Source organism: Carassius carassius, chromosome 28, assembly GCF_963082965.1.
Source record: "Carassius carassius chromosome 28, fCarCar2.1, whole genome shotgun sequence".
In the NCBI taxonomy this organism is placed as follows: domain Eukaryota; kingdom Metazoa; phylum Chordata; class Actinopteri; order Cypriniformes; family Cyprinidae; genus Carassius; species Carassius carassius.
This window is the reverse complement of record NC_081782.1, coordinates 23427434-23499522: the sequence shown is the minus strand read 5'-3', so window position 1 is coordinate 23499522 and position 72089 is coordinate 23427434. Positions and strand designations below refer to the sequence as shown.

General features: G+C 41.3%; 1 protein-coding gene across 1 annotated transcript; it reads left to right on the top strand.

The window, feature by feature from the left end:
• The first annotated feature begins 60893 nt into the window (after window positions 1-60893).
• Window positions 60894-63737, top strand: lpar6a (lysophosphatidic acid receptor 6a). The gene has a single exon (XM_059514851.1). It carries the CDS (start codon window positions 61668-61670, stop codon window positions 62787-62789), a length of 1122 nt encoding a protein of 373 aa, XP_059370834.1. The 5' UTR covers window positions 60894-61667; the 3' UTR covers window positions 62790-63737.
• Window positions 63738-72089: the final 8352 nt, after the last annotated feature.

Below are 72089 nucleotides of genomic sequence, written 5' to 3'. Positions count from 1 at the left end.
GACGTTCATGATTATTTACAAGACTTTGACTTTCACTTGCAAACTGTCACCAACGTGACAGCTGTGAACACATTGTACCTGTTAAAATTCACGTCCAGCCGTGATGTGCATATTTTTCTGGATCGTCAACCAGAGACTGTCAAAGCGGACTACCAGCAACTGCTACAAACGTTGATTCTTGAATTCTCTGACCCAGTCCTTATTGCTATGGACCTCAAACAGGGCCGACTTGAAAACCCACAGACTTTCTGTAGTCAGCTACGAAAAGCCTACTTCGGATCATGCAACGAACCAGGTATGGAACAAGATGTCAACTTAAAAACTCTGTTCCTCCGAAACCTACATGCCAGTTGGAGTTTTCATCTCAGAGTCCCAGCGTGTCTGCGTAACATGACTACACAAGAGTTACGGAACTTAGCACACAAAGCTTGCACCAAGCAAAAGACTATTTATGAAAAGACTGTGAAAAAACCTAAAATCTCTGTCTCTGAGCGCTGCCTAGAGTTAACCCTAAAGGACGCCCTACAACACCACAGTCAAAGACATTTTACAGAGAGTCAATACCGTTCCAAGCCAGCAGAGGGCAACACAATCGTGGTGGTGCTCGTCCAAAGCACCAGAGCGAGCGCTCTGAAAGATTCTGGGACCGGCGACTCAAAAAGAGCCGATCCCCACCGTCCAGGACACAAAGCCCCAACAGCCTGCAGTGGAACCACTCTCGACATGACACTGTTAAGCTCCATCCTGAGCCTACATCAGAAAAACACAGGGCAGCCACGTCTGAGACAGCAGAGATCCTGAGGGTGCTGAAAGAGCTTCTTTACATGAAACCTTGCAAGGAAGACAAGGAAGATGAACCAGACATCTTATGTCTAAGCATAAGAACTGAAACCAACACCCTGTCTAACTGTATCTGTATGAGCCAAGCACCCAGAACACTGCTCGTCCTCCACAGACCACAGAGCTAACTGTTACATCACAAGGTGACAGCATCACCCAAGCTCCACAGCTGACAGCTGCACACCCTGAACGAGACAGCGCAGGTCCTCACACCAGGTACCACAAACACAAGGTACCAGAAAATGCTGCTTTGACTACCTGCCTTCGCAGCGAGCTACACAAGACAGGTCCTAACCACCCATCAATCGTCACACCTGCCCCGATGCCAACATTCCTGGGCAGCCTTGCCGAAAAGGGGGTGGGCCAAAAAGGAGTGAGCGTGAAAGACCTGATCGACACAGGATTAAACCTTACGGTGATCTCATCTCACCTTTTCAAAAGACTCCAATTTGAAGCTAAGAGACAAGATCAAACTCTTACACCTCAAACTTGTGAACTGAATGTACAGTCGTACAGCCAGAATGACATCCAGTTTGAACAAGTTGTTTCCATTCACCTGACAATCGGTCTGATGAGTCTAGTACATCCCATGTATGTCTCACCAGTGAACACTCATGCATTTCTCATCGACAAAGACCTGCTAGACCACTTTGACCCTTTTCTGAACTTCAAACAGCTAAAAGACTTTCCCTCCAGCCACACAGGTTGCCAGAGCCAGACTGCCAGGTCACAGAGGTCACGGGAACTCCCACAGAGCCAGACTGTCAGGTCACAGAGGTCACGGGAACCCCAGCACCCAGCCGTGGCACAAGTTCAAATTCAAGCCTCTGCACCTTAGTCAACGAACAGCGTACGGTGGTACCAGCTTACACCAAAGGGGTCGCTGTTCAGCTCAACCTGCAATGTGGTCAAACATGTCACCACATGCTGGGTTTCTTCCATTCCTCACCTGAATGTGTGGAACTCGGACTCACACTTGAAGCCACACCCCTCACTGAAGTGTCATCTTGTATAGCCTACATCCTGTGCAACAACTGCACGGCAACTGACATTAACATTCCCAAGGCCTACGGGCTGGGATGGCTAGTGAGCCATGACTTTGAACTTGTACTACCTGTCATTGAGCCCATTCCACCTGCACTGATACCTGAAGGGAGTACAAACAACACATTGTTCACTGCACCCTTCAAATTTGTCACCATCACATCTGTCATGTCGGGGAGCAAAGACCAAGTGTGCAGAATGGATCTGACAGATGACCAACACCTCGCAGTATACACAGTCTCCCACCAGAACGTCAGTGAGACTGATGAAGCTGCTACACCTCTCAATACCAAACTGACTGATGACACACCGACGGAGGAGCTTTACACAGGTTTTCAATCTCAAGTGCAGCAAATTCTACGAGATGCTCATGCACTTCAGAGCGATACACATCGCCAAAGACTCAGACAAGTTGTTTATAAGATCAAAGAATCCTGTGCCAAAGACTTTTTAGACTGTGGTCTTACCAACCTACACACGGTGCGCATACCTACGCACCCTGATGCTCCTCCCACTTCTGTCAAACAGTACAAGATTCTCATTGCCTCACACAAACCAGTGCAGGAGATCATCGAATCTATGCTGGAGAAAGGTGTCATCTACCCATGCAACAGCACCTACTCAGCCCTCACCTGGCCCGCCCTCAAAACTAACTGCGAGGGGTGACCCACCACCAACTACAGGAAACTGAATCAACAGGTGCCGCTGTCATAATGGCACAAGACACAGCTGGAACAGGAAATGCTCCGAATCACCAAGTCTAGACAAGGACTTAAAAGATCAAACTGACACTCTTGCCAAAACTGGCACACTAAACAACAGGCTGTGGTCACTCCCAACCCACCCACCCACATTCAGGGTTGAAGTGATTACACACAGCATGAGTACTTTGCTAGCTAAACTGCCCTACCTCAGAACCGCTTGCGCTGGCTCCGCTGTCTACAGAGACCAACATAGCGGACATGCGGGCTTCTGAAACCTCCATAATGACTTTGCTTTACCATCTCTCAGACCCCTCCATCCACCCTGGCAACCAGTCTATAGTCACTGACAACCAAAGCCCCAGACCACTGCATGATACAAAGGACATGCTGCGTGCACAGAAAAACATTGTGGTTTGTGCACCGTCTGACATCACAATGCCAGGGCTTGTAATGCTACGGAGCAAAAGGGGGAAAATGCCAATATATTTCCATGACGCATCATGTGCTGCACCATGCAGCACCAGAGCCACTGACAAGACACTGAAGCAAGCGTCATGCCAGCAGCAAAATGTGGCAAAACATGAGCCAGGGCGAGCTAAACCCAGTCGCTGCCCACGAAGCAAAGAGACTGCCCTGTCCAAACAAAGACAGCCCTCGCTTGTTTCTTCCTCCCCTTTCTCTCTCTCTCTCCCTGTTATCTGTACCAGGATGCTGCTGTGGTTTGCCGTGCTGTGCTGTCAACCAAAGAGAGGACAGCTGCCACCGAAAGAACCACAGAGACTCCTGATCACCGACGACAGAGCACACTACCCCAGCACCGTAACCCAATACAGCTGGACAGGTGTCCGATGGAGAGAGGAATCCCTCACTCACACTGAGGCCGATGTCAAACACATGTTCAGCCAACATGAGAAAGTACTGTTACACAAATGGAGTTAAGTGGACACCACCACCGCGCCAAACAGTTCCCGGGAGCTTTGCTCAGAGCTGCTGCTGCCGCCAGAATGTTTAACATCGGTATGTCCAGTGTCAATGCAGTGAACCAGACCGTAAACTCCACGAAACCGCTGTTTACTGTCTTCCATAATGACTTTGCCCAGACTCAGCTGATTACAGCATTAAAAACAGACCTGCTGTGGGAGGATAGCTCCTCCAGTGACAGCCTAACCACGGGTAAAACCCCACCATACATGATACCCTTAAGCCTTGTGCTAACTGTGCTGGCTTACGCCATCACCACGCCAGCTGACCTGCTACAAATACACCTGGCCAACTCTCTGGATAGCACCATCCTACTGCACGTCAACCCCAAACAGAGAGAAGTGAATGTGCTCCTGAACCAACCCATCAGCGAGTCAAGCCAAGTCTACAGACCTAAAGACATTGTCAGTGTCAGGTTGTGGAAAAGCAACACCCACACCAAGACACACATTCCAGATGTGGTGGCCTACCACGACAGCGACACACAGCTGTACCTGGCCCCAAACCTGCACATGTGTACTTTGACCAAAGACATTCATTATCTCTGCCTTAGCAAACCCTTCCTCAGACACAACGCTGAAGGAATCTGCGGGTTGCAACCCCTGGTCAGCGACACATGCTGCCCTGCTGAAGCCAAGCCTCGTACACAAGTCACAGAAACGCAAGCAGAGATTGTAGGTGACAGATGGCTCGTCAACACTTCCGTGCGCACAGCTACACTGACCTACGACCAGCATGACACTGCCACCCATGTCAACCTGCTTGACCAGAGCATGTGGATTCAAGTACTGAAAAGTGCCACCCAACACATTGACATTACTCCCGTCGACACAGCCCTCCAAGCACTGTCTCGACAGCCCGTTCTGAACCCGTCATACCGTTTAGCGGTCCGAGCCTGGTCTACTGCCGACACTGCACGGTGGATCTCCACTGTTATTGGTCCCGCCCTGACCCTTGGCGTGACCTTCATCCTATACAGGAGACTCAACGAGACGCAAAACTCTACAGCCAAACTCACAACAGCCGTGGCTGGAGGTCTCCGATGGAATCCCCGGAAAGGGGGTGCCAAGTCAAAGACAACACCGAACCTCATCAAGCTGAATCCTCAGCTCCAGGAACCACCTGCCATCATGATCCACCTGCTACATGACCATCACGATTCACCTGTCATCTGCCCATCCTGATGATTGCCGTCCGATGATGTCCACACAGGGACTTCATCCGACGAAAAGGGGGAGATGTAACGGATATGCAGGTCATCGATTCATGGGTTCTGAACTAATGAATCACGGTTCGTTGAATCTAAAACAATGCAAACCTAACACTTTTAGATTTTGATTTCAGGCATATAAAATGTAACCTTTTTACACTAAATGCCTGGCCTGGCGCCAGCCTGGCTGGATTTAAATTATTTACGACACAGGATGAGACATTCCAAAGTCACGTGAGCAGCCTCAAAGAAGAAATGGACCCTCCTTTCAACTTACACACACCCACGCACACACACACCCACAAATGTTTTATCCTACACTCATCATGTAAGTCCTTAATAATATGTATTTTGAGTATGTTTGTGCGTTGCATAAATGGTTAATCCTTGTTATGTGAAGAGTATAAGCGCTAACTTATTAATTGGAAGTGTTTATCCTTATTCTAACGTTCCCAAATAGAGCCCTGTTGGTAACCCTGACCAGTCATAAAAACTTTACGACCTCATCTGGGAGAAACAGGGAAGCCAGTTCTCGCTGGAATTTTTGTAAGGAAAGAGAAAAGCACCTTTTAAAGGTATAGAATGTATCTCTTTTTGTGCTTAGATTTCTCCCCATATCAAATTGGAGTATCTGCAATTTTATCATGTGTTAATCAAATTTTAAATGTGTGTAATTCTGCATTTGAATGTAACTTCATGTTTTGATCATTTATATATGTCACTTTTGGTGTCTGTTTAATCGTCATGCTTTGACGAACTCATTTATCTAAAGCAAATTAATGAAAAATGTATTTAATCTGGAATTACGAACTTGCTAGAATATCACTGCTGAGATCTGACAAGCCTAAGTTATTAGGGTGGGTGTTTCCACAGAGACAAAGGAACTTTTTCCCGCTTCAGAACGCGGACGTTCATTGGTTGTTCACGCAAACAGAGGCGTGAACCATTTCAAGCTATAAAGGACTGACCCAGGACACACCTCTTCGCTCTTCCTTCTCGCTCTCTTCTCTTATGCGCTGCTCTCCTGATCTTCGTCGACCCTGCTCGTCCCTCTGCGCGGCCTTGGGCCGCTCTCCTATCGCCATCCCTCTCAGCACGGCGGCTGAGAGGACAGCCTTTTCATGGCTCCTCCGAGAGCGTTTATTTCTTTTGTTTTCATTATTTTCATTACTAAGTTTATTCACCTATTCGCCTCTCCACACGAGGAAGACGAATTCTGAAACATTGCTTTCTTTGAACCTTCAAAACTTCGCGCGAGTCCGCTCGCCCCGGTGAACACGGGAGGACACGCCCAGACTGACGCACGCTGCATGCACGTTCGTCTTTCGCATACACAAAGAGAACCACATATAAGTATCATTCTCTATGGAGATTTAAATGCTGCTTAAAGTTTGTCTATGATTTGATTTCTATGTTGCCTTTCAAGGGTTACTGTCTGTGATTTTGCATAACTGAGCGCGTGATTCTGTGATCACGCTTATTCTCTCATTCTTTTTTTTTTTTTTTTTTTTTTTTCTATAGCGCTTGTTACAGTACAAATCGTTACAAAGCAACTTTACAGAAAATTATGTTTCTACAATATTTAGTAGTAGCTAGTAGTTTGTGCACGTTTGACAGGATTTTAGAAAAATAAAAATAATAATAATAATACAAGACGTAGTCAGCTAGATGATGAACTATCAATATTATTAATTAATAGTAATTATATGATGCAGTCACACATGTAGCAATAATTGTTAGTTCTGTTTGTTGATTCAAGGTTAGGATCATCTGGGGTCCTCTGAGGGTCAGCATCATCTCTTCTCAGGTGTTCTGGATCCAGACTGGAGCTTGTGTAAATCCTAGTTACCCCGTGGCAAAACATAGAAACAAAATAGAGACATCATTAGCATAGCAGCTGATCCAACAAAGTAAAATTAGTTTAACCCAAGCTAAAGAATAAAAATGCAGATGCAACTACACTCACAATTTAAGAGATACATTATTCGAATGCTTGGCGAAAGAGATGCGTTTTTAATCTAGATTTAAACAGAGAGAGTGTGTCTGAACCCCGAACATTATCAGGAAGGCTATTCCAGAGTTTGGGAGCCAAATGTGAAAAAGCTCTACCTCCTTTAGTGGACTTTGCTATCCTAGGAACTACCAAAAGTCCAGTGTTTTGTGACCTTAGGGTGCGTGATGGGTTGTAGCGTGGTAGAAGGCTAGTTAGGTACACAGGAGCTAAACCATTTAGGGCCTTATAGGTAAGTAATGATAATTTGTAACTGATACGGAACTTAATAGGTAGCCAGTGCAGAGACTGTAAAATTGGGGTAATATGATCATATTTTCTTGACCTGGTAAGGACTCTAGCTGCTGCATTTTGGACTACCTGTAGCTTGTTTATTGACGAAGCAGGACAACCACCTAGAAGTGCATTACAATAGTCCAGTCTAGAGGTCATGAAAGCATGAACTAGCTTTTCTGCATCAGAAACAGATAACATGTTTCGTAGCTTGGCAATGTTTCTAAGATGGAAGAATGCGGTTTTTGTAACATTGGAAATATGATTTTCAAAAGACAAATTGCTGTCCAATATAACACCCAGATTTCTGACTGTAGAGGAAGTAACAGTACATCCGTCTAGTTGCAGATTGTAATCTACAAGATTCTGTGTGGTGTTTTTTGGTCCAATAATTAATATCTCTGTCTTATCCGAATTTAATTGGAGAAAATTATTTGTCATCCAATCTTTTACATTTTTAACACACTCTGTTAGCTTAGATAATTGGGAAGTTTCATCTGGTCTCGTTGAGATATATAGCTGAGTATCATCAGCATAACAGTGGAAGCTAATTCCGTATTTTCTAATAATATTACCAAGGGGCAATACTATTTTCATGTATATTGAAAATAGAAGGGGACCTAGGACGGATCCTTGTGGCACTCCATATTTTACTGATGATAAATGAGATGACACCCCATTTAAGTAAACAAAATGGTAGCGATCGGACAGGTAGGATCTAAACCATCTTAGAGCCTGCCCTTGAATACCTGTATAGTTTTGTAATCGATCTATGAGTATGTCATGATCTATGGTGTCGAACGCAGCACTAAGATCAAGTAAGACTAGAAATGAGATACAGCCTTGATCTGACGCAAGGAGCAGGTCATTTGTAATTTTAACAAGTGCAGTTTCTGTGCTATGGTGGGGCCTAAAACCTGACTGAAATTCTTCATACAGATCATTTTTATGCAGGAAGGTGCTCAATTGAGCAGACACAACTTTTTCTAAAATTTTAGACATAAATGGAAGATTTGAAATAGGCCTATAATTTGCCAGTACACTAGGATCTAGTTTTGGTTTCTTAATAAGAGGCTTGATAACCGCCAGCTTGAATGGTTTTGGGAAGTGACCTAAAGATAACGACGAGTTAATGATATTGAGAAGCGGTTCTTCGGCTACAGGTAACAACTCTTTCAGTAATTTAGTGGGTACAGGATCTAATAAACATGTTGTTGGTTTAGATACAGTGATAAGTTTATTTAGCTCTTCCTGTCCTATATTTGTAAAGCACTGCAGTTTATCTTTGGGTGCGATGGATGAAACTGAAGTGTTAGACGCTGTAGAATCTACATTCGCTATTGTATTTCTAATGTTATCTATTTTATCAGTGAAGAAATTCATAAAGTCATTACTATTTAACGTTGGTGGAATATTTGAATCAGGTGGCGTCTGGTAATTTGTTAATTTAGCCACTGTGCTAAATAAAAACCTTGGATTGTTTTGGTTATTTTCAATGAGTTTGTGGATATGCTCTGCCCTAGCAGTTTTTAGAGCCTGTCTATAGCTGGACATACTGTTTTTCCATGCAATTTTAAAAACTTCCAAGTTAGTTTTTCTCCATTTGCGTTCAAGACTACGAGTTACTTTCTTGAGAGAGTGAGTATTACTGTTATACCATGGCACAGTACGTTTTTCTCTAACCTTTTTCAATTTGATGGGGGCAACAGCTTCTAATGTATTAGAGAAAATAGTGCCCATGTTGTCAGTAATTTCGTCTAATTCATGTGTATTTTTGGGTACAAATAGCAGTTGAGATAGATCAGGCAGGTTATTTGCGAATCTTTCTTTGGTGGCTGGAACAATAGTTCTGCCCAGACGGTAACGCTGAGACATATAGTTAATATCAGTTATACGCAGCATGCACGATACAAGGAAATGGTCTGTAATATCATCACTTTGGGGTACAATATCTATAGCAGTAAGATCGATTCCATGCGATATAATTAGATCTAGTGTATGATTAAAACGATGAGTGGGCCCGGTGACATTTTGCTTGACTCCAAAGGAGTTTATTAGGTCAGTGTAGGCTCGCAGGCCGGGGGGTACTCCCGAGACTGCGCTCTACTCCCCCCCCCCCCCCTCTCTCCGGGGGGGACCGCTCACGGGGACCTGCGGGAACCTGGGGGTAGGACAGGCGAGGCGAGAGAAAAGCAGATGGAAGGAGGAGCGACAAAGACGAGAGAGGGGAGAGAGGAGAAAAAAAAAAAAAAAAAAATCCGGTTCCCAGACGCACCGCTGCTCGGCCCTCCACCAGCTGGGTGATCTCCTCTGCGGTGCCTGGCGGTGGCACTGGACGGCCCTCGGCGGACGGCACGACACTCCTCCGCCGCCCGGTGGACGGCGACGGCTCCTCCGGTTTTGGGCAGCCGGCAGGAGTCCCCCGTTCCCTGCTCCTCCCCGTTCCGGCAGATGGCAGCAGTCTCCGGCCACCTGGCGAACGGCGCCGACTCCTCCGCTCCCTCACGGACGGCAGCCGTCTCTCCACATCGTGGGCGGCCGGTAGCGAGCTCGCCCGTCCCCGGCAACTCGCTCCAGCCCACCGCCTCGAGCGTCCATGGCGGCACACTCCTCGCCTGCTCGTTGGCACCGCGGATTCACCACAGCGGCGAGGGATCTTCAGCAGCGCGTCCCTCCTTCTCCCGGGCTTCGGCACCACTGTAATGATAAAACCTTTCATATTCATCCGGAAGAAGGAGGCGGGAACCGGCGGACAATCAAAATGAAACTTTAATTACAAAACAAACACAAAACCGCGCACCAGCCCCTCACGGACGACTGGTGCGCTCAAATAAAAACCAAAACACAACTAAAAGCCCAGGCCTGGTCCTCTCTCGTCCTTCACTGTCGTCGCTCCAGTTTTATATCCTTCCATCTCCTCCGTGGGCCTCGAGACCGGCGGGTCGAACAGGTGTAGCTCATCTCCAATCACTCCACCGGCCTCGCTCCCATGTCCCTCGGCCCCGCCCCACTCGTCACAGTCAGTAAAACGCAAGTCCTAATGTATCATTTGCATTATCAACGTGAATATTAAAATCTCCCATGATTATCAACTGTATCAACTGTAACTAGAAGGTCTGAGAGGAAATCTGCAAATTCTTTTAGGAATTCTGTATACGGCCCTGGTGGTCTATACACAGTAGCCAGAGCAAGAGATACATTAGATTTCTTTTGCATGTCTGACAGTGTAACATTTAGCAGAAGTATTTCAAAAGAGTTAAACCTGTATCCTGTTTTCTGGGTAACATTGAGAATATCACTATATATTGTTGCAACACCTCCGCCACGACCAGTCTGACGGGGCTCATGCTTATAACAGTAGTTTGGTGGAGTAGACTCATTTAGACCAAAATAATCATTTGGTTTTAGCCAGGTTTCAGTCAAGCAGAGTACATCAAAACTATTTTCTGTGATCATTTCATTTACAATAACTGCTTTGGGTGTGTGAGTGATCTAATATTTATGAGCCCAAACTTTAAAAAATTTTTTTGTTCATTTACTTTACATTTTTCTGGTTTAATTACGATAAGATTTTTTCTAGATCCTACATTATATTTTGACCTCACTATTCGGGGAACAGACACAGTCTTAATAGTTTTTACAGCACAAGTACTTTTATCATTTAAGCGGGTGGAACAAAAGTCATCATAATAGTTATTAGAGAATTGTCTTACTAGTCACATGGAGCGAAGTGTCCTGGAGATGTTGTCAGAGAGCAGCTCCGCTCCGATTCTGCTGGGGTGTAATCCATCAGCGCGAAACAGCCTAGGACGCTCCCAGAAAAGATTCCAGTTATTAACAAATAGCAGTTTCTGTTCTTTACACCATGACAACAACCATTCATTTAAAGCAAAAAGTCTACTGAACCTTTCGTGTCCTCGTCGATACGTGGGTAGTGGTCCAGACACGACGATCGTCGCCGCGAGGGTCATGCTGCGAACCGTCTCGATCAGGCTGCTGAAGTCCCTCTTCAGTGTCTCCGTCTGCCGCAGCATGGTGTCGTTAACCCCGGCGTGAAGCACGACCGCTCTGGGGCTCTCGTCGGCCTTCAGGATCGCGGGTATCTGCGCAGAAACATCGAGAACACGAGCACCAGGCAAACAATGAGTGTGCACTTTACCTTCGGCTAACGTAGCACTTACGTGTCGGACGATGGAGTCTCCGATGATCACAGCGTCGCGTCCTGTCTCGCGGAGGGGAGCGAAGCGGTTCCGGATGGAGATGTCGAAGGCAGGAGGGGGAGAAGTCGTCGCCCGGGACCCGGCTCGCGTCCTCCGCTGTGGATGCACCCAGGGTCCGTGGTGTCCCGGCGTCGCAGTGAAGGACATCTGGGAAGATCGCGTCCTGGGTGCACCGGGCCTGTGCAGAGAAACACACGGAGTAGACGTGGTGGGACTGTTAGCAGATCGCTGTATACTTACCCCGGACTTGTGAGCGTCAGCCCGGGATGATTCCAGCGCGGCTCTCCGCTCTCTCAGCTGGGCCTGCCTCACCTCCAGGTCGCGAATCTGCTTTCCCACGGCCTCGAGCTCGAGCTGCACAGAGTGGAGACATTCATCCGCCATTAAAGCAAGTAACAGTGTGTACAGCAGTGGTAATGTGTGTGAATAGAGTATTAGCAATGTAAGCGCAGTTAGCTGCAACCACGCCGCTGATGCTAACGGGCTAAAAGCTAATAGCGGACCCGGGAGATCAAAATAAAACTAGTGATAGCGAGGCGCTCTGATTGTTTTTGTTGTAGAATACAATAGAGGATATATTCACACGTTATATAAACGGAAACGATGATGTATAAAATTGATTTTTGAGTTAAAAATAGTCAATGAAAAGAATATAGTGACGGAGCTCAAACGCAGTACAGCCGCCAACAACAAACAGGAAGTGACGTGATGAGATTCTCTCTCCCTCTCTCTCTCTCTCCCTCTCCCTCATTTGGATTCCGTTATGTCTTGTACAAAGTTTACTGTCTATAATGTCGTACGCGTATTTACTCTGTATAAATCGTAGTTTGATGTATCATTAGTTCAATAATTAAATTCCATATACTCCAGATTGTCTGTCTAAGTTGCTCATGTTACGAAGTCAATGAAATGTCGATCTTAGCTACAAAGCTCATTCGTTACTTTTAAGTAATATACATTTTATAAGGACAGGAGAATGGTTTCATGGCCAGAAACTATTTGTCCTGGAATTATAAGAAGTGATAGCGTTACTGAGAATTAATAAGTAAACCTTACGGCCGTTTGCTGGACGAACCACGTTTGATTTACATTAATTTCTAGTAAAAGATATCACAATAATTGATATGAAGAATAGAATATTGAAATATTAATGAGTAAATTACAGTGCCTTGTGATGAGTTATTAATATATACAATTGACCTATTTTTCATCTTCAATAATTTTAATGCAACTGTAATATGAAATATATATTAATCATATTCCTGATTAATTATTCAAATTCCCTATATATCATTTGAGTTCATTATTATGTACAACCCAGTGCGGCTACACTCCAGACAGAAGACTTAGTTGTGTCAAAGCACTGGTCAGCAGCAATCTGATTGGTTCCAAAACCTAGATAAACTTAGACAATCTTCACATATGGGCATAAACATCTTCAGCATATCTCCAATGATTGTAGCAGGCGTCAGCACGGGTGAAGAAGACACCTCATCTCAGGTCCAGAGGTCAGCAATGTCAGCAGAAACTATTCAGTGTACCGAACATAGGTGCTGGCACACACACATACACACAAAGCCCATATCTACCATTCAAGGTCCTCTAGCACTGGCAAGTCTCTTATCACTACGGTTGAATACACACACATAGTAGGCTGACATTAATCTTGAGGAATAGAAATACAGGATAGAACAGAATTCTTAATATCTAGTATATATTTAGACATGTATCAGTGTTACATGTCTTTCATCCCTCGCAGCGCACGTAGTGAAGGCCTCCCTCTGACCCTTTTAGCTGACCCTGTGACCCTAGGAGAAAGAATACACTCACATATGTTCCTGTCTGTTACTTCTTAACACTTCTAAAAGGAAAAATACAAAACCTGTGTAAGCATGCATCTATCTATACAGTTATATAAATGGCCTTTACTTCTCTAGTTAAATCATACAACAATCTTGGAGGTTAAATACTGCTCAATAACTTGATTAATAATTACACAATATTAATGAGATAATATATATTGAAGAAAGGATATGATTAGCGGCATCCACTCAATCCTCTCCTTCAGTCCCCCTTTTTAGACCAGTATGGATTCCAATGCTCAACGTCTGGTCTATCAAGTGAGGTCACTAAGGAAGGTGGAGTGGTGACGCATGTTTCCCATTAGGGTCACACTTGTCTCTTCACCCTATCATGGACAAGCTGGATACTAGTTAATCCAGTCCCCATGCTTAGGGCTCTCCCGGCCCTTCCACTCACAACAGGGCGTTGACGTCATCCTTCGTCAGCTGCTGCAGACTGTTGGCCAGCTTCTGTATTCGCAAATCCTCCTCCACCGGGTTTACAGTCCTGCAAGCAGATTTAAACACATAGGACAGACAACAACGTACCAATCCCCACGCAAACAAACAGAGGACAACAATTCCCACAAATCCTCCAAAAACATACAAGACATATTTTAAGATTCCCATAAGCGCGTCCTCCGAGGCTTCCAAGCTTCTTCCACAAATTCTTCTACAGAATCAGTCACATCAGTAAATATAGACCCTACCGTGAAAGCAAACATCCACGTTAATGCTAACGCCTTGGGTTCTTGAGGATCTGACAAGAAAGGGGTACCTGTTGATCACAGCCATTCTGAATTCAAATATTCATAACCAGCAAACACATCATTAGTCTTGACCTGTTGCAAGAAATTATTCATGTATTTCTTACTTGCTTGCTGCGATTCTATTTGAGGGTAGTATTCTGTAGATGTAGTCATATTAGCAACACAATACTCTGTCTCAGAACAATCTTCCTTTTCACACCTCTCAGCTGGATACCACTCAGGACCTATAGTATGGACAACCTTATGATGCAGACAATGACCTAAAATCAACCTATAAAGTAACTCTCGTAACTCTTGAACGGAGGGAATTGCCCTTAAGAATTGACTAAATTGTTTCTCCCTGTCGAACCACACATCTCCCATAGCAGCATCAGATACCTGTGGCCACATGTAGACTTGATGGGGCTGGAAATCTTTCCATATCAAATCCTCCATGGTTTGAGGAACCCGCATCGTGGTTTTCCTGCTGGCAATCATCTCTAAACACAAATGAAACACATTCAACTGCATCCAGGCAGTGACATTAAAGACCATTGAGGTGCGACTATGACACCTACTTTCAAGATGGTTGTGTAGTTGTTCCATTCGAATAATGGATTTATTAGCCAGTAACATAGGAATATTATACTGAAACAAAACATCTGCCAAATTTGCCCATGTATAATCCGCCTTCACAAAGGACGAATTACAAATCTCCATTGGGACCTTTGCCCCCGGGGTACCTATTACTTTGTTAATAATTACCGCACATTTGTCAGGCTGATGTGGGGGAAACATCTGGACGAACCACTGTCTCACCTCCCTACCCAAGCATCGTTCCACATGCACGGTCTCCTTCCAAGGATCATCAAACCTAGTATATCTTGGCCAAGCGAGGGAAAGAGCATTAACAGTTGGTAATTCATTTCCACTTCCATTTAGATCAAAATTACCCTTATCAGTCTTATCAATTCGTCCTAGTCTATCACATATTGCCCCACAAGATCTGTCTTTATCCCACCTGACAAGATTAACCTTAGCAGGCTGCATTCCATCGTCTCAGAAATTTGTCATTTGCAACTAACTTATATGTGTCAGAGCCGGGGTCATCTCGAACAAAAATGTTACTGTACAAGTAGCTTTGTACTACTCCCTTTACTGCTTTATTCGAGTCAAGCTGGTCCCTAGCCTTTGGCAGAAAATAAGACACAATATGACGTGGATCAGGTGCAATGGGACACAAAGGTAACTTCACTGCTTTTCCCCCCAACGTTATATGAGTATGCTGTAACTCACCCTCATCGTCTCTCTTGCTACGTTTAGGAGCAACAGGTGCTTTCTTATTTAATACATACTTGCGGTGTTTATTTATCATTACTGGACAGTCACTATGATTCTTGCTAACTACTGTGATGGGAATCCAACTAAGGGAACTATAATTTCCATTAAAAACATCCACATCACCATTATTCCACCAGCGACCTTTCTGCATGATGAGGGTATTCTCTGGATAATTTGGAGAGTGACCGAGCCAATAGGTCACTGTATCATTGCTGTCAAGTATATAACAATGATTCTTAATCTTTTGATACATAGTCGGAAGCAAATTTAGACCCTATGTAGAATTTAGGCATGGGTATCTAACCCAAGAAGGATGGCAGTCGGCCATTTCACAATCCCAATTTGTTGAGAACGCATGAAAGCGTCCAGTTGAGAGAGAAATTTGGATCCAGAGCAAAAATGATAATGCAATCAGAATTAACATTACCAATGAGAGCGGAATAACCAAACGGATGAATGCTCGTCTGAGTTTCAGATGTCTTTCTCTGCGTGCTTCTTCATGAAGAATCAGCAGCTTCAGCACGTCATCAGGTCCGGACATCTGAAACAGTCAAGTCAAAATTTAGGATAAACCCGTACATTTAACTTTTACCTATAACGCCTAAGGTTAACTACGAGGTATGATGATTAACACGAGGCAGCATTCAGGTTGTGGCATTTCTCGAGGGGCTTCACCTGAGACCAGTGTCTCCATACTGTACCAAGCATTCCTCTGTCAAAAAGAACAGAAGTGTTAGTAGTTAACAAAACTTGATAAGGCCCATCAAACTTAGGACCCAGAGGGGTTACTATTTCCATCTGCATCATTACTGTATCTCCAATTTCTGGGAGAACAGGCAGTGTGGTTTGCTCTTTGTTATCTTGTTAAGCTTGCCTAATACTGACACAAACTCGTGTATCACGTAAGCAATTATCCAAAGCTTTCGATAATTTTGCAGAGCATCTTTCAAAGGGCCCGAGGGTCCCTCATGTTGCAATGGTGCATCCCATGGCAAGCGCATGTATCGACCTGTCATGATTTCAAAGGGGCTGATCTGTGTGGTTTTATTAGGGCTAGCTCTCATACTAAACATTATCATTGGTATTGCAGCGTGCCAACCCTTTCCCCACTCCAGAGCTATCTTCCTCAGGGAAGCTTTTAATGTTCGGTTAGCTCGTTCAACTGAACCACTTGACTGAGGCCTAAAAGATATGTGGAAGAGTTGTGTAATCCCCATTAATCTCATAGCCTGTTTCATCACTTTCCCTGTGAAATGTGTGCCCTGATCTGAATCAATCTGTAAAGGAAGTCCCCATCTAGGAAATACTTCAGTCAACAAAATTTTGACAGTTGCGTCTGCAGTGCAATTTCTCAGCGAAAAGGCCTCCACCCATCTAGAAAACAAATCAATGATCATTAAGATGTATGAAAAACCTCCACTAGGGGGCAATGGACCTATGAAATCAATTTGCAAATGTGTCCAGGGTCCCTGAGGGCGAGGAGCATGTCCCAAGGGAATCTTAAGCTTTGAAGGAGAATTCACCTTGAGACATACTAAACATCTTTTACAAAAATCTGTGCAAGCGGTTCTCAGCTTGGGCCACCACCATGTTTTTTAAATCATTGCATGTAGCTTTTCAGGACCTGCATGTGCCAAACCATGATATAAAGACATTAATTCAGTACGAGCAGAAGAGGGACAAACAAATCGATCATGAAATTGCCAAAGTCCATCAGAATTCTTTAGTGCCCCTAACTTAGTCTACTGTTCAGTCTCTTCTGGATCATCAGTGTCATATAACTCAAAGACATTCCTAGTTGGCACTTCCCCCTCCTGGGGAGAAAGAGGTACTACACTCACAAGTTTCTCAGTTTGTTTTGCAGCCCCCCTGGTGGCAGTATCTGCAGCCCGATTTCCTTTGGCTTCTGGTGACTCCTCCTGTGAATGCCCCGTGACTTTGATCACAGCTCCAGCAGCAGGCAGGTTGCAGGCCTCCATCAGTTCAATGACCTGCTTTTGATGAGAAATAGGAAGACCAGCAGTAGTCAAAAATCCCCGGCGTTGCAACACAGGCCCAAAATCTACAGCGACCCCATAAGCATAACGGCTATCTGTATACACATTTATACGTCCTATAATTAACACCTCTGTTTTTTCAGAATTTAGCAGTAAGAAATTACTCATCATCCAGTTTTTTATATCGACTATGCATTCCATTAGCTTTCCAAATTGGTGTGTTTCACCGGGCCGCGAAGAAATATAGAGCTGAGTATCATCAGCATAACAGTGAAAGCTAACACCATGTTTCCTGATGATATCTCCCAAGGGTAACATATAAAGCGTGAAGAGTAGTGGCCCTAGTACTGAGCCTTGAGGTACTCCATACTGCACTTGTGATCAATATGATACATCTTCATTCACTGCTACGAACTGATGGCGGTCATATAAATACGATTTAAACCATGCTAATGCACTTCCATTAATGCCAACAAAGTGTTCAAGTCTATGCAAAAGAATGTTGTGGTCAATTGTGTCAAACGCAGCACTAAGATCCAATAAAACTAATAGAGAGACACACCCACGATCAGATGATAAGAGCAGATCATTTTTAACTCTAAGGAGAGCAGTCTCAGTACTATGATACGGTCTAAATCCTGACTGGAAATCCTCACATATACCATTTTTCTCTAAGAAGGAATATAATTGTAAGGATACCACCTTTTCTAGTATCTTGGACAGAAAAGGGAGATTCGATATTGGTCTATAATTAACTAGTTCTTTGGGATCAAGTTGTGGTTTTTTGATGAGAGGCTTAATAACAGCCAGTTTGAAGGTTTTGGGGACATATCCTAATGACAATGAGGAATTAAGTCAGAAGAGGATCTATGACTTCTGGAAGCACCTCTTTAAGGAGCTTAGATGGTATAGGATCTAACATACATGTTGTTGGTTTAGATGATTTAAGTTTATACAATTCTTCCTCTCCTATAGTAGAGAATGAGTGGAACTGTTCCTCAGGGGGTCTATAGTGTACTGTCTGATGCGATACTATAGCTGACGGCTGAATGGTTGCAATTTTATCTCTAATAGTATCAATTTTAGAAGTAAATTAATTCATAAAGTCATTACTGCTGTGGTGTTGGGAAATGTCAACACTTGTTGAGGCATTATTTTTCATTAATTTAGCCACTGTATTGAATAAATACCTGGGGTTATGTTTGTTTTCTTCTAAAAGAGAAGAAAAGTAATCGGATCTAGCAGTTTTTAATGCTTTTCTGTAGGATAGGTTACTTTCCTGCCAAGCAATACGAAATACCTCGAGTTTTGTTTTCCTCCAGCTGCGCTCCATTTTTCAGGCTGCTCTCTTTAGGGTGCGAGTATGCTCGTTATACCATGGTGTCATACTGCTTTCCTTAACCTTCCTTAAGCTTAAAGGAGCAACTGTATTTAAAGTGCTAGAAAAGAGAGAGTCCATAGTTTCTGTTACATCATCAAGTTGTTCTGAGGTTTTGGATATGCTAAGGAATTTGGATACATCAGGAAGATAACTTAAAAAGCAGTCTTTTGTGGTAGAAGTGATGGTACTACTTGTAACAAGAAGTAGAATTTACAATTTTGGCTATATGAAGTTTGCACAAAACTAAATAATGATATGAGATATCATCACTTGGCTGCATAATTTCAACACTATCAACATCAATTCCATGTGACAGTATTAAATCTAGAGTATGATTTCGACAATGAGTAGGTCCTGAAACGTGTTGTCTAACCCCAATAGAGTTCAGAATGTCTATAAATGCTGATCCCAATGCATCTTTTCCATTATCAACATGGATATTAAAATCACCAACTATTAAAACTTTATCTGCAGCCAGAACTAACTCGGATGTAAAATCACCAAACTCTGTAATAAAGTCTGTATGGTGCCCTGGTGGCCTGTATACAGTAGCCAGTACAAACATAAAAAGGGATTTATCATTAACATTTGTTTCTCTGGATAATGTTATATGAAGCACCATTACTTCAAACGAGTTATACTTGAAACCTGCCCTGTGAGAAATCCTGAAAACGTTGTCATAAATTTAAGCAACACCTCCCCCTTTGCCTTTTAGACGCGGCTCATGTTTATAACAGTAATCTTCGGGGGTGGGCTCGTTTAAAATAATGTAATCATCAGGTTTTAGCCAGGTTTCTGTCAAACAGAGCACATCTATATTATTATCAGTGATCATATTATTTACAAAAAGTGTTTTCGTAGAAAGGGATCTGATATTCAATAAGCCAAGCTTTATCATTTGTTTATCCGTATTGCATCTGTTTTTTATTTGTTGAACCTCCATTAAATTGTTAATCTTAACTTGGTTTGGACGTTTTTTGTATTTTCTAGTTCGGGAAACAGACACAGTCTCTTTAGTGTGATATCTAGTTGAAAGAGTCTCTATGTGCTGAGAATTAACTGACCTCTGTGACATGAGGCAGCTAGCAGACGGTCGGTTTAGCCAGTCTGTCTGCTTCCTGACCTGGGCCCCAGTTAGTCAAGTATAAACACTAAGACTATTTGCCATATTTCTAGAGAGAAGAGTGGCGCCACCCCAGGAGGGATGAAGACCATCTCTTTTCAACAGGTCAGGTCTGCCCCAAAAGCTCGTCCAATTGTCTATGAAACCTATGTTATTCTGTGGGCACCACTTAGACATCCAGCCATTGAGTGATAACAATCTGCTATGCATCTCGTCACCACGGTAAGAGGTGAGTGAGTGGTTTGGGCGGAAACGATCAACACCTGTCTCTTGTTTCAGTAATTGGTGTGGAGAGTGTATAAAACGCCAGGAGAGACAGAAGCAGTCGAGAGAGAGAGACGGACTGCTGACCATCGGAAGGAGTTTGCGGGTATCAGAATAAAAGTCACCATTGGTGTTTGTAACAAGTACTTTATTTATTTGATTAAAAACATTGTCAGCAGTCCATCCGACCCCTTGTCCTCTTCCTTTCCTCCTACAAACTCACTACAATCACATGTGAATTTAAAGTGGCAGACAACAACATCACTGCAGCTTGTATAACAGGGTTATTCAAATCTTGCCCTGGAGGGCCAGTGCACTGCAGAGTTTAGCTCCAACCCTGATCAAACCCACCTACCTGTGATTTTTTTAATGATCCCAAAGACATTGATTAACAGGTTCAGGTGTGTTTGATCAGGGTTGGAACTAAACTCTGCAGTGTACTGACCCTCCAGGGCAAGATTTGAATAACCCTGTTGTATAATAATAAACATAACTTTATCGTCTGCTGGTGTGGATGCTAAAATAGTAATTGTATTCTGTGAAAAGCCTTAAATGACCTAATTTGGCCAAATTAACTGAAGATCTGATGTGTCACATGACAAGTTAAACTAGCACTTCAAGACTTGCTTTTAGACAAATGTGTTCAATTAAAATACACAAAGCAATAAAGGCAGACTGTGAGGTGTGAACAGATATTATGTACTGTTAGAACGGGAAGAGACGGCGCTAATACAGAATACAGTGGACTCAATATAAACATTCTTACTACTTACAATGGGCACAGCCTGCATGAGAGTTGAGGCAATGGTCAATGACAGCATGAGTAAAAGCTGTAGAATTTTTGCACGAGTATGCTTGTACAATATCATATCAATTTGCTGAAATTGTATGAATTATTACTACTTTGACATAGCACAGGGCTCGTACTACACGGGGTCGTGGGGTATGTAAAAAAAGTAAAAAAACCCCACCAAATTTGGTGAAAAATGTACCTGCAGTAAAGTTCTGTCGAGGTGCCCAGACCGACACAGACGTACCATTGGAAATGTTTGCCTTTGCAGCTTTTCGTCTTCTCCGTAAACGCAGAAGATGGTCAAATTCATCAATCTCCACAAACCAGACGGGTTTGACAAGAGTTTGAGAGGCCTTCTTTTTCAACTGGAAGGAAGAAAGAAAAATATGTGTGACTGAATTATGAATTACAGTTCAGAAAAATTGGAAAGGAAAATCAGAGAGAGAGAGAGAGAGAGATTCATAAAGACCTGCTGGAAACTAAATGTTGTTGTAGGAACTGGAGAATGTGATATGAAGAAATTGCAGAAAAACAGAAAAAAAAACACTGAATTACAATTACATTACAAAAGGTATTAAAGGCATGGCAAATTATGTGTTTACTGTGTTACATAACTACATAAGTATTTTACACCTCTGGTCCAGAGTGATTTTGCCAGCCCTTTTGCTCACTCTGGATAAGTACAGTTCTTGAATACAAGGCAAGGCAAGTTTATTTATATAGCACATTTCATACACAATGGTAATTCAAAGTGCTTTACATAAAAGAAAGTAAAATAATCATGTAGAAAAATAACAAAAATAAAACAAGCAATTTTAAAACTTTGAAACTGATAAAAAATTGACTTATTTAATTTTTTTTAAATAATAATAATCTAACTGAATTTAAAAACAGTTAGAAATAGAAAATTATTTTACATAAAAAAAACAGTGAATATGTAAAATACAGTGCAAACAGTTCGGAAATTGCACAGTGCTCATTCAATAAATTCACAGCTAAACAGAGCTTTGAGTCTAGATTTAAATGTAGCTAGTTTTTTTAGCGCATCTGATCTCTTCTGGAAGCTGATTCCAACTGCGGGTGGCATAGTAACTAAAGGCAGAGTCCCCTTGTTTTGTGTGAACCCTTGGTATTTCTAACTGACTCGATCCTAATGATCTGAGTGGTCTGTTAGGTTTATATTCAGTGAACATATCTGCAAAGTGTTTCGGTCCAAGGTTATTGAGTGACTCATAGATGAGTAAAAGTACTTTAAAATCAATTCTAAATGTAATTGTTGAATGAATGAAGCCTGTGTAAGGACCTGAGGACTGGTATGATATTGTAGCGTTCTCAGACAAGGACGAGGCGTTTTAATGAACAAGGGGTGTTTATTTGGGCTGTTGTCGGCCACAACCCATGCCGTACACACCCCGACTTCCAAGAGAACCGCACTTGAACCAGCGAGGCACTCTTCTCCCCTCCTTTCTCTTCATTTCCCCTTACACACACACAGGGGCGGAGCCTCTTTTCAGATCCAACTCGAAAATCCAATAACAGTTCGCAACACAAAAATGAATAAAGTGCAACATTAACATAAAGCACATTGTTATCTAAAACACAACAACATTTTGAACATGGTACACTACCCCCCTCTTACTGAAGTCCTCGACCCCGAGGACAAAGTCTCTAAATCTGACTGGGATTCTCCTCTGCCTCCTTGGACGCCCCCTGGGGAGTGTGTTTGCTTGGCTTTCCGGTAATGATTCCTCTGAGCCCTGTAAACAATCACCCTGAGGGGCGTTGGACAGCAATGTCACCTGCTGGCCGCTACTAGCCATATCAGCTGAGCCGATAACCCCCTCTGACCCCTTTGGAGTCCCAGCATTTTGTGACAGAAGTACTGTGATTCCCTGCGGTGTTGCAGCGCCCCGGTAAGGAGCCAACCTATCTCGATGCAGTACCACTTTGCGCCCCCTAGGAGGCAACTGTACACGATACACAAACTCCCCCAGCTTTTCCAATACTGGGCACGGCCCCACCCAGTGGCTGTCCAGCTTCGGGCATCTCCCTTTTTTCCTAACTGGGTTGTAAACCCAAACTAGCTCCCCCACCCCAAAGTCACGACCCTCTTTTGCCGCATACCTGTAGTCACCAGCTGCCGCCTGGCATATGCATGGGCAGAGTCCAAGTGGTCCTGGAGCTGTCTAGCATATTCAGGTCCAGCATGAACAGGTGGAGCATCCGGGGGCCGACCGAAGGACAACTCTGCAGGGGTCCTAATCTCCCTCCCCAACATGAGCAGGGCTGGTGTGCATGAGGTAGAGTCCTGAACAGCAGAGCGACATGCAACTGTTCAGCTAACGTTCTGTTGAATCGCTCCACAAGCCCATCGCTTTGGGGGTGGAGTGGGGTGGTGCGGGTCTTGTTGATCCCCAAACGCTCACACATGGAAGAGAACACCTTGGACTTAAAGTTTCTGCCTTGATCACTATGGATGCTCTGGGGAGCCCCAAACCTACTGAACATGCCCTCTACCAAGGCGTTGGCAACAGTCTCAGACTCCTGGTCAGGCAGCGCAAAGGCCTAAACAAAACAGCGGTCAAAACAAAGCGATTCCCCCTCTTGGTGCGGGGAAATGGCCCCATGATGTCCACCCCACCCGCTGCATCGGCTCCCCCACTGGAAACTGCTGTAGCTGGGCCCTAGACTGACCCTGAGGCCCTTTCCGTGCTGTAAAAAGATCACAGCGCCTACAGAAGTCCTCCACATCCCGCCTCAGCCGTCCCCAGTAGAAGGCCTGACGCACACATCGAAGTGTCTTTGTCACCTCAAAAATGGCCTGATCCAGCAGAGCCATGAATGGCTTTTAACACTGCTTCTTGCATGTCCCGAGGCACCACAACCTGCCATCTCCTTTCTCCTGTTGCCGGCACCACCCATGCCCGCGGGAGAATCCCCTCAACCAGCCGTAGACATTTGAACTTGGCCCACAATCCTTTGGTGAATGGGGAGAGGGCCGCTACCTCCTCCCATGGTGGCCGCTGCTGTGTCTCTACCCACACCATCACCAGCTGCAGGTCTGGGTCTCGCCTCTGATTCTCCATCCATTGAGTGACATCCACATCTTGTAGCTCCCGGCAGACCAGTTCGGCCCCACCGCTTCCATCCACCTTCAGGCTAAGCTCCAGCTCTCTGGCTTCTCTACACTCACAATACTTGCATTCCTGCAAATGACATGGCCGTCTCGGTAAAGCGTCGGCATTGCCATGCCGTTCCCCAGCACGATGTGTCACAGTGAACTCATAACTCTGCAGTTCCTCCAGCCAATGAGGCACCTGGCCCTCTGGTTCCTTGAACGTCATCAGCCACTGCAAGGAGGCATGGTCAGAGTGTATGGTGAAATGCCGACCACACAGGTAGTACTTAAAATGCCTGATGCCAGAGATGGCAGCCAACAGCTCTCGCCGTGTGACACAATATCTCTTTTCAGCTTTGCTGAGCATCTTGCTGAAATAGGCCACTACTCTCTCTCCATCTGGCCACGCCTAGGATAAGACTGCTCCTATTCCATCCCCACTTGCGTCCGTGTCCAACACGAAGGGCAGTTGGGGGTCAGGAGGTGCAAGGATGGGTGCCCGCACCAGGGCTTGTTTCAGAGTACTGAAAGTATTTTGACAGCCCTCCGTCCAGACAAAGCACTGATCCTTCTTTAAGAGCTTATATAAAGGAGCAGTGATACAGGAAAAACCCCGTTCAAATTTCCTGTAATAGGATGCCCAGAAAACTTTTTAACTCTCTTTGGCTCACTAGAACAGGCCATTCCTGTACGGCACTCACTTTGTCCTCCGCAGTGCCGATCCCTTCACTGCCTATCCGATGCCCTAAGAAGGTCACCTCTCTGCCCAACAGTCTGCATTTATTGGGATGTAACTTCAGACCCGCCCATCTGATCTTCTCCATCACTGCCCTCAAGGCTGTGATAGCTGATTGGAACGAGCTTCCATGTGCCAGTATATCATCCAAAAATCTAGACACTGCTGGTGCGGAATGCCTTCCAGTACCCTGTCCATTAAGCGTTCAAATGTGGCTGGTGCATTGCAAAGACCAAAAGAGAGGACTTTAAATTGCCACAGACCTCTACCCGTGCAGAAAGCCGTCTTTGGTCGAGCTTCTGGTGTCAGCGGCACCTGCCAGTATCCACACCTCAAGTCCAATGATGAAAACCAACGCAAGCCAGCCACAAGGTCCAAGTATTCATCCACACTGGGAAGAGGGTATGAGTCTTTCCGTGTCACTGCGTTGAGCCTCCGGTAATCAATGCAAAAGCGCCACTCCCCCCCTTTCTTCGGGACCATGACTACTGGGGATGCCCATGGGCTCTCAGAAGGTTCTATTATGCCAGCGCGCTGCATCTTCACCAATGCCTGCTCTGCTGCCTCCTGCTGTCCTAAGGGCATGCGTCTCGGTCGCTGACGTATGGGTGCCGTTCCCTGTGTCGATATTGTGTTGTACCAGGGAAGTTTGACCTAGATCCCCTTCATCACAGGCAAAACAGTCACGGAACTCCAATAACAGCTCCCACAACTGTTCTCGCTGTTGCATGCCCAACCCGCTGCCGCTTCTCTGCATTATCTCTTCCAGCACTCCCATTGTTTCACCGTCTCTCCCAGAAGCAGGCCTAGGCCATGTGTGTAGTAACAGGGGCTCCTGCAGAGACGCACTGGGTGGCGCTGTGCAGCATGGGTCATCCTTGTCATCTAGGTGACATACCGCAAGTCCATCAGTGTGACAAGCTCCTGGTGGCCTCATTTTCACCACATGACCATTTCCAAAACTCAACGTGGCTTTGGACAGGTCTAACTGACAGCCATGATCCCTTAAAAAGTCTAATCCCAGGATACAACTGTCCTGCACATTAGCCACCCACACTGGATGCTGCATGTTCATGCCCCCCACAGTCAGTGTTAACAGCCCCTTCCCTCTCATTGGTGCCAGCTCACCGGTTACTGTGTGGAGCTGAACTGCTGTGTCTTCCAGCTGGGTTCCATCTGGCACCACATCAGGACGAACTACAGTCACTGTAGACCCTGTGTCAACTAGGGCGGTGCATTCAATGCCATCAATGCAAATTGGGATATGGCAAAAAACTGATATGGCTGTTCTGCCCACCACAACCACCCCATGTTCTTTAGTTCCATTACTCATTGTGGGCCAGTCTGTCTGCTCTGGTGACAAGCGGGACATGGGCCTGGGGGTCTGCAGCGTCCCGCCTACTGCGCCCCCTTCCTGTTTCCCAAATTCTTAGTCAGCGTAGGGCATTCCTTAAACAGATGTCCCGGCTTACCACACCTCCAGCAAAGATGGGCCTGTGTCTGCCACCTGGGTGGAGGCAACGCCAACCCACGAATCATCTCTGTAATCTCATTCAGCCACTCAGGTTTTGGAAATGCTATATCACTCCCTCCAACTGCCCTGATGGTGGGGGAGGGGCCAGTTGCCGACCCTTGCATTGCTGCTTCAACTGCCATTTCTCTCTCCAGTGCCAACTTTAAGGCCTCTGCCAAATCATGTGGGCGTGCGAGCTGTGTATGTATGCGCAGCTCTGCTGGAGAAAGAGCTCTAATGAACTGATCACGGGCCAGCTCGCTCTGCACTGATGGTGAAATATGTGCATAAGCCCGCCTTGCTAGGGATTCAATATCGTTGGCCAGAACCCGCAATGGTTCTCCTGGAATCCTCTGACGGCTGTGTAACTCAGGCCGGAGAAGTTCAGATAGGAAACATTGTCCAAAGCGGCGTTTCAATGCACCAACCAATGCACTATAATCAGCCCTCTCACTAGTGTCAAGCAGCAACAAACATGAAAGTGCATCATCTGTCAGACAAAGAGCCAGCTGAAGGGCTTTCTGTTCCTCTGACCAAGCAAATGCATTAGCTAATAACTCAAATTGGGCATGAAAAGCCTCCCAGTCTGATCTGCCATAGTATTTTGGTGTTTTTATTCCAACCGGCTGATTCAGTTCACGGCGCCGCCATTATTGTTTACCTTCAGTGCCGTCTCTTCTCGCGAGATCGACGCACCGGCGCCACCAGCGGCTGACGTCATAGTGTGCTACAGCGGCGGGTAATGGCAGCTCGCTTTCTCTCTCACAGCCACGGCCTCACACGGCTCCTTTTTCACTGAATTTAACATGTACTGATTGGAAATTGCCGCGGTGCGCACACCAAACATATGCACTGCCCCAGCTCCAGCATAACCATCATTTTCCTCCATCTTAATACGAACTGTATTATCCATTCTCACCAGCTGCCGATAGAAGCTACTCGGCTAATGCAAGCTCATTCAGGACTCAATCAGCGACAGTCCTTCCTTCTGTCTTCGATTCTTTTACTTCTGACACCAGTTGTAGCATTCTCAGACAAGTACGAGGCGTTTTAATGAACAAGGGGTGTTTATTTGGGCTGTTGTCGGCCACAACCCACGCCGTACACACCCCGACTTCCAAGAGAACCGCACTTGAACCAGCGAGGCACTCTTCTCCCCTCCTTTCTCTTCATTTCCCCTTACACACACACAGGGGCGGAGCCTCTTTTCAGATCCAACTCGAACATCCAATAACAGTTCGCAACACAAAAATGAATAAAGTGCAACATTAACATAAAGCACATTGTTATCTACAACACAACAACATTTTGAACATGCTACAATATGCTCAGATTTTCTGGTTCTAGTCAGAATCCTGGCAGCATCATTCTGGATGAGCTGCAGCTGTCTAATGGTCTTTTTGGGAAGGCCGGTGAGGAGCCCAATACAATAGTCCACCCTGCTGGTGATAAAGGCATGAACAAGTTTCTCCAAGTCTTGGCTAGAAACAAAACATCTAATTCTTTCAATATTTTTTAAATGATAGCATCACCTTGGGATGCTATCATTTAAGGGAAGTCGTGGCCTAATGGTCAGACAGTCGGACTCCCAATCGAAGGGCTGTGAGTTCGAGTCACGGCCCGGCAGGAATTGTGGGTGGGGGGAGTGCACGTACAGTTCTCTCTCCACCTTCAATACCACGACTTAGGTGCCCTTGAGCAAGGCTTCGAACCCACAACTGCTCCCCGGGTGCTGCAGCATAAATGGCTGCCCACTGCTCCGGGTGTGTGTTCACAGTGTGTGTGTGTGTGTGTGTGTGTGTGTGTGTGTGTGTGTGTGTGTGTGTGTGTGTGTGTTCACTTCTCTGTGTATGTGCACATTGGATGGGTTAAATGCAGAGCACGAATTCTGAGTATGGGTCACCAAACTTGGCTGAATGTCATGTCACTTTCAAAATTTCATCTTTGTTTCCAAATGCAATGACTTCAGTTTTTTCCTTTTTTAACTGAAGAAAGTTCTGGCACATCCAAACTATTAATTTCATCAATGCATTGGCAGAGGGAGTCAATGGGGCTGTACTGATTTGGAGATAAGGCTAGGTAAATCTGGGTATCATCAGCATAGCTGTGATTGGCAATTTGGTTCCTTTTCATTATTTGACTTAGCATATACAGGCTAAACAAGAGCGGTGCAAGAATTGAGCCTTGTGGGACTCCGCAGGTCATGGACGTCCACTTAGACTTATGCTCTCCTAGACTCACATAATAACCTCTCCCTTCTAAGTATGACCTGAACCATTTGACTACCATCCCAGAAAGCCAGACCCAGTTTTCCAGTCTCTCTAGTAGTATGTTATGATTGACAGTGTCAAACGCAGCACTGAGATCTAGCAGTACCAGCACAGATATTTTGCCAGAGTCACAATTTAAGCGAATATAATTTATTATCTTAATGAGTGCTGTCTCTGTGCTGCGATGGAGTTCGAAACCAGATTGAAAATTGTCCAGGTATCCATTTGAGTTTAAGTATTTGTTCAGCTGATTAAAAACTACCTGTGGAGGGTTGTACCGATGTACCGAGGGTTGTATCGATGATTCACTCAGCAGTCCAGACTACTCTCTGTAGCCCTCTGAGGTCAGATTTAGAAGCTGAGCCGAACCAGACAGTTACTGAAGTGCAGAGGATGGATTCAATGATGGTGGAGTAGAACTGTTTCAGCAGCTCCTGTGGCAGGTTAAACTTCCGCAGCTGGTGAAGGAAGTACAACCTCTGCTGCGCCTTTTTAGGAAACAAATGATTCTTCTGCACAATCTGACTTTGCTGCAGCCTGGAATTGAACTGCTGGTTTCGTATGGTCAGAGGAGAACTGACCCCCCAACTGAGTTAGTTTGGGCAGGAGGAGGTTTGGAATGATAGTGTTAAAGGCTGAGATGAAGTCCACAAACAGGATCCTCACATAAGTCTCCGGCCTGTCTAGGTGTTGCAGAACATAATGCAGTCCAATGTTTACTGCATTGTCCACAGACCTGTTTGCTCTGTAGGCAAACTGAAGAGGATTCAGCAAGGGTCCAGTGATGTCCTTCAGGTGGGCCAGCATCAATTTTTCAAATGACTTCATGACCACAGACATTAAAGCTACAGGCCCGTAGTCATCTAGTCCTGTAATTTTGGATTTCTTTGGGATGGGGATGATGGTGGAACATTTGAAGCATGAAGGGACTTCACACAGCTCCAGTGATCTGTTGAAGATCTGTGTGAAGATGGGGGCCAGCTGGTCAGCACAGGAATTCAGACAGGGTGGTGTAACACAATCTTGGCCTGGTGCTTTTTTTCCTTTTCTGCTTCCGGAAGACCTGGCACACTTCATTCTTGCTTATCTGTATTGCAGGTGTGAGGGAGAGGGGGGATGCAGGAGATGTGAATGGTAAGAGCGGTTGTGTGGAGAGGGGTTCAGGGCGGGTTGCAGGAGTTGTGAATGGTGTGAACGGTTGTGTGGAGAGGTGTTCAGGGCAGGTAATGGGTGTTCTTCTTTCAAACCTGCAGATAAACTCGTTCATATCGTCTGCCAGTCGTTAATTCTCCACAGTGCTGGGGGACGGTGTCTTGTAGTTGTAGATCTCTTTAAGACTTTTCCACACTGATGCTGAGTCATTGGAAGTAATCCCGAGTCCTTATTTTTCCAGAATAATTCCCCTTTGCCACTTTGATCTCCTTTCCCAGCCTGTTTATACAAGACATTGACGGAGCTGTCTGAGTTTTGCAGTGAACCACGGTTTGTCATTGTTGTAAGTTAGATGAGTCCTGGTAGGAATACACATATCCTCACAGAAACTGATATAAGATGTTACAGTCTCTGTGAGTTTGTCCAAATCAGTGGCAGCAGCTTCAAAAACACTCCAATCAGTGAGATCAAAACAAGATTGTAAATCCTGCTCTGCTTCATTAGTCCATCTTTTTACAGTCCTTAATACAGGACTGCATTTAACATGATTGGATTTAAATAATATGAAGTAACCAAAGCTTAACCAAAGCACCACACATGGCAAAAACGTTTTGTATTTTTTTATTAGTGTTATAAAACATTGACCATAAATAAACCGCAACTACGGCAACTCCGTTTTTAAATGCAGACAAGGCATACTGCATACAACAAACGATTAACTAGGAAATAACTTTACCATTAAATAAACACAGATAACTTTGAAAATATGCTAGATATAATTTTAACAAATTAAATACAAAACTAAATAAATAAAACAAAATAGAATGCTTAAAAAAATTTCACATTCACAATAGCTTGCTTAACAGGCTATTGCAAAAAATAAAATAAATAATACGATATATATAAAATCGCTCTATATTAAATCGATATACATAGAAATTGCTCTTTCCAATTTTTTTCAGTGACAAATAAGAAATGTGACACCTGCCCGCAGCAAAGGTAAAACCGCCCGCTCCCGCGATATCTGCGTTGGGTCCCGTGGGAGCCCAAACCCAATGCAGTCCTCTACATTGAAGGTCTAACATAAGTTCCCTTTCAAGGGAACTTCGAACTGTGTTCTTTAGGGGTCGATATGGGGAACACCTCGTCGTGACCCGCATCTGAAGCATATATTGAAAAAACACCAACGAGTTGGCCGGTGACAGCTTCTGATGTCACTACCGGCTCAACTATAAACAGGCACCGGGAGAACATGTCATTCTCTTCTTCGTCTTCACTGACTGTTCTGTTTGAAGTGTGCATCTGAAAGAACTGGTAAGAGGAGGCAATCTGCGTGCATTGTGAGCATTTCTTTCAATGAAAAAGCTTCGCTCTCGTTCGTCTCTCTTTCCGAGGAAAAAAAGAAAAAAAAGGCAGCCATCTGCTTCCTGCGGTTCAGGACCCGTCGCTGCTGAGTGGAGAATGAGCTCGTGAGAATTTCAGGTGGATCTGTCTGAATGGTTTAGAGAGGGACTTTCCCTTTCGCGCTTGTAATGGCGGTGGACGAGAGAGAGCCTCGGGAGGATGATGTTATATCTTTAACACTTTCTGATATTGAGGTTAGTGCTCTGCTGGGTTTTTACCCAGGAAAAGCAGGAGATATTAGTGAATGGTGAAGAACCTGAGGCTGAGCCTTCTCAATCCTTCTGCCCTGCGTATGTAGAGTTGTTGGAGGTTATGGATCGCGCCACAGCAAAGCTAGACTTGCCATGAAAGTGCGCTAACAAGGTGACGCCTTGAGACTGCCTTGATGAGCATTATCTTTCTGACCATAGCCCTCCAGCTCAGGTTAGCCTTAAATTTCTGCCTGATCTCCATACAGAGATCGAAAAGAAATGAAAGAGGCAGTTTTCTTCTTGCATTAGAGTTTCGGCATTAGAGTTGTGCCGACATCGAGGCGATGTGCGAAAGCGGATATGAGTGGATTCCCCCTGTAGAAAGAGCTTTCTTTCTGCGGGGGAGACATCCTCTCTTAATCTCCCTCCTTGCCATCTAACCCCCTTCAAGAAATACATCTAGCTTAAATGGCAAGGCATACGCAGCAGCAGGTCAGGCTGTGGCTTTATTACACACGATGGTGGTGTTTCAAGCATATCAGACTGCTCTGCTAAGAGACCTGGATAGAGGCGAGGGCCTTTCTCCTGATCAGGTAGCCGAGCTGCGCTGCACCACGGATCTCTCTCCATGCTACCAAGCAGGCCGGCTCCGCCATGGGCAGGACTGTGGTGGCCATGGTGGTAGTGGAGAGACATCTGTGGATGAACCTGGCAGACATCAGGAAGAAAGAAAAGGCTTTCTTCTTGATGCTCAGGTTTTGCCCTCTGAACTTTTGAGTATTTCCATTAAGACAGTGATCGAGAAGTACCCGAGAAGGGAGATGAAGGCGCGCGCCGCTGCTTTCAGATCCTTTGTTCCACAAAGGTCCAGGTCTGAGCCCGAACCGTATGGGGTCCTGGCCTGTCTCAATCTGAGGATCAAAGACGGGCACAGAAGGCTAGTGTCATGACTCATGCTCCTCCCCCACCTGTGGGCAGGGGTAAGAGGAATCGTGGGTCATGAGGAGGTAAGCAGAACCTAAGGGATGTGATCCAGATGAGGCAGAATTCTCATCCGAATTAGAATGATACCTAGGTATCTACTCCTTCCCTTTGGGGATTTTTAACTTCTGCTTTTATCCTCCCCTTCCTAATTCCCCTGTAATCACCAGCTCTCCACTTGATCGAGGTTAGGTGGACCTATAATGTTTTTGGCTGGTTCAAGGTTCATAGAAACCACCTTACTGATGGTCCAGACTAAAAGGAGGCACCCCTTGAGCAGGACTCCAGCACAGGAGGTTGGGTGAGTATGTAACCCTTTCTACAGGTACGTATACCTATAAAAAAATATGTATCTTTTTTGTTTTTATTGCGCAAACTAATCAGTATTAGTAGCTACAGTATTAGAAATGTTGGCATTGCTTATAATAATACAAAACAATTAAATGAATTGGAATCTAGAATGATAATGATAATCTAGTTAATTAATGTTCAAAACTCAGCTATTTTCAATTAAAATAATATATTTAAAACAATAATAATAAATGAAAACTCATTAATCTTGCTGCTCACAACTTGATTCGATATTGAGCCCCAGCGTATAGAATGTGCGCATCCGGTGTGTGATATCTCAAGTTGTCCTAGATGTGGTGCAGCGTGGCGTGGCGCTTGTTGTCCGGTGTGTGACCCCCTTCAGGCATCGCGACTCCATAAAAATGGCGCGCAAAGCACTTCTTCTTTCTATTGTTTTATGGCAGGTGGCATCCAACGTTAAGGTGCATTACCGCCACCTACTATACTGGAGTGTGGACCAGAGTGACTAACAGAACTTTATTAAAAAACAATAACAACAACAACAACAACCAACAAACTAAAAACCCTAATAATAAAATAAAATGTATACTTTATATTATATTCATTAAAGCGGTTTCCCTCAAAAATATTATTAAAGAACTATAATTTAATGTTTGACCAAGTATTTGCTTTGCATCTAGTATCTCCTGTGGTGTCCTTGTGACAGTTTATCTTTCTGTAATATATTTTTGGTTGGGACATGTTCTACAGATTTCTCCACCTGACAAAACTCACACAGACCTGTGGGATGTTTTCCAATAAGATGAAATGTCTTAATCTTGAGATTACATTTTCCTCATTGGTACTTCGCCCTTTCATCGTTATCCTTCCCACTTCTTTCTGGATTTTATAAACATGTTTTATAAAAATTATGTCATTAATTGACTTGTGATCGAGTCAATCTTTTGTTCGTTACCTTGCTCGGCTCGGTGTTCATCTTCAGTTCTCTATTCACAGCAGTTCAGTCAGTGAACTATTTGAGTAAATGAATTACTCCGGGATAAGCTAACAGTAAAAACAGATAAAAGGTTAACAGCTTAAGTCATTAGTGGATTAATGCGTATTGGAGACGCGAACCGTTTAAAAACGATTCAGTTCGATTTGGTGAACTGGTTCAAGAAGATCCGGTTACATCGAATGATTCGTTCGCGAACCGGATATCATACACTGAAGTGAACGCGACCCGGAACAGACCCGGAAGAGAAGACAATGCTGAATAAAGTCGTAGTTTTTGCTATTATTGGACCAAAATGTATTTTCGATGCTTCAAAAAATTCTAACTGACCCTCTGATGTCACATGGACTACTTTGAATTTGTTTTTCTTACCTTTCTGGACATGCACAGTATACCATACACACAGTTTCAATGGAGTATTTTGAGGTTTCATGAAAGGAGGAAATGAAAGAGCTTATACTGAAAAATACATGGACGCGGTTTTCGCTTCGGAGGTCATAACGCCCTCTTTTACTGAACGGAAGAGGTACTTTTAATATAATGTCCGTGGGTGTCTTATGTCATATTTACATAAGATTTTACAATATCTCTTTGAGGTGTTAATAGATGGTTATGGTTACGGTTACACTCATGTTAATTTGTTAGCTTAGTTTTCGCGGTTAAACAATGTAGTTTCCTAAAATAAATGCATAATTATAAATAGTATAATTATTTTGAGGCTGTTGAAGTGGTAATTGTTAAAAGTAATGTTTTAAATGTAATATTTCAGACTTGTTGAGCTTGTGTCTTCATTGTGCCTGCACCTGGGAGTTTACTAACACAGAAGCCTGCTTTTGTGAGGAGGCGATTTTCTCAGCTTCTTTAGAAGAGAGGGAAAGATGGTTTTAAGGCAAGTAAACTTCATAATTCCATCATGTTATCATTTTTTAATGTTTTTTTTAATAAGTCTAAAAGAATGTTTGTTTTTGTAGATGTTGAAAGCCAGAGACAAGATAACTTCATTCTGAGACATTTTTAGAAAATAAATGTTTCTGTTGTGTCTTGCCTGTTTACTTCACATTTTGATGCAATAACAGTATGATTACTTGTTTATATTTTATTTAAACCATTTATGTTCCTTTTTTCTTTGCAGAACTCAAACAAACTTTGGAGTTAAGGACACAGAAGCCTGCTTGTGTGGAGAGGAGGTGATTTTCTCAGTTTCTTTGGAAGAGAGGGAAAGACAGTTTAAGGCTAGTGAACTTCATAATATCATGTAATCAGGTGTTTTTTTTTTTGTTTGTTTTTTTTGTAGATGTTGAAAATCAGAGACATAGGAGAGCCTCATTAAGTTTTAGATTTATGTAAGTTATTTTTATAAAATACATGTTTCTGTTGTCTCCTGCCTGTTTACTTCACAGTTTGATGCAACAACTGTCTGATTACATGCTTATGTAAGGAAAACAGGTCAATTTAGCTCAAAGGGAATCATTTCAGATTTTAAAGGGAATTTGAACAGACACACAGTTTCATGGCTGATCACTGAGACTGCCAGCAATTCATTGAAAAAGCCATATAACATAAACTCTGCAATGGATATTAATATCCAAAGTATAGTGAAAACACTCAAATAGCAAAGTAAGACATTTTAACACAGTTTAAGACATTAATTTGTAAGCACAAAACACAAGATACTTCTCTTTTCAATATGAATAAGGCTTTATTAGATAAATCTAAGACATTTAAACTACTCTAACACATAAGCACAGGCACTCACACATTCACACGAGTGGCAGGAAGATAGAAAGTTAGGAAAGAATGAGTTTAAGAGAATGAAAATGTGAAATCCCAAGTTTACAGCAATACGTGAAACTGCATAGACATGAACAGCCATCAATTACTTAATTAACCCTCGCACTGAGTTCCTCAATGAGGTTAAAATTATATTAGATACACCAGTACAAATCAGAGTCTGGAGGTAATTATCTGCATTGCCTGTGTAAAGGGTGTTCCCTTTGTTGTCGTTGAAAGGGGGTTTCCCGAGGTTGCAGATTGGCTGGAAGTTTGGTAGTCATTGAAGTTTCTTCTCATCGTGGCTAAGTAGCAGCAGGCGTGCAGGCCGAAGCACGCTGGAACAGCGCTCAGAGAATGCTAAAAGTGATGACTAAGGAGCAAAAGCTAAAAGCAAAATTTGATGGTGTCCTGAGTATTTAAACTAGCCTTTTGGCCACACCTCAAATGTAGTCTTGACCAATTAGATATTGTCTTTGCTTGGGGTATCATAAATCATATGTTATCTTATCAAGCACGTGGACCGAATTTTCCCGCTCTTTCAGGGTATAATTTTGGACATGATTCCTATAACAAGAATATGATACATTTGACAAATAACTGATGGTCAGAAATGTTTCAAGCAACCAGATTGAGACACATACATACTAAACATGAATATGAATCTTTAAGCTTTTCAATAGTTATTAAAAAGATATACACAATAAGTGATTAGAAACATGATAGTAAAATATGTGGGTATCTGTAAAAGACAGTTTATCTGTCATTCCTTGACATAAGGATGTTCTGTGCAGACCAGAGGTTAATAGGTCCCCTTAGGTATTTCAGTCTGGTTCTGCTAGGTGGGGGAAGTCAATCAAACGATCTTGTTTACTCTCATGGGTTTACATGTGATGGTCAGGCTGTGCAGCTCTGAGCATCAATCTTGAATACTTGCCCCAAATTTGACAATCTCTTTTCCGAATTGAAATTGTCAATAATTGTTCTAATGGTGTTAATGTTGAAAGCTGTTCTGTGAAAGAGTTGGTTGGTTAGTGGACTCACTTATGACTTGGGGCACAAAGAATTGATTTACAACATCCTGTTGCCTTTTCGGCTCCTCATGTTTCAACCATGGTCCTGATCGAATCTTTAATTTGTCTGGTTTGGCTCTAATACTCTACAGTCATATTTCATGAAAACCATTGATGTTTGTGTTTTTCATTGCGTAATTTTTATAAGAGTCATCATTCTTGGTCTTCCCTCTTAAAGGAATAGTTTACAGAAAAAAATCATTTACTTGCCCTCATGTCATTTCAAACTGAACATATTCACAACACAAATGAATATATTTTTTTCTGGAGCATCCACGGGGACCTGACTCGACTCTGGAGAGTCAACGGGGACCTTACGCGACTCTGGAAAGTCGACGGTGATCTGACTCGACTCTGGAAAGTCAACGGGGACCTGACCCGAGTCTGGAAAGTCTACTGTGGCTGCCATCTTGTGCAGTGGCGCTATGCTGGCATCCATCTTCTGCAGTGGTGCTGGGCTGGTGGCCATCTTGTGTATTGGCTCTGGGCTGGCAGCCACCTTATGTAGTGGCGCTGGGCTGGCGGCCATCTTGTGCAGTGGCACTTGGCTGGCGGCCCTCTTGTGCAGTGGCTCTGGGCTGGCGGCCACCGAAGGTTCTGCAGAAGTTGCCGCCAACTCTGGAGGTTCCACAGCCGTAAAAGTCTCCTTGACAGCAATGGTATTAATGGTGACTTGACCTGACTCAGGACGGTCAATGGTGATCTGACTAGACTTTGGGAATTCAATGGGGACCTGATCAATGGTGATCTGACTAGACTCTGGGAAATCAACGGGGACCTGACCAATGGGGACCTGACTCGTCTCTGGAAAGTTGACGGGGACCTGACTTGAGTCTGGAAAGTCTACTGTGGCTGCCATCTTATGCAGTGGCGCTGTGCTGGTGGCCATCTTATGCAGTGGCGCTGTGCTGGTGGCCATCTGGTGTAGTGGCGCTGGGCTGGCGGCAATCGTGTGCAGTGGTGCTGGGCTGGCGGCCATCTTTTTTGGAGACACCGGCATAGAGTCGGCCATCGTGTCTGGAGAGACGGGTGTGGTCGGTGTATTCCATTGAGCACGATGGTGTAGGTAACTGGTGAACTCCCAAAAGTCCAGGACCTCCTGCCCCTTCATCTCCCACTGAGGCAAAGGGTCATCCAGGCAGGCGTTCCAAACATGTCCTTCAGTGCCTCATCATTATTCCCCAGCCCTACTGCCATAGTCCAAAACCTCTGAGCCTCACTCCCCCTTTGACGGAGGGTGGTTAGGTTCAGAAGTCTTCCCCTTCGCTCCTCCATGGTGGCTGGGGAACGGATTTGAAATCCCACAGCGCAGGATCTGGGCATGATGGAGTCCTTCTGTCATGAACGTACTCACAAACAGAGAGATCCAATTGCAGTGTTTTATTAGGAGAATCCAAATAATCGTAATCCAGTCAGGCAAGAGGTCAATATCCACAAAAGCAGTCCAAAACAAGAAACATGACAAACACTAGGGAACACGAAAAGCAGGGTGACATAAACCAAGGAATCCGTGAAACTGAAACTGAAACAAACAGGGTATATATGGACAGGTGAAAACGATGAAAGTGGGAACAGCTGTGCAATAAACAGGTGTACAATTAACGGTGATGAATTGGACAAAGGCTTGTGGGAAATGTAGTGCATGACTATATGGGGAAGTGAGACCACTAGTGGACACCCAGGGATACACAGACCAGACACTGTGACAATTTGATGCTCCAAGGTTAGCTTGGACGAGAGGTTTTCTTTTGTTGGCAGGAAAGGGTCGTGTGGCAAAGGCAGGTGAGATTTTGGGTTGTGGCCCTTTGCTCTTTTCTCCATATGCCAGTTCTTGGATGTGGGACTCTGCTCTGCTCAGCAGTGATGAGGCTAAGAGATGTATCTCTTTCCTTGGCTCTTGTTTCTGCTGGTAAGCATATTGGAGTTCTTTTCTGAACATGTAGAGCTTATCATTGGTATTGTCTAGCTGTTGGTTCAGATTGTCCATTTCAGTTCTGTACCTTTCAAGGTGGTCTTCCAAAGCACTGATTTCAGAATTCTTGACTCTGATGTCATTCTTGGCTTCCTCTAGTAGCTGTTCGGCATATTGGAGTCTGTTTACCAGGTCTTTCTGGGCAGCCGTTGCATGTTGCTGTTTGAGCTGAGCTGCTGCCAGGGCTGCTTGGAGCTTCTTAACTGGTTCAGTTGTTTCCTGCTCCCTCTCGTTGTGTGCTTTGAGTTGATTTTGAACTTTCACTTCCAGCTTGTATATGCAATGTTGAGCACGTGTCAGCTCCTCTTGATGGTGGGTGATGTGCTTGTTGCTCAGTTTCAGCTGGGTTGTGAAGGCAAAGCTTAGGGAGCTGGTGATCTTGACTAGCTCGTCATGGTTGTTCTGGCTTGAATCTTGTGTCAAGAGTCTTCTCAGGATTAGGATTATTATTAAAAATAATAACAGTTCAAATGTCTTGGGGGTGAGGCTGTCTGTCATGCCTCTCATCCAAGTGTTCACATCTTCCCCATGGGCAATGGGGTCTGCAGTCAGCAACATGTTTGCACGCTGGGGAAAAGAGACTGACACAGATCTGTGTGGAGTAAAAGCCTATGTGTAGTGGGACAACAAAGTGCTGTGTCAGTGATTGTGAACAACTAGTGAAGTGTGGTGATGACTTTGTTGGTCTCAGGGTGTCTAAGTAGACTAGAGATGCGAAGAATTAGTCACTCTAATGAGGAAGAGGAAAAGAGAGAAAGAGGTGAAAAACAAATTCAATGACAAGCAACAATTTCTGTTTTTCAAATGAGGAAAATTATTTTTCCCACTAAAAGTTATTTAGAAGGTAAACACTATTATTAAATCTCTTGTTTTGGACAAAAGAATACAATAATAATGCTGATATCTCTTACCTTAGTCTGACAGGATTGACACCGTTCACCTTACAGTTGGACTGCTCACCAGAGAGGCTGTAAAGGCAACAGTTGTTCAACACTTATCTCTATTAAATTGATCTCAGCGTAGAAAGAGATGCGAAAACTTGGATTGCGTTTCCAAATGTAGGGAGGTTAGGAAGAGCAAAGAAGAGGTTGATTACAATCAAATTCATAAGGATGATTTGTCTTCTTTGACAAGATTGCATATTTCATTCACTTAGAATTGATTAATGGTTCTTACAGGTCCCTACAAATGTTAAAAGTGCAGAGGAATGGAAGCAGGAGATTAGTTGCTGCACAACTAATCAAACAAAATAAAATTTAAGTGAAAGAGAGTTGTCTTTCTAATTTATTTGCACTCGTAGTGAGGGATAACAATGTATCCTATTAAGGCTCAGGTGTGTCGTTCCCAAGCTAGGATACAAAGAGGAAAGAAATGGTAAGAAAAAGTAAAATTAAAAAGTAATAAATGGGCAAAATAAGCAAAAATTTTATTAAATAAAGGAGGAAATCAATAAATAAAACAATAGTGGCTAAGTGTATAACCGAAACAGGAAGAAAAACAGGAAGAGTTAAATCACTTCAGCATTGCACAAATAGACACTATTCAACCACTAGATGTTAATGCTAACGGCTAACCTTTGAGGCTGGTGGCTTTAGCATAGACTTCAATGTAAATACAACTGTTTCGTTAGCTTAGCAACACCGTGGGGTTTGTTTACACTAGCGTCGATGCGCTGCGTGTGTGCAGTACAAAATTGCTCCAGAAGTAGGTTAAGACTTCCGTGTCACGGTCATAACTGTGGCAACCAAAACAAACTCTAGTGGACTAGCACATGAATCGTTGCATTGCAAGTACAGTTAAGCATGTTACGTGAAATGTTGGCTTATTTCAACACTGTACAAATAACAAACCCACTTTAAGTTGGTTTTGCGATGTGGCACTTAAACTCTTGGTTCTTATAGTTAAATTGAACTTAATTCAAATAGCAGCTTCGTGCTGCCATTAAGGAAACACAGTGATATTGATCTCGGCGGATCTGAATCTCCGTGCCAGTTTCTCTGGACATAGACAAACACAACAGGGGTTCTTTGCTGTTGGTGCACAGTTAAAATTTACTTGATCAAGCTTTTAAAACACTTCCATTCAAATTACTCTCGGACACACGCAGTGTTACACAAGATTGCATTCACTTTGTGAACAGACAAACATTATTCTCTAATGTTTAACCCAGGGGAGTAGAATAGCATTTAATTCGGCAGTGGAACACGCAATGGCAATCAAACTATGAAGCTAGAAGCCTTGGAGTTACCATGATTGCCATGATTGATGATCAGCTGACTTTCTCAGACCACATTGCTAAAACAGTCCCAAGACTCTGGGTATGCCAGCAATGGCATGACGGCCCTGCTGCACCTCCTGGACCTCCTGATGTGTTGCCGGCAGCCGGGAAGGGCGTTGGTGACAGTGTGGACGCACCTCCTTCATTTTTGCATTATTGGCACTGTTTTCCTAATGAATGTTGTTCAGTTGCTTTGACGCAATGTATTTTGTTTAAAGCGCTATATAAATAAAGGTGACTTTGACTTTGACCTCCACACCGAGGTCTTGCTTAGGCCGTAGCCCTCTCCCACGACCTCGGCGAAGGTCCAGCAGCTCCATAATGAGTTGTCTTGGGAGGGAAAATTTTTTAATATAGCCACGTCAGGCAAAATGTCATGGACTAAACGGCTCCGCTGCCGGCACCGTCTTTGATTCAATACAAGGACATGTTGGATCGCTGCCATAGTTGGTCGCTTACTAAACACCACCATGCTAACCCATTTATAGACCTTAGCCATTTATAGCCAAATTGTTTGCCAGATTTTATTTATCAAAAGTGATTGCCAATTTAAACGCTTTAATGACATTACGAAATAGCCTAGGCTAATTACCACCTTATTAGTTCTGATACCATTGTGAACATATTTTATTATTAGTCTTAAAATGTCCATAACATAAAATCATTATTGAGCCACAACATTGTCAACATACCATAGTTTGACTTGTTCTGCGCTGCTCTAAAGACTGCTGCACAGTGGCGGCGACTAGCGTCTTGAGCTTAAACTTACGAATGGTCCAGGCCAACCTTACGAAGGTGTGACTTACAGAAGATATACTTAGTCTATGAACGTGCCGGGAATCGTGCCATAACGTTAAGAGAGAGGTTAAAGAATAGATTAAGAACTATTTAGCGATAAGAACGTTTTGGGAAACCATGCCCTGATCTGTTATGGTGTTAAATTCCCATCACTCATGAATCATCACGTTTGCTGATCCCTAGTGATTGGCTTTAAGTTCGACTGTCAACATCAGCACCAGTTGTCTTAGCAATGTGAGAGTGACTGTGTGTTTAGTGTTGTGTTGATGACTGATTGGATGCAGTAAATGCACACATGGGTTTGTTTGTTAAGCCTATACAATTTAGATGTTTGAAAACAGAATTGCATATTTTTGGTAAGAGGTTATGTTGTAACACAGTGTTACAACAGTGTTACACTTGCGATTTACCTAGTCAGTGTCTTCTGCTAGTTAGATAAGCATAAAAAAAAGGAAAAAGCAATGATGATAGAAGCAAAGTGAAAAACTGAGAGTGATTTAGATAGCAAAAACAAACAAACAACAACAACAACAAAAAGTAACTAATGTTGGAGCATTAAATAATTGATATTAAAACAACAGCAATTTTGTCTCATTTTAAATAAACACTGAGAAACTGAGATAAAAATTAACCTTAGTAATAAATGTTTTTTTTTCTTTTTCATTTTTGCTATTGTTTATTTATATCTTATATTTTTATTTTCATCTATTTATTTTATTTTATTTTTTGGTGCAATTGTTTCTCTATATTGTGCTGATATAGCAATTAGCAAATACACCATTTTAACATGTTAGCATGTGTGTACTGTAAATGTTTAAACCATGTGTGTTACAACTTATGTTGTGCTTAAGATGGCTCGAGTATATTATATTCAGCTTTGTACTATTAGTCAGTACTTTTTTTTCCCCCAAAGGTTTGCATCTTTTTCAGTCACTTGTCTTTAAATGCCAGTGGATCAAAGTAATAGCTTGTGAATAAAAAACACATACATAAGCCAAATCCATGTTTCCATTTGTCCACATTAACATGGTCATCATTTCCCTCTCTAACAGGAAATATCAGTGTTATTTCATTTCATTGTGAAATTTGCAGGTACATGGCAAAGTACGTAGAACACTACACAATAAAAGGAAACTATATTCTGTTGATCTAACAGGCTATTTTAGGTTAATTAAATTCTGAAGAAATGTAACTATTATACATATATATACATATATATATATACAGTAAAGACTAAAAGTTTGGACACACCTTCTAATTCAAAGAGTTTTCTTTATTTTCATGACTATGAAAATTGTAGAGTCACACTGAAGGCATCAAGGGCTATTTGACCAAGAAGGAGAGTGATGGGGTGCTGCACCAGATGACCTGGCCTCCACAGTCACCGGACCTGAACCCAATCAAGATGGTTTAGGGGTGAGCAAAACCGCAGACAGAAGGCAAAATGGCCAACAAGTGCTAAGCATCTCCCTGGGAACTCCTTCAAGACTGTTGGAAGACCATTTCAGGTGACTACCCCTTGAAGCTCATCAAGAGAATGCCAAGAGTGTGCAAAGCAGTAATCAAAGCAAAAGGTGGCTACTTTGAAGAACCTAGAATATGACATATTTTCAGTTGTTTCACACTTTTTTGTTATGTATATAATTCCATATATAATTCCACATGTGTTAATTCATAGTTTTGATGCCTTCAGTGTGAGTCTATAATTTTCATAGTCATGAAAATAAAGAAAATTCTTTGAATGAGAAGATGTGTCCAAACTTTTGGTCTGTACTGTATATATATATTATAAATGTAACGCAAACGATAGGTGACAGACTTATTCAATATCACTGTATCATACATCTCTTCCTCTATAAGGATTCATTTGAGAAATTAATCTCAATGAATTGGCATTGGTTACTTGGTTGTATACTTTGCATCACCACTTATAAACTTAACATTCACTTTTCTATCCTTGCCAATGCCCAAAATTATGCAAGTATGGCCAATGGTGCAATACTGATGATGCAAGTGTCTTTTAAGCTTGTACAAACATGTTGCCACACATACTCCCAATATGACAACAACCGACCACTCCTACAAAAATGTGAATTGCAACATCAAATAAACACCTATCCAGAGATGTATGCAAATTGAGTGCATTTGCTATAAGCACCTGCAAATACAATTGCTTTCACAGTACATTTGTGGACAGACTCTCAGACTTGATTTTCTTTCTCAAGTGAAACACAAAAGGAGATATTTAGCAGTATGTTCAGACTGCTATTTTTCATATACACGTAAACAAAAATTCACAGGGAAAGATTTGAAATAGTGCATGATACTTTAAAAGGCCATTTAGAATGCATTCCTGGAAGCATTGCAAGTGGTAATGTAATTATACAAATTACACTTAAGGTCAGTATGAGAATGAAACCACTGGAAAGGTTTTTTTTTTTTTTTTTTGTAAAAACTTTTAGCTATAGATTGTACACAGATTGTACCACATAATGGCAAGCAGCCCTCAGTAATATGCCCACATATAATATATACATGTAACCACTCAATATCAGTTCACTATGAAAGAGCCATGATATTGATTTCTTTGTCCATTATATGCAGAAAAAGCTGTCTAAATATTTAATGCTTTTCAACTAAGGAAACTATTAAACTAACATTAGTATAGTGCTTTCTACTGATAAAATATTATGACCAAAGGGAAGTGGAAAGAACAAACATGCTATATTTTCCCACAAGACACTTTTCCCTAATGACCAAATATGTGCAACATGTACAGAATTAGCAAAATATCAAGTTTCAATGCAGCTTTCGTCAAGGATCTAAAAGGCTTTTGACATGGCACCAGTACCGCCGCTCCCTATACGCAGAGTACGCAGTGTGCGTAGGGCACCAACTCCCAGAGGGGGCACCATCCCAGTTTCTCAAAAAAAAAAAAAACAAGCGCCATTCTCCCATCCGCTCTCGCTACCGCTCGCACCTCATGTTTGCGGCTGACTGTTCATAACTGATAGATGGACATCTATGCCCAGGTAAAGGACATCAGCAAGCTGGCGCAGAGAAAAGAAAACTAAAGAAAGTAAAAAAAAAAAGTTACCAATGTGTTGCTGCTGGTTTGAAATAAAACCTGGACCAAAATATCAAGCATGTAGTAGTTTTTTTTTTACATTGTGATGCTGTTTAAAAACACATTTTTAGTCAACTGAACGTACTTTATTAAGTCAAGTGAAAATAACATTAAAAGTTGAAATTACATAATAAAAGTTTTTTTTAACTATAAAAACTCAATCAATCAAAAAAAAAAACGGCTTAAAGTTGGCTCGACGTTGGACTTTCAAGAGTCTCAAATTTAGGGACCGTCTCTAAAGTTACATGCGATATTGGTATACACTTATCTAACGTCAGTAGCATTTGAGGAGAATGACTTACAGTCATAAAAACAACTGTAAATGTTCATCTAGGTGTCAGCTATAATGCACAATTGAATTGAATGTTTGATATTTATAAAAAAAAACTGTAAATCAAATGTAAATTATGCTACTTTTTCACATGGGCTCAAACGTATATTTGAAGCTCAATAGCATTTCAGGAGAAAGACTTGCAGCCATAAAACAATTGTAATGTGTTCATTTAGGTGTCAGCTACAATGCACACCTTATACATTTTTATATATATATTAAAATAAATTATAAATCATTTAGGTAAAAACAAGGCCCGTTTATCACTTTCAGGCACATTCCTGTGAATGTTTATTATTAATTTCTTTTCAGGTTCTCTTACGAAAATTACCCATGGTTTTAACAATAACACCACAAATCCTCGTTCTTGTACACTGTAAAAAAAGAAAAGTTGACTTAACTTAAAGTTACAAGGTAATTTGCTGCACAGCTTTTTTGAGTTTACTCAACTTTTAAACAAATTAGTTCACTTAAGGTAAGGTAACATGTCTCCCAACTTAAGATCTTTTGTTCAGCTGATTGAGTTTTTATAGTTAAAAAAACTTTTATTATGTAATTTCAACTTTTAATGTTATTTTCACTTGACTTAATAAAGTACGTTCAGTTGACTAAAAATGTGTTTTTAAACAGCATCACAATGTTAAAAAAAACTACTACATGCTTGATATTTTGGTCCAGGTTTTATTTCAAACCAGCAGCAACACATTGGTAACTTTAGCCATACTCATTCTTAAAAAAAGTAATTAAATGAGTAGGCAGAAACCCCCCCCCCCCCCCCAAACATTCAAAGTGCTATATCATTCAACAGGTCTTAAATACTGTAAATGTTCTATGTTTAACAATTTAAATGGTTAACACAAAACATGTTACAAAACAAGCAATATAAGTGCAAGTTAAAGGAGTACGCTGACTTTTTGGGGCTTTAGCATATTCACCGTATCCACCACAGTTAGGGTGAGGCTCCTTTGTCTGTTCAGTGTTGGCGCGCTTCATTGCACATACGCCAATTTCATGGCGTTACAGTGCGCATGCTCCAAACTCCAACCCAATTTGTATGCTTGTTAACTTGAATTTACAAATTGAATTTACAATTAATTCTAGGTTGGTCCAACGATTGTTGAACCAACGTCTTTTCACTAGTTATGCCAACATTTTTGCATTTAATTGTCCAGTTAACTAAAATATAATCATTAGTCTAACTTTTTGTGAGTTGGATTTTTTACAGTGTAGCCATGGTAACTTCAAATTAACCATGGTTTTGTTACTTCAAATAATAATTTAAAATAATAGTGTTCCTTTAGCTCAATTGGTAGAGCATTGCACTATTAAGTGCAAGGTTGGGGGTTCGATTCCCCAGAAACACATGATAGGTAAAAATTGATAGCCTGAATGCACTGTAAGTCGCTTTGGATAAAAGCGTCTGCTAAATGCATAAATTTAATTTAATTTTTAAATTTAATTTAATTTAATATACTGTAATATTTTTTGTTGTTGCTATAAAAACAGACCTAAGCCATTAATAGCCTTTAAAAGGACTTAAAATGCATTATATATATATATATATATATATATATATATATAAACAATGAGGCAATAATGATTGGTTAATAATAACACTGTTAAAATACATAATGTAGGCAAATACAAAATAAACATTTTATGTACATGTTATTACACATGCCTGCAAAGGTAGCCAAATGCCATGTAATGGGCTAGTTGCATATCTCCGCCATCTTGGATTTCCGGTCTTGCGAGTGTGTGCTTTGATATTTCCGGTTGTGCTAAACGCCAGTGCAGAGAACCGGAGAAATCTGAATATTACCTTCTATATATGTTTACAGGATTTATAATATCACTACAAATGCAAATAAGATCTACACTGCTATTATTACTATTCTATAAATGTTAACTGAACCAGTGCATTTGAAACTGTGTATGTTTGGGTCTGGTGAATGAATTAAATACACTAATGTTCTCTACTGTTCACGAAATGAAAATTGAACTCATGGTGTGTACCCACAGATACATAATTTATTTTTACCTTACCAATTATGTTAATGTAAAAATTACTTATTTCTCGTAAATGTTTGTATTACATTGATTATTATTTTTTTGTTTAATGAAATATTCACCTTGTGAGACATGGGCTGTGATTTATCTTCACATTTCTCAAGTGTGCACATACATTAGTTTGTTTCATCATCATTTTCACACCATTTTTTATTATTTGACATAGTCAACTTTGCATCAAACATTTTGAAATGAAAAAAAAAATCGGGCTGAAGATTTGTTACTGAAGAATTCGTAACAAAATACATGCGCTGCTTATAGACAAAATTATTTATGCTGCAGATATTTTACAAAACAGATGAACATTGATAAAAACACACATGAATGCAAACAACGATCTTTTAATTAATGCAAACCACCCATCATTTCTGCATTACGTTAAATTGTACACAGTTATAAACATCAAATAAAGTAAAAAAACATACATACTTTATCTCGTTTGACAGTCAGAAACCTTATGATCTTATAGATAACAGTCAGAACAAAATCAGCTCTCCGAAAATGTAAAGTATTGCATATTTGAGTGGTTTGTGTTTGAATGAAGAAATCCCTGTGGACTGATTAACCTGATGCTGACGCTGATCCGCATAATCAACAGAAGAATAAAGCAATCTCTGCGTTTGTATCTTGATGAATTTCCACACAGAGGGACGCAAAAATGCAGGGAGGATAATTCCTCGTGTCTTTGATATAACGTTACAACTATTCGCTGTTAAATTTGAAAAACATTCATTATATCCATATAGCCAAGTTTCGTATGTAAGTTTCCCTTATAGTAAATGCGAGCGTCGCAGGACCGGAAATAAGTATGCACACACTCGCGTCGCTCTAGCCCATTGCTGCTGTTACACTTACAGGACAATCAAATCCTTGTTTAGGCTACTGAGCAAACATTTAATTCTAATATTCACTTAATCTTTAATTTTTGGCCACTTTTTTGCTATAGATGACACAGCCTTTATGCATATCACAACCCTTACAAAAATAAACCATGCTTTTATCATAGTAAAACTGCAAATTTCCTTTTGCATGATTTCTGAATGCTTGAGACTATAAAATAAATTAGAGTCATAATTAAGTTATAGCCATATGTAAATGTCGAGAGCTACAATTGTAATTTGTAAATAATACAATTTATTCATTTACTTTTTTATTTGATTAAAGGTCTATTTTCACCACTATAGTAGGTGTTTTTTTCTCCATCATATTTGAGGGAGGGGGGCACAACAATACAATCCTGCTTAGGGCACCATTTTTGGCTAGCAGCAGCCCTGCATGGCACACAAATCTAATTTGATTTTCAAATCTCGACTGTCCATCCGCACTGTCATTAAAATCTGGGCCCATATTCTAAAAAAATCTTAGGCCAAAAGTAGTTCAGATCTTGATGATTTAGGGAATAATCTTAAAAATAATGGGTGTGACTTTGCTAAATTTAGCACTCCTAAATTTTTGCTCTGTTGAGTATTTCACAAACCGTTTAAGCGCTAAACCTAGCTCCTAAATCTGTGAAAGGTTAGAAGTAGTTAAGAGGACTCCTAAGTCACTAAGACCAAGTCACAAACTATTCCAAAATGGCTGTAGCCAGCAATCTGCCTCAGAACAGTAATATTTTAATAATGAGCTTTTGAAAAGGTAAATCACCTTAATCACAAGGGCATTATGTTGCTTTCATTAACAAGTTGGGCAAGAAGTAACAGCTGTTCTTATGTCCAGTGGTTTTCTTTTACATGCCTTACTATCAGCCATGAATATTCTACTCTGTTAATTAAAAGGCGGTTTAAATGCATATCCGCTAATTGTTATGAGGAGCACATATGTAAGAGACTGACAATTAACTGAAAATGACACATCCCCTATCAGCTTATCAATGTGTGTATCGTTAGTAAGCATGTTGACATCGTCCATAGCAACGAGGTCAACCCCGCCAGGGCCATGCACAGACCTTTTGAGGGGCAGTGGCCCAAACCAAAAACAAAAACAAAAAAATGCACTAGGGGGTGCTTGTTAATACAAATGATCCAGTTGTTTAAAAAATATATAATTAAAAGAGAAGACAGCACACTCTGTAATAATTTCAGACTTTATTGTAGATTTTTTGATAAAAGTGGGCTCTCCCTCACTCTTTGAGCCTGCTTCTGCCTCATCTTCAATGGAAGTAGGGGAGAGTGTGATCATCTTCAATGGAGAGTGGGCTTAGTTGAGACAGTGGGAAAGTTTACCCACACCTGTATCTTGGCAACTGTACACTGTCATGTGATGATGTATTTTGGAACCACCCATCATTTCTGCCAGACATTTACTTTTAAAATCAGTTTTATTTTTTAAGTAAAATATTAGCATAACAGCAAATGTATCCCAGTCTAAAAATATTTATGATACATTTAGCTACATATAAAACCATGCAAATTCTTTAGCTAAAAATGAGCCTGAAACGAGTCCTAGGCACTCTAAGTGGCTGAGGAGCACGGATGGTCTATCTAGGTCCGAGACTGGGCCAGAATGAGCATGTACGCTAACATTAGTCGGTAGCGCTCAAGCACAAGCAGGTTGACCATGGATCATCCAATGGCCTGGGCCGTGGCTTTTGTGGCCGCGGGGCCAAATCCGTGGTGCTGCGGAGGTCGTGAAAGGCAGGTGTATCAGAATGGAGAACGGAGAAGTTTTGCCTGGAACACTTAAAGAATGACCATGGTGTGCAGCGCTGAAGCAGCTTGGCCTGCGGATGTATAGGCTCTGCCAGCCATGGCGGAGGTCGTCCTGCAGGGCTTAGAAGGAAGGGCTCTCTTACTTTTTTTTGGGGGGGGGAGGGGGGGGAGCAGCCACATCCTCGTCCAGGGGCAGCATTTGCCCATAGCCCTTCTCCTAAGAGCCGTCGACTGAAATGAGAGCTGCAGAGGTGGTAGTGTGTAAGCGGGCCATGTAGTGACTTGGTCAGCTCATCATGAACTTCAGGGTAAGAACGGGGCAGAATGCTGGCGGGGGGCCTGGCGCTGTCCTGACAGGTACCATTTGTCCAACCTGCTGCACCTTTGCTCTTTAGGTGGAGCCCACTCTAAATCGAGTTCCTCGACAGCTTTGGAGAGGATGCGGAAAAGCTCACCATCTATTCCAGCTCTGGCTTCGATGGGCTCAAGTGACGGCATGTGGGTGGGGTCAGAATCACCGGCCCAATCCTCCATTTCGGAAGCCGCGAGTGACATGGAGTCATCAATCAGCTCATCTTCTGATCCGCCAAAAGAGATGAGGTCGGTCACTTCAGCCGAGGGATGCTGCTCTGGGCATGATAAAAGGACAGAGGATGGCTCTCTCATAGGAGAGGGTGAGGCAAGCGGGTGCTGGGCCGGCATAAGCTCACCCAAATCTGGGTGCTGTGCCCCTCTACCCTGCTATCTTTTCCTGGCCGGCTCGCGGGAGGAAGAAGACGGGAGGGCGAGAGGGCCGGGACTGCTTTCATTGAAGAAAGTGATCCGCGAGCGCAGAGAGGCGAGACTCATGCTTTCACAATAACAGCATGAAGTCTCGGTGAGCGCCACCTCAGCGTGGGGTTTTCCCAGGCAAAAGACGCACTCACTGTGGCCGTCATTGTCCTGCAGAGGGGCTCTGCATGTGCCACAGCTGTTGCACGACATTCGCTCTGATGCCGCCGCCGTGGGAACAGTGTTTGAAAGGCTCTTTTAGACCGGTAAAAACCACTGGAAACTGCTCTTTCAGAAGCATCGGATGGCGGCAGGGGAGAACAGCACTAGAGAGCAGCAGTCTGCGAGAACGCCGGCGCTGCAGGCTATCGTTCCAGGCGAAGGCATTCAGCAAACAGGATCCAGTGAAGTTAAGTCGTCACTGTAAGAGAGAGATCTGAAATACTCTGGCGATTTGCCTGCTTTTATAGCCATTCGCCACAGTCTCATGCAGCTCCACAGCGCAGTCAATGGTTTAAAAAGTTTAACAGATTAAACCAATGGCAGTGCAGTTGCACTGTGCTATTGAAAAAAGGCTTCAGCATCAAGGAAAAAAAGGAGCTTTTCCCCATACGCAGTATGAGTGAAGTATCGAAAGGGGACAGTGTTACAGTGTGCACCACTTTGGCTCAAAGGAGATTTGTACCTAGTTGGTGTCTGCAAGTTAGATAAGCATAATTTTATATATAACAACATAAATTTTGTGTCATTTTAAATAAACACTAAGAAATTCTTTATTTACTTCAGTAAGATTTTTTTTATTAATTTATTTTTATTTTTTGCTATTTTATATCTTTCATTGTTTATTTCTTTGTGCAATTGTTTCTCTATTTTGTGCTGATATGGCAACTAGCACATACACTATGTTTCAACAAGCTAGCATGTCTGTGAATGTTTAAAGCATGTGTGTCACATGCACAATTTGAGAAATTAATCTCAATGAATTGACCTTAGTTACTTGGTTGTCTACTTTGCATCACCACTTATAAACTTAATGTTCACTTTTCTATCCTGCCAATGCCCAACATTATGCAAGTATGGCCAATGGTGCAATACTTACTCTTGCTGACGCAAGTGTCTTTTAAGCTTGTACAAACATGTTCCCACACATACTCTCAATATGACAACAACCAATTGAATTGCAACATCAAATAAACACTTATCAAGAGATGTATGCAAATTGAGTGCATTTGCCATAAGCACCAGCAAATGCAATTGCTTTCACAGTATGCTTGGGGACTTTCAGTTTTGACTTTCTTAAGTGAAACACAAAATTAGATATTTAGCAGATTGTTCAGGCTGCTATTTTTCATATACATGTAAACAAAAATTCACTGGTAAAGATTTGAAATAGTGCATGATGCTTTGAAAGGCCAGTAAATTATCTTCATTTTTAGAATGCATACCTGGAAGGACTGTTAGTGCTTAGCAATTAGGTAATACAAATTACACTTAAGGTCATATATATATATATACCTTCTCATTTAAGAGTTTTATTTAATTGGAAAATTGTTCATTCACACAAATTGTAGATTCACACTAAAGGCATCAAAACTATGAATTAACACATGTGGAATTATATATGGAATTATATACATAACAAAAAAGTGTGAAACAACTGAAAATATGTCATATTCTAGAAATAATTTGTTAAATTATAAAGCAATTGTATTTAAAATAAATGTAAAATATGATACACTTTCATTTAATTGCAATGAATGCACATTTAATTGTCAAAAAACAGTTTTCACTTATATATATATATATATATATATATATATATATATATATATATATATATATATATATTCTTTTTACAGTATAGTATTTCTGAAATATGGACTAAAGTCAACTTTAAAGGGTTATATATTTATATATATATATATATATATATATATATATATATATATATATATATATATATATATAGTACAGACCAAAAGTTTGGAAGGTGTGTCCAAACCTTCTCATTCAAAGAGTTTTATTTATTTTCATGACTATGAAAATTGTAGATTCACACTGAAGGCATCAAAACTATGAATTAACACATGTGGAATTATATATGGAACTATATACATAACAAAAAAGTGTGAAACAACTGAAAATATGTCCTATTCTAGGTTCTTCAAAGTAGCCACCTTTTGCTTTGATTACTGCTTTGCACACTCTTGGCATTCTCTTGATGAGCTTCAAGAGGTAGTCACCTGAAATGGTCTTCCAACAGTCTTGAAGGGGGAGAGATGCTTAGCACTTGTTGGCCCTTTTGCCTTCTGTCTGCGGTCCAGCTCACCCCTAAACCATCTCGATTGGGTTCAGGTCCGGTGACTGTGGAGGCCAGGTCATCTGGCGCAGCACCCCACCACTCTCCTTCTTGGTCAAATAGCCCTTGATGCCTTCACACTGAAGTTGCTTTATTTTCATAGTCATGAAAATAAAGCAAACTTTTTGAATGAGAAGGTGTGTCCAAACTTTTGGTCTGTACTGTATATATATATATATATATATATATATATATATATATATATATATATATATATATATATATTCTGAGGTCACCGTAGCCACCAGATCAAGTCTGTATCCAGATCAGAGGGTCACTGCAGTCACCCGGATCCAGTACGTATCCAGACCAGATGGTGGATCAGCACCTAGAAAGGACCTCTACATCCTTGAAAGACAGCAGAGACCAGGACAACTAGAGCCCCAGATACAGATCCCCTGTAAAGACCTTGTCTCAGATGACCATCAGGACAAGACCACAGGAAACACAATCTGACTTTGCTGCAGCCTGGAATTGAACTACTGGTTTCGTCTGGTCAGCGGAGAACTGGCACCCCAACTGAGCCTGGCTTCTCCCAAGGTTTTTTTCTCGATTCTGTCACCGATGGAGTTTCGGTTCCTTGCCGCTCTCGCCTCTGGCTTGCTTAGTTGGGGTCACTTCATCTACAGCGATATCGTTGACTTGATTGTAAATAAATGCACAGACACTATTTAAACTGAACAGAGATGACATCACTGAATTCAATGATGAACTGCCTTTAACTGTCATTTTGCATTATTGACACACTGTTTTGCTAATGAATGTTGTTCAGTTGCTTTGACGCAATGTATTTTGTTTATAAGCGCTATATAAATACAGGTGACTTGACTTGACTTGAGTTCAGTATCAGTATGAAACAACTGATAAGGTTTTTTTTCTTTTCATTTTTCTTATTTGTAAAAAAGCAAACTATTAGCAAAAGATTGTACACAGATTGTACCACATAATGGCAAGAAGCCATCAGTAATATGCCCACATATACTATATAAATGTAACCACTCAATATAAGTCAAAGGGAAAGAGCCATGATATTGATTTCTTTGACCATTATATGCAGAAAAACTCTAAATATTTAATGTTCTTCAACCAAAGGAGCTTTTAATCTAACATTAGTATAGTGCTTTCTACTGATAAAATATTATGACCAAAGGGATGTGGAAAGAACAAACATACCATATTTTCCCACAAGACACTTTTCCCTAATGAACAAATATGTGCAACATGAACAGAATTTGCAAACTGTCAAGTTTTAATGCAGCTTTCATTGAGGATCTAAAATGCTTTTGACATGGCACACAAATGTAATTTGCTTTTCAAATCTGGATTGTTCATCAGCACTGTCATAATTTTTACTGTTATTTAGGAGAAATCTGAGTGGTAAGATAAAATGTTTTGTGAATAAGGGCTCTGATCTTTTTATCCAGACAGTGTAGTCATTATCCAGTGTTTTGAAAATATGTTCTACATTACGTGGTACAGTAATGGTACAGCAAAAAAAAAAAAAAAAAAAAAAAGTTTGCTTAATTATATTGAATGTGCACTTGTAAATTTGTAAAGCAAATCTTTACCCAATTTAGCGAAATAATGTGTTAAATTATAAAGCAATTGTATTTAAAATAAATGTAAATTATGATACACTTTCATTTAATTGCAATGAATGCACATTTAATTGTCAAAAAACAGTTTGCACTTATATATATATATATATATATATATATATATATATATATATATATATATATATATATATAATTTTTACAGTATAGTATTTCTGAAATATGGACTAAAGTCTACTTTAAAGGGTTAGTTCACCCAAAAAGGAAAATTATGTCATTAATGACTCACCCTCATGTCGTTCCAAACAGTAAGACCTCCATTCATCTTCGGAAAACAGTTTAAGATATTTTAGATTTAGTCCAAGAGCTTTCTGTCCCTCCATTGAAAATCTATGTACGGTATACTGTCCATGTCCAGAAAGGTAATAAAAACATCATCAAAGTAGTCCATGTGACATCAGAGGGTCAGTTAGAATTTGTTGAAGCATCGAAAATACATTTTGGTCCAAAAATAACAAAAATTACGACTTTATTCAGCATTGTCTTCTCTTCCGGGTCTGTTGTGAGCGCAAAAGAACCAGTGAACCGTTTTTTTTCAACCGGTTTATTGAATCAAACTGTCAGAAAGAACCGGTTCGGGGAAAAGAACCACACTTCCCATCACTACTGGTGATCTGAAAACCAATGCAACCGGTTCTTGAATCGAGAACGAGTCAATCTTTCGTTCATTATCTGGCTCAGATCTGTGTTCATCTTCAGTTCTCGCTTCACAGCAGTTCAGTCAGTGTACTGTTTGTGTAAATGAATTACTCCCCTATATTGGTTTATTTTAACTCAGATGGAGTGTCAGCCACGTTTAAAAAGTCAACAGCTTAAGTAATTTGTGGATTAATACTTATTGAAGAATCGAACCGTTTCAAACGATTCAGTTTGATTTGGTGAACTGGTTCAACCGGTTCACTAAGAAGAACCAGTTAAATCGAATGATTCGTTCACAAACCGGACATCACTACACTGAAGTGTTGTGAACACGCACACAACAGACCCGGAAGAGAAGACAATGCTGAATAAAGTCGTAGTTTTTGTTATTTTTGGACCAAAATGTATTTTCGATGCTTCAACAAATTCTAACTGACCCTCTGATGTCACATGGATGTCACATGAACACTTTGTTGGAATCAGTGGAAGTGCATTAGCATGGTTTAAATCGTACTTATATGACCGCCATCATTTCGTAGCAGTGAATGAAGATGTATCCTATCGATCACAAGTGCAGTATGGAGTAGGGATGTGCACGGATAGTCGAACATTCGAATATTCGTTCTGCTCTAATTATTCGATAAATAAAAATGATATTCGAATTTCGCAAAAAAAAAAAAAAAAAAAAAAAAAGTTCACAATAAAACCTAATTTGGTCACTTTCTGTGATTCTCCACGGCATATTTGAAGGTGTATGCAAGCAAAAAATAATTAATGAATGATTAAGGGGCCAATCACATATCGCGCCTAATAAGGCGTGGAAAAGGCTATGCGCGCCGCTTTCTCCTTCTTTCCAAAGCGTTCGGGCAGAAGCGCTCCTGAGGCGACGCGTTCTCTCCATGAAGACGCGGAAATTTCAGCAAAGGATAAATGGATTTGCAGCACAAAAAAAAATCGCTTTCAGTAGCTCTGCTACTAAATTTATTTCAAAATGGCAATCCATATACAGCTATGATCAGGTGTTCCTTCATCTTGGCTGAGCTTTCAACGTTGTTACGGGAAAGGATGAAGCTGAATGTTTAGTTCTTGTCACATGACCTGCGGTGCACTTGTGGCATTCTGAAAGTTGAGATGTTTTTAACTCGATGCTGTGCGGACGCGCCTGGAAAAAACGGGACCGCGTCGCAGCGCGTGCGCATCGCGACCGCGTCGCTTCCATTATGAGCGCGCATACCGCGAGCCTACATTGGAAATAACGAACTTGAGCATGCAAAAGACACGATATGTGAATGCCCCCTAAAAGAACTGCGGTCTTCTACAGTACTTCAAATATGCCGTGGAGAATCACAGAAAGTGATCCAAGAACATTGTTGCAGCATCTCTCAAGCAATGAATAAACACCGCTAACTTGGAGAATGCAGTGAAAACTCCTCTTCTCGCGTCTGCCCTAGACCCTCGGCACATACATCTCAGGTTTCTTGATGAAAACATGAGAGAAGTAAGAAAAAAAAGAACATTTCCCTTGATGCGAGTGGTGCGGATGCAATCGCCACGATGAAGAAGATGCAATGCCCACTCGTCGGAAAAGGCTGAGCCAGTTCTCCAGCGATGATTACAGAGAGTCCAGCCGAGACGAGTGGGAACAGTTCTTGCTGGAGCCATGTATTCCACCATATGAGGATCTCATTCAGTGGTGAAACGAAAACACGAAGCGCTTCACAAAACGTATTCGCTTAGCACACCGTTAGTTGTGAGTCCCGCCAACGTCTGTGCCATCAGAGCGCGTTTTCTCCGTGGCCGGCCTTATTGTTAACAGACTAAGGAGCCGACTTTCCCCCAATCATGTTTACATGCCCGTATTTCTTAACAAGAACATTTGAAACAATAGAAAAAAAGCAAAAAAGATTTGCTGACAGTTTAAAAGTTAAGTGTGTAAGCTACATTCTATACAATAGCCTAATTGCTGCAGGCTGCTTTACGTTTTTTCTTTGTTCACTTTTTTTTTTTTTTTTTTTTTTTTTAATCTGTACTTTTGTTTGTTTGCACGCATTGTTAAAGGTTTTCAGCTACAAAACACGATGTGTAATGTTCAAGCTTATTGTAAGCTTGTTCAAAATGACGAAAACAAATGTTGCTGAAAAATAACGTCTGACTCATTAAACTTAATTTAAATAAACAAATAAACAAATATTCGAATATTCTTTTTTTGTGAGCTCAAATATTCGAATGTGATATTTGTGGAAAACGCCCATCCCTAGTATGGAGTACCTCAAGGCTCAGTACTAGGGCCGCTACTCTTCACGCTTTATATGTTACCCTTGGGAGATATCATCAGGAAACATGATGTTAGCTTTCACTGTTATGCTGATGATACTCAGCTCTATATTTCTTCGCGGCCCGGTGAAACACACCAATTTGAAAAACTAATGGATTGCATAGTCGATATAAAAAACTGGATGATGAGTAATTTCTTACTGCTAAATTCTGAAAAAACAGAGGTGTTAATTATAGGACCTAAAAACTCTGCTTGTAATAACCTAGAACACTGTCTAAGACTTGATGGTTGCTCTGTCAATTCTTCGTCATCAGTTAGGTGTGCTATTTGATCGCAATCTTTCCTTAGAAAGCCACGTTTCTAGCATTTGTAAAACTGCATTTTTCCATCTCAAAAATATATCTAAATTACGGCCTATGCTCTCAATGTCAAATGCAGAAATGTTAATCCATGCATTTATGACCTCAAGGTTAGATTATTGTAATGCTTTATTGGGTGTGGTTGTTCTGCACGCTTCTAAACAAACTACAGCTAGTCCAAAATGCAGCAGCAAGAGTTCTTACTAGAACCAGGAAGTATGACCATATTAGCCCGGTCCTGTCAACACTGCACTGGCTCCCTATCAAGCATCGCATAGATTTTAAAATATTGCTTATTACTTATAAAGCCCTGAATGGTTTAGCACCTCAGTATTTGAATGAGCTCCTTTTACATTATAATCCTCTACGTCCACTACGTTCTCAAAACTCAGGCAATTTGATAATACCTAGAATATCAAAATCAACTGCGGGCGGCAGATCCTTTTCCTATTTGGCGCCCAAACTCTGGAATAACCTACCTAACATTGTTCGGGAGGCAGACACACTCTTGCAGTTTAAATCTAGATTAAAGACCCATCTCTTTAACCTGGCATACACATAACATACTAATATGCTTTTATTATCCAAATCCGTTAAAGGATTTTTAGGCTGCATTAATTAGGTAAACCGGAACCGGAAACACTTCCCATAACACCCTATGTACTTGCTACATCATTAGAAGAATGGCATCTACGCTAATATTTGTCTGTTTCTCTCTTGTTCCGAGGTCACCGTGGCCACCAGATCCAGTCTGTCTCCAGATCAGAGGGTCAATGCAGTCACCCGGATCCAGTACGTATCCAGACCAGATGCTGGATCAGCACCTAGAAAGGACCCCTACATCCCTGAAAGACAGCGGAGACCAGGACAACTAGAGCCCCAGATACAGATCCCCTGTAAAGACCTTGTCTCAGAGGAGCACCAGGACAAGACCACAGGAAACAGATGATTCTTCTGCACAATCTGACTTTGCTGCAGCCTGGAATTGAACTACTGGTTTCGTCTGGTCAGAGGAGAACTGGCCCCCCAACTGAGCCTGGTTTCTCCCAAGGTTTTTTTCTCCATTCTGTCACCGATGGAGTTTCGGTTCCTTGTCGCTGTCGCCTCTGGCTTGCTTAGTTGGGGACACTTCATCTACAGCGATATCGTTGACTTGATTGCAAATAAATGCACAGACACTATTTAACTGAACAGAGATGACATAACTGAATCCAATGATGAACTGCCTTTAACTATCATTTTTGCATTATTGACACTGTTTTCCTAATGAATGTTGTTCAGTTGCTTTGACGCAATGTATTTTGTTTAAAGCGCTATATAAATAAAGGTGACTTTGACTTTGACTTTGACATGGACTACTTTGATGATGTTTTTATTACCTTTCTGGACATGGACAGTATACCGTACATAGATTTTCAATGGAGCGACAGAAAGCTCTTGGACTAAATCTAAAATATCTTAAACTGAATTCCGAAGATGAACGGAGGTCTTACAGTTTGGAACAACATGAGGGTGAGTTATTAAAAACACATATTTTTGGGTGAACTAACCCTTTAAAACTAGACATTTTTAATAACATCTCACTGCTATTCTATTTCCTATATATATTTATAGCAAATATCATGTACACAAAATTACTAAAACATATTATGTATAGCAAAACATTACCAAAGCAAACATTATCATGTGTAGCATTAGAGATTTTATTAAGGAGCAAAACCCCACCAAACTGACATGAAAACAACTCAAAAATGTTTTGAAGCCTGTGCTGACAGTGAAACATGTTAGATGTTTCATGACCATTGTTCTGTACTCCCCAGTAAAACACCATCAAGGTCAGGGAGACATTTTAATTGAAAAACAGCCATTGTCTGCTGCACACAAGACCTCCAACAAAACTATTCCACTGAACACATAAAAACAAGACTCTCAATTGTGCATTGCAACTAGATGAAACGCATGTCTCAGAAACACAAAGCATAATTTCAATAGCAGGAAACTGTGCAAATGTGGGACTGGGGACCAGCAGAAGTGGCATCCCTTGTGTCAGTTCCAGAATCTACAGACAGCCTTGTCCTTGAAAGAAGTATGTATTTATACATTAGGCATGAACATAAATTATTTAATCAAAGACCGGTTCCTTTGCTATTGTTGTTGCAAGTAAAGTGCAGTGTATCATAGGGTGTGGTATATAATACAAACTCCCTTGCCTTAACCTGACAGAATGTCTCTAAATGGAAGCTTTTGCAGAGGAAGCTGGTTGCCCTTCCTCATTCTCAAGCATATAGTTTGGAAAAGGAACAGACTTGCAGTTTCTATGTTGCTAACTATTAATGTAATAAAATCACAGTTGCTTTTTAATATTTAAATTGCTTCACCCATACAACTTTTGCACAAGTCTCTTGTATCGGAGATGTTTTTCCTGAAGGGAAAAAAGAGCCACCAAGTGCTACTGAGCTGAATGGGAATACTAATGAACAGCTTTCTGTTATTTAGCCTTTGAGGTCATCTCAGTGGCACTTGCTTGACTGGTGCCTCTCAGAATTTGAAATGTTCCGTTTTTTTTTTTTTCTGATCCAAACATATGAGCAGTAACTGTTATGTGAGCATAATGACAACTTTTGACAACTAACGGCATCACAGGAATGCACACAGTGGCAAGCCCTTCAGTGAGGTCAGTATCAGATAGAAAAATAGAAGTACATTTCATGCTGTTAGGGGTTTATATATTTATATGGCGGTGTAAATAATGAATATGTAAATATATGTATTGTAAACATAATCAAGCAAATATAGTCATGTAGTCAGATCATTTGAATGACCCAATGCTTTCTGCATTCAGATTTACCAACAGAGTTTAACTGGACCATGCTAAAGGCAAATTGTTACATGGAAAAACTCTCTAGTAATTTTAAATGTACAGTATCTCCTAATAAGAACTAATAACTTTTGCCAAGACGCTGTCTGTACAAAACTGAGATTTTAATATGAACTAAAACATTTTTAGCAAAATTCTCTCAAAGCTCCTCTAACTATCTAAACTACTGTATCTTAATTTCAACAAAACAGTTGATACTTACAAGAAACACAATTAAACACTTCAGTAAGCCTCTTTTACTTTTAAAGATTCCTGATATTATTTTATTTTGGGTAAGGTTTAAAATTTAATAATACAATAACAAATTCAAAAGTGTTGCAAGAGACTGTCATGTTAAGTTGTTAAAAGAACAGTTTGCCCCTTGTACACTGTTAATTTCTTGTTGTTTGGCTTCTCTGTCAGAGGGGGAGGGACATACCAGGAAGTAGGAGGAGCCATGGTTAGTCAAATTTACTGATAACACTGGCTTGTAAAGTCCTCCACAGCACAGAATGCCCCTGAGACTACTGCTGACGGAGACAAAAAGACAAAGCAGCAAGGAAGGGGGTGGGCCAGGAATCAGACCCTTAGATGAAACAAGTCTGACTTGCTTTTGCACTGTCACACTTGGAGAGAGCTGCACGCTGTCTACAGGTGCTCTATGATCACTGGGAAATCTGTGGGACGGAGAACAAAGAAGGCTAATTTAAAGGATACTTCAAGAATTGTTGTGGAAGAATTTGGGATCACTTTATTAAGTATTTGTTACTTTAATAAGGAATTTGTTTTTCCTCAATGGGATATACTAGGAATGGATTCTAACCGGACTACCCATTTTGGCTGTTTTGGATGGATTTTCTGAAGTCGAACCAGAAGAAAGGACTGTGTGAACTAAAACATTGGAGTGAGTAGCTTCTAAGATTGGGGCAACAATCTTGTGGGGTGGCCAGGGAAAGGGCAGGAGGAAGGGGGAGGGGAAGAGGTAGTCGTGGTCTGGTTCCAGTCTCTGGAGTGAAATGCCTTCAGCATGAGGCTTTGCTGAAGAATGCCACAGAGGAGTGTTTGATCACTTCAGTTTTGAACAGCCCAAAAAAAAAAAAAAAAACACTTTAAAGATATCTATGTGCCCTTGAAGGAAATACCATCTTGTGGTTGGAAACAATCTGTCTGCAGTACATTTTTTGTTTTGCCCTGTTGAATGATTGTGGATTGAGGAAAATCCCCAAATTGTGTAGTCTCACCAAACTTACACCCCATAGTGCGACTTTGTTTCCTGTTGAGATGGACAACACCACTGTTCAAATGGAGGCTTTGACCCAGATATGGGCTGTCAGTGCCAGCTACAAAAATTCCTCTCTGCAGCTACACAACATCACCCACTGCCCAAAGAATGACAACTTCAAATATCCTCTTTACAGCATAGTGTTTAGCCTTGTCTTCATGGTGGGACTCATAACCAATGTTGCAGCCATGTACATTTTTACTTGTTCACTGAAACTGCGGAATGAGACCACCACATATATGATGAATCTTGTGGTTTCTGACTTATTATTTGTGCTCACACTTCCCTTGAGGGTCTTTTACTTCATCCAGCAGAACTGGCCATTCGGCAGCCTGCTCTGCCAGCTCTCTGTCTCACTCTTTTACACAAACATGTATGGGAGCATCCTGTTTCTAACATGCATCAGTGTGGACCGTTTCCTCGCCATAGTACACCCCTTTCGTTCAAGGGGTCTCCGGACAAAACGCAATGCCAAAATTGTATGTGCTACTGTTTGGGTTCTCGTGCTTTCTGGAAGTCTTCCAACAGGCTTCTTGCTGAACAGTACTAACAAGCAAAAAAACAACACAATAGCCTGCTTTGAGAATTTCTCTTCAAATCAGTGGAAGAGCCATCTCTCAAAGGTGGTGATCTTCATAGAGACAGTGGGGTTCCTTATTCCTTTGATTCTGAACGTGGTTTGCTCCGCTATGGTGCTCCAAACTTTGAGGAGGCCACAGACTGTTAGTAGGGGAGGGAAGCTGAACAAGAGAAAGATATTGAGGATGATCATCGTCCACCTCTCCATCTTCTGCTTTTGTTTCATTCCCTACAACGTCAACCTTGTCTTCTACTCACTGGTGCGGACAAAAACCTTGGAGGGCTGTGCAGTCGAATCAGTGGTTCGGACAATCTATCCGATCGCTCTGTGTATTGCTGTGTCCAACTGCTGTTTTGACCCCATCGTCTACTATTTTACCTCAGAGACAATACAAAACTCCATTAAGAGGAAATCTCAGATGAACCATTCCTTTGATGTCAAGTTCTCTGAGGCTTTACGTTCAGAGACAACTAGCTCCTCTTTTCAGTTCAGCCTGAGGTCAATAAAGAACAAGATGTTCCAGAATGAGTCTAATGTATAAGGACAAGTATTGAACAAATGGATTTAAAGAAACTGAATGTACAAAAAGCACTCTGCAGTGGATGAAATGTGGCATAAAACATGCAAATATGCCCTAATTTGGATCTGTTAATAACTCCCAGGGCAGTAAGTAAACTACGCCCTTTTAGAGGGATTTACCTCCCTCTTTAAGTCATCCTTCAGCCCAGTACTTGGGGACACACCTGTTTTCAATGGAATTATATCCAAACATTTGGAATACTTAACTGTGGAGTATGAATAAAACAAATATACTGTAAATCGACTGGAACTTGATTAAACAAGACAAACACCTCTAACTATATGTGAATGAACTTACATTTTCAGAATGGCAAGTAAATGTGAAAATAATATAATGTACATAACCACTATTTAATTAAACCTACAAAACAAAAAAGAATGATATACCATTTTATGCAATGCCACATGTAAACACATTGACTGTCTGAAGTGTCATACTATTAACAAGCTGAAAACTTTTGTTGGCGCTTATATAATACTGTATATTAACTTTGCACTGATACTGACACTGTCATAATGTTTTTTCTGTTACAAACTTCATTTGATAATAAAGTTTTACAATTGTAGGTAGAGATGTTTATTTACAATATATTATTATCAGTTCTTCTCCCTATGTAATGTCCATTCAAAAAAGTTTAAATATCATATTTAAATATTCAGCAGTTATGGTTTAAACTGATACTATCTATATGCCTCCGTAAATGTACTGCCATATTAATATAAAAGATGAAGTTCTGTTGTTAGCTATTTTGTTTGTCTAATATTGACACAAAAAAAAAACAGTCTCTTGACTAAATGCATTGTAAGAAGATTGTTTTAATTGCTCAATGTGTCATTAACTGAATAGTGAATCAGATGTGATTTATTCACCTTGATGAAGTGAAGTCCCATTTAAGAACCTACTTTGTTTTTTAATGTTGTTATAAATATATAATCTGCTGCAGGCAAACCTAAAGTGAGGTTTGAGTTAAATGACGTTGAGAAATATCTTTGTAATTACATAATTTGTGACAAGACAGCACAGTGCTATTTGGCAGGAACTGTTAACACACACAATCCTGACTAAAAAGGTGCAAAAAAGGTGATAATACATCTGTAAAGGGAGATCCAGAGCTCTTAAGCTTTTGGCACAACTGATACATCAGATCCAGATTGGCTATATCAATTATACAATAGCAGTATAACTGATGTAAGTTTATGCATTTTGTATTTTTTTTCCTTTTCATTCGAAATATTTCCAAACATGTAAAATATATCAGGAAATATCTTGATTGTCAAATATGTGTAAGTACATTCGTATTGCATCTTTATAAGATGATGTTATTTGATTAATAAATGGTGATGAGCAAAGTAGACTAATAGTGTAATCTATAAAAAATAGAATTTTTACTTAAAGGGTTAGTTCACCCAAAAATGAAAATTAGCCCATAAATTACTCACCCTCAAGTAGGGGTGTGACGAGATCTCGTGGCATGAGATCTGACTGGTCTCGCGAGAACGTCACAAAACCCTTGCCCATACCTTTAATATATATTTGTATAACACTTGCCCTTTCCCAAGTGGTGGTATGTAAGATATTTTATGCTCACATCAGGCAAGCGGACCCATGATAAGCAGGAAGATTACACAGTGTAGTCTTTATCCAGTCATAAAAACGGAATTCACAGTTTAATGCAGAAGGTTAAATTGATTAATCAATCAAAAATAGGTCATTACACTTAAATCAAATCACAATATGTACCTTAAGAGATGTACCTCTGTTAATGAATGGCGCAGACCCGTGGTTTCATTTTCTACACACAGAAGAGCCATTTGATTTGAGTAAACCTTACATCATATCACATACACAGAACTGTAAAGGTATTAGTGTAAGTCCGGTACTTTTTTTTTTTTTGTAGAATGTACATAGCATTATTTTTTAGGGATTAATCACAAAACATTTCTTCCATGTTTTAATTTTAATAGTAAATCCCCTTTGTTTGCCATAAAATAAAGTTTGCTTAATTTTCAGTAATTAAAATATAAATGATAAATTAAATTAATGTTTTTATGCCTTCATTTGATAACCAGAAAAACTTAAATACACAACACAGAATTTCTGAGGGAGTAAATTCAAGTTGTTTATACATTCAAATAATTAGACATGCTAAAACACAGAATTTGGTGATTTTAATTAATTATATATGCTTTTAAATTAAGAATATTTTATTTAACTGTTAAAAAGGAGTTGAAAAAAAAACTGAATTATGAAAAAATAAAACTAAATTTAGGAAAAAACCTATTGCATTTCATAGGGCCCTATATCCCTCAGCCTCACGGCGTTTGGGAACCACTGCTTTATGCTTTTAAATCTATACATTAATTGTGCTTATTATATATATATATATATATATATATATATATATATATATACATATATATATAGATTTTTTTTATTAAAGTGTAAATCAGTTTACTAAATACTAAACTTGACTGACTGCTTCACTTCCACTTTATAGGGATATTTCTGTTGTTTATTTTATTTGTATTTACTATTTATAATTTTTGTGCAATTACTTGCCTGTCAGTTAAGTTTGTGGCAAAACCTTCTGCAAGTGTTTACATGTTGTTTAACATGCTGCATACAAATTATTAAAATAGATTTAATTTCATAAAGTACAAGTTTATTTCAAAATTCACAATTTTTTTTGCATGTTTTTCAGTTGAATACAAGACTATTTTCCCTTATATATTTTATCATTGAGGATTTCTTTAAAAAAGTCTAACAATCTTGTCTCGTCTCATTCTCGTGAACCCAGGCTCGTGTCTCATCTCGTCTGGTGGGATAAGTGTCTCGTCACACCCCTTTCCCTCAGGCCATCCTAGGTGTATATGACTTTCTTCTTTCAGACGAATTCAGTCCATTATATTAAAAATGGTCTTTGACATTCTCTGTAAGTGATTTTAAAACATAAGACAGTACCCAGATTTGAAGATTTTACTTCTACTGTTAATAATATTTTGGTAGGCTACCATAAGATGGATGGACTAAATGTTATATAATTCAAATTGGCTACCTGTTATAGGGTTGTGCCGATAGACGATAGAATCTTGTATTGACGATAGTCAGAGATATCGACATAAGCAGATTTCTCTGTTGATAATCAAGACGATATTTAGGCTCATTCTCCTATTAATGTATTAGATTATAATAATAATAACTATTATTATTTTTATTTTTATTAGGCAGCCTATTATGATTCGGCTATCAAACTGCCCAGCTATTTCACTTCAGCACCGAATTTCAGACACACACACACACACACCGCGCAATAGAGTGCCTGTATTCGGTGAATTTGTAATGCTTTGACTCGGATAACTCGTTAAATCCATGAAATTAAATAGATAGAAAACGAGGAGTTGGTGTCCAACACATTTAATGGCTGCTACACGGCAGTGCGCTCTTCTCATACATGAGAGATTAACTCTTTCTTGGCGTTACAAATAAAGACAAAATAATAACAAGGCGGCAGGGCGAACTTATCATCCATAGTGGTTCTCAAGTAGTCCTTCTCTTAAAGACTGATCTACGTGAGAACCACTATGGATGATAAGTTCACTCTCCCGCCTTGCTATTATTTTCATGCACTCTGCACTATAATGTGATGCATGCAAAATACATAGTTTTGGCCATTACAAAGTCTCCATCCACAAACATACGTACTGTACATCGTCTGCAGATATAAGGTATTTCATTGCACTTTAAAAAGTAATCTGAACGGTTTATATATGTGCAATATTTTAAAGAGTCCTCACTAACTGAGTTTAATGCCACAGTTATGTTAGAATGCATCTTATTCTTGTTTCTGTGTTGGTGTGTCAGACTCGTCATGAGGTGCGCGGTCCAGAGCGCTGTATGACTGATGCATCAATCAATTCAACTTTACTCCAAATATATGAACTTACCTGTTTTTAATAATTTTATATTTAAAATGTTCGATTATGTCCAATATTAATGTTAAACTGTTGGACTTTAAAAGAAATCTACTATTGATTTTCACAGTTGACTGACTTTGCAGAACATTTAGACTGATAACTTCCATTTGCAGATGTGGCAAATTTGACACAGGACGCACGATATCACAGTTGTGTCCGACTATATATGAACTAGCTGTTTTAAATACAGTATTTTTATGTTTAACATTAGTTTATCAGTATGTTTGAAAGTATATTTTTTAGATTATTGGTGATTCCGTAGGCTCTCTCTCGCGCACCTGCATGGTTTAAAACACCAAATAGTTATGCTATTACAAGAACAAATAGTCTATCTCTTGCTCCGCATATGCATGATAATATCGTGTATCGTCGATCTCACTGGCTGACGATATGGCGATTTGAAAAATGACCAAGTTAATTTCATGCGCGATTGAAGCGAATTTCACGTGATTTTACTCACCAGTAGGCTATATGAGTTTAAGGCTAAGAATAAGTTTAGCTCAAATATTTGTTCACTCTCCGAACACTCTTCAGAGTTTCTCTCTCCGTCAAGCGATATGTGATATTTCTCAGTTCATCTCAAAGGATGCACAGCATGTTTGACATACCATAAACTCTACTGTTAAGGCGCACCACTCACCGTTTCTTTGGTGAGAGCAGAGAGTGCGAGACAGTCTTACATACATGCAGAATTGACGTGCTACATGTAAATGATATACTTTGTTGTTTTTTCCTGTCAAAATAACAGTAAAGTTCCTATGATTTTTTTCTGCTTTTAAGAACTGTTGGGTTTTCTGGTAGTGGGCGGAGCTAATGTGCAAACGGTATAGTTATCTATGCATTTATACCGAGCGACAACCTCCCGCTCTCGTGAAGTCAACAAGGTAGTGACTAAAACTGTAATTCATGGACTGGCTGTTTGAGGTTGGCTGCAAAAGGGAGTCAGTCTCATAGACTCCCCATGTTAAAATGCCCAATTTTACAGCAGAAAAATAAACATGTTTACAGCCAGGTGCAAAAAATTATTTTGGTAATAGCTAATTTTGCCCTTCATGACAACTGTGAGGGCGGTGAATTTTTTTATAACTCATCCGTTTAAATTATATTAAGCCTTAAAAAGTTCTGCATAATTAAGGGTGTGGTCTCTTGAGTGACAGGTGGATTGCCGCTGCTGTCACCGCTGTCGAGCTAGGTGGGTGCGGCTTCAGCAACCAGCTCCCACCTTTTTGCCCATTTTCGATTGTTCGGGAGTCGCTCAGTGACACGCTGCCAAGATGCCGACAGCCCGCTCTGCACACTTTGAGCTTTAAAAACACTCTTCAGGAGTCTATGGGTGATGTCACGGACACTATATCCATGTTTTATACAGTCTATGATTCATACATGGTAACAAAGTTTTAATTCTAATGACTAAAGTCACATCATTAAATAATAAAACTAGATTAACATATTATAATGCTTCACTAATACATTGTATATCTATAATGAGGAGTCAGAGTCGTTCGGATCCATGTGCAGAACTTTATTCAAAGAATGGTCAGACAGGCAGAAATCAAGAATGGCGTCAGGTATGTTAGGGGTAACCAGAATCGAAAACAGAACCAAGCAGAGATCGGGGCAGGCAGCAGAGAAACAGAGTCGAAATACACAATCCAGTGGCCGGGGACCGGGGCAGAGCAGGCGGAACTGGGCCTAACATGGAGATCAGGAGCCTTTCCTGGACCTGACATGGGAAACAGGGGCCCTTCCTGGGCCTGACAGGGGAAACAGGGACCCGCCATGGGCTTAACTCGGAAACAGGGCTTAACTCGGGAAGAGGGCTTAACTGGGAAACAGGGCTTAACTCGGGAACAGGAGCCTGCCGTGGGCCTAACTCGGGAAAAGGGGCCCGCCGTGGGCCTAACTCGGGAACAGGGGCCCACCAAGGCAGAGCAGGTGGCGTGGGAGCCCACCAGAGCAGAGCAGGTGGAGCTGGAACACACCAGGACGGAGTAAAGGACCACGACAGCCGAGAAGATGGGACAGAAGCCCACCAGGGCGGAGCAGAGGACCACCACAGCCGAGAAGACGGGACAGAAGACCACCAGGGTGGAGCAGAGGACCACCACAGCCGAGAAGACGGGACAAAACCCACCAGGGCGGACCAGACAACCACCATAGCTGAGCAGATCAGACAGAAGCCCACCAGGGCAGAGCAGAGGACCACCACAGCCGAGCAGATGGGACAGAAGCCCACCAGGGTGAATCAGAGGACCACCACAGCGGAGTCGATGACACAGGAGAGCAAGTCTGCTCAGGTGGGACTGAATCAGAGAACATAAACAGGTTAATAGCGGCCTCCGTGGCCGTGATGAGATGGTAGCTGGCCTCCGTGGCTGTGACAGGGCGGGCGGTGAGTTCATGGATGACCTCTGTGGCCGTGACAGGACAGACAGTGACTTGGTCGATGGCCTTCATGGCCATGACAGGATAGGATGAGAGTTCTAGAAGTTCGGCTGAGATGTGGCAAAGCTCTGGTAGACCCGTGGTGACTCGACTTAGTTCATGAAGATCAACTGTGACTTGACTTTGCTCATGAAGATCATTGGTGACTTGACTTTGCTCATGAAGATCGTTGATTACTTGACTGTGCTCATGAGGATCAACTGTGACTTGACTTGGTTCCTGAAGATCAACTGTGGTTTGATTTGGTTCATGAAGATCGTTGGTGACTTGACTTGGCTCATGAAGATCGTTGGTGACTTGACTGTGCTCATGAGGATCAACTGTGACTTGACTTGGTTCCTGAAGATCAACTGTGACTTGACTTGGTTCCTGAAGATCAACTGTGGTTTGATTTGGTTCATGAAGATCGTTGGTGACTTGACTTGGCTCATGAAGATCGTTGGTGACTTGACTGTGCTCATGAGGATCAACTGTGACTTGACTTGGTTCCTGAAGATCAACTGTGACTTGACTTGGTTCCTGAAGATCAACTTTGGTTTGATTTGGTTCATGAAGATCGTTGGTGACTTGACTTGGCTCATGAAGATCAACTGTGACTTGACTTAGATCATGGAGATTAATGGTGACTTGCTTTGACTCATGAAGTTTAACTGTGGTTTTAATTGACTCATGGGTGTTAATGGTGACTTGACCTGACTCTGGACAGTCAGCAGAGACTTGACCTGACTCTGGATGGTCAACGGTGACCTGACTAGACTCCGGGAGATCAACAGGGACCTGATCAACGGTGACCTGACTAGAATAATGAAGTTTAACTGTTGTTTCACTTGACTCTTGGGTGTTAGTGGTGACCTGACTTGACTCTGGAAAGTCAACGGGGACCTGACTTGACTCTGGAAGATCAACCGCGGCTGCCATCTTGTGCAGCGGCGTTGGGCTGGTGGCCATCGTGTGCAGAGGCGCTGGGCTGGCAGCCATCTTGTGAATGGTCTCCGGGCTGGCAGCCATTTTGTGTAGAGACTTTGGGGCTTCAATGCTGTCCTCCGCCTCTCCCACAGTGAACGGAGAGTCACATAAAATCAGTGTATAGTCCATGATGTCCCTTAAACTGCCCTTAAAATCCCCTCCAGGTAACAATAATTTAGTTGGTTCATGGAGTCCAAAACGGAACAAGTCCTTAAACAAAACTTCATCATAGTACTGTACTTGATATGATAGCTCACAGAATTGTTGAACATACTCTTCAGTAGATAAGGGCTCCTTGATGAAGGTGCAATAGCTGATCTACTGGGTCAACGATAGAGCGGGAGAGTTGATATGCTGACCTTGAAGTGGGAACAGACATCTCAGTAACGAGAGTATACCGGGCTGCTGGATCCTGGAATGGCGAAGTCTTCAGAACTTTGTGCAGAACTTTATTCAAAGAATGGTCAGACAGGCAGAAATCAGGAATGGCGTCAGGTAAGTTAGGGGTAACCAGAATCAAAAACAGAACCAAGCAGAGATCGGGGCAGGCAGCAGAGAATCAGAAACCAATAATAGGCTAATAATAATAATATACAAATACTACGGGATCAATCAATGCATTTACAGGACTGTAGGATGGATAGAAATGTTTTCTTGTAGGCCTATTTTATATTATGTAACATTTATTCATGATAAACTTCATCTGAATGCTGACTATCGTATGTACATACAGCACAGTAGCCAAGCCCTATGGTTAATATAATAATTTAAAAATGTAATAATTTCTATAATAAATAATACAATAATTTCTAAATTTAAAATAAAATATAACTGAATCCATATCTGATAATCCCAGGTTGCTATGGTCACACAGGTTTGTTTACGCATTAAACAGGTTTGTTTACGCAACTAAACTGAGAAAAATATGTTGTTCCCTCAACATAAGTCGTCGTGGCCCCGAGAAATGGATGTTGTTCCCTCAACATAACGTCTCGACATAAGGATGTCATTATCTCAACAAAATGATCTTGTGACCACGACATAATTTGATGTTCCCATGATGTTTAGTCACGACAAAACTAAGTGAACCGACCACGTCAGCTCACTGGCTCACATAGCTTATGTCAAAATCCTCCAACATTGTTCTTTACATGTTATGTAAAATGTTTTAAAATTACTTACAGAGAAAGTATGGTCCCATCAGACTAATGACAGTCACGACTCATGCCGCTGTAAGCATTTTCTTTTTATTTTGTTTTCACTCACGATCTTTACAACACATTACATTACTTTTTTCATGGCACACTCGTTTTATGCCTTTCTGGCACCACCTATTGTCGTGGGTGTATTATTGACATGTCAAAGCCTAGACCCAATAAAACGACTGCGTTTTTTTCAGATGTATTTCGTCAATACGGTAAATGGCTCGTCGAATAACAATATAATCAGCACAAACTGGACTACAATAATATTTGAGCAGCTTTTATGTACATGATTGTGTTTCTTAGAAAACGTTTAAGGCCCCGGTATACTTCAAACGAAATTAAATGATAGAACTTATATGATGTAATTTCAAACAAAATCAGGCCGAACGAAGTTCGTTTTGAGTTTGTTTCGGCAGTTCGAAACGGCTGACCAAAGCAAACTTTCTGGTGGAGTTTGTTTTTATGGAAGCATATGGATAGCAATATTCAATTTGGAATGTAATATGCAAAATGACAATGCAATATGTAAAATGGCAATGCATTTCTGTATTTACATTTTCCAATACATTTGTGCAACATTTGGTGCAAAATGAAAATGAAAAATAAATTACATAATTTTCATTTGCCATTTCATACACTAGTTTTAATATGTAAAATGAATACAAATTTTA

Bases quoted from the DNA above. Each gene is read 5' to 3' on its own strand.
- lpar6a (XM_059514851.1), top strand. From the start codon at position 61,668: ATGGACAACACCACTGTTCAAATGGAGGCTTTGACCCAGATATGGGCT.